At 41.8% G+C, this 72,089-nt stretch overlaps 2 protein-coding genes and 7 long non-coding RNA genes across 9 annotated transcripts in view; 6 read left to right on the top strand and 3 right to left on the bottom strand.

Moving 5' to 3' along the window:
• LOC121628578 overlaps positions 1-53 on the bottom strand; it is a gene marked incomplete at its 3' end in the record, with an annotated part of 2,847 nt that extends 2,794 nt beyond the window's left edge. The window contains exon 1 of the mRNA XM_041967663.1: positions 1-53. This exon is cut by the window's left edge and continues 80 nt beyond it.
• Positions 54-11,144: 11,091 nt separating this feature from the next.
• Positions 11,145-12,135, top strand: LOC121629034. Its single transcript, XR_006008319.1, has 3 exons — positions 11,145-11,238; positions 11,346-11,402; positions 12,080-12,135. It is a non-coding gene; the product is annotated as an uncharacterized LOC121629034 (long non-coding RNA).
• Positions 12,136-12,410: 275 nt separating this feature from the next.
• Positions 12,411-12,859, top strand: LOC121629035. The gene is made up of 3 exons (XR_006008320.1): positions 12,411-12,423; positions 12,547-12,601; positions 12,805-12,859. It is a non-coding gene; the product is annotated as an uncharacterized LOC121629035 (long non-coding RNA).
• Positions 12,860-21,137: 8,278 nt separating this feature from the next.
• LOC121628431 lies at positions 21,138-21,586 on the bottom strand. The gene is made up of 3 exons (XR_006008171.1): positions 21,574-21,586; positions 21,396-21,450; positions 21,138-21,192 (listed from the first exon to the last, which is right to left on the bottom strand). It is a non-coding gene; the product is annotated as an uncharacterized LOC121628431 (long non-coding RNA).
• Positions 21,587-21,856: 270 nt separating this feature from the next.
• On the bottom strand, positions 21,857-22,927 carry LOC121629308. The gene is made up of 3 exons (XR_006008355.1): positions 22,760-22,927; positions 22,596-22,652; positions 21,857-21,918 (listed from the first exon to the last, which is right to left on the bottom strand). It is a non-coding gene; the product is annotated as an uncharacterized LOC121629308 (long non-coding RNA).
• Positions 22,928-29,260: 6,333 nt separating this feature from the next.
• On the top strand, positions 29,261-30,005 carry LOC121629096. The gene is made up of 3 exons (XR_006008335.1): positions 29,261-29,289; positions 29,406-29,526; positions 29,935-30,005. It is a non-coding gene; the product is annotated as an uncharacterized LOC121629096 (long non-coding RNA).
• Positions 30,006-34,890: 4,885 nt separating this feature from the next.
• LOC121628469 lies at positions 34,891-35,558 on the top strand. Its single transcript, XR_006008181.1, has 3 exons — positions 34,891-34,960; positions 35,111-35,154; positions 35,480-35,558. It is a non-coding gene; the product is annotated as an uncharacterized LOC121628469 (long non-coding RNA).
• A 19,324-nt stretch (positions 35,559-54,882) lies between these two features.
• Positions 54,883-57,232, top strand: LOC121628579. The gene is made up of 3 exons (XM_041967664.1): positions 54,883-55,162; positions 56,270-56,387; positions 56,480-57,232. The coding sequence occupies exons 1-3, from the start codon at positions 55,095-55,097 to the stop codon at positions 57,230-57,232; spliced, it is 939 nt and encodes a 312-aa protein (XP_041823598.1). The 5' UTR covers positions 54,883-55,094.
• Positions 57,233-64,020: 6,788 nt separating this feature from the next.
• Positions 64,021-65,799, top strand: LOC121629315. The gene is made up of 3 exons (XR_006008356.1): positions 64,021-64,344; positions 65,651-65,707; positions 65,777-65,799. It is a non-coding gene; the product is annotated as an uncharacterized LOC121629315 (long non-coding RNA).
• The last annotated feature ends 6,290 nt before the right edge of the window (positions 65,800-72,089 follow it).

The raw sequence follows: 72,089 nt of genomic DNA on the forward strand, positions 1-72,089 counted from the left end.
TTTACACTTCAGGAGTTACATCGATTGTGGGAGTTTAGAGTCACGAGTTCAGAGTTAATTACCCCCTTAATTCATCTTTTGTGTTACTCTCTTCTTTGGTAGCTAATACGGTTCGCCTCGCAGGTGTAGCTGACATGACAGCTGATAGACGGCACGTTACTGCGGTCAGATGACGCTGCTGCTGTGGAGCGCAGACAAAATAGTCCATATTCAAAGAATGAACATTAAACTATCCCATTTGAGTCAGGAGAGGCAGAAGAGAAGCCAGCAGTTATCAATGTATTATAATTATCAGTCTACCAAGCAGTTAAATAGCCCAATTCCCAGTCATGAAAACGAATGTTGCTGCTTTACTGTTTCGGCATTAAAATAAACTTTTAATACTGGATATGGCTCCCTGAGGAAGTGAGGTGGAAGGAGGAAGAATAATTGTCCGGGAGATGGGAAGTCTGGGCTTCTCTGCTTGAGCTGCCTCCCTCATAACCCCACCTTGGATAAGTGGTTGAAGCTGGATGAATATTTCAGTTCATCATATAAGTTTGTACATTTTAAATAAATTTGTTAAGCTGGAAGTTTCACGTTAAACAATAACAACAAAAAGTGTTTTTTTTAAGGTCATGTTTTTATTAATAAAAAATATTCTGCTTCTAAAACGTATCTAAATGCTAAACTAACATTCACCCTACATGTTGCTAGACTTTTTTTTACAAATCTAAACAGAATATAATTCAGATGATAGAGAATGTAGAAGTGTGTTTACTGAACACAGACATAAACCAGGTGTATTTCAGTATATCTGTGTTTACTCTGCACTACAGCCTTCAGTACATGTCAGACATACTTAAGCTTGAATCCAAAACAGACCTTTCACACAGTATAAAGCAATAAAACACAATAACATCAGACATGATTAATATCTCACTTAGATTCACTTAGAAGGTCACTTCTTTACTTCAGGACAGCAGGTCTTGTAGGACTAATTCAGATTAGTCACATTTACTGTTCATGTGCAGTTTGTCTCTTATGTGTGTGTTTAGTTGCAGAACGTGAGTCCGTGTCCTTTTGGGAATGGGAGCGACTGTCTGAGCTGCAGGGAGGTCCAGGTAAGTCACCTGACTCACTTTTAAATTCATCAGGTTCATGTCACAATGTGCCCAGTAATGAGAGAATCAGACATTTCTCTACAATAGATTCCTGAGAAAAACAGGAATGTTTTAGTTGACAGTTTACTGTCCAAGTCTGCTGCACAGCTGAGAATTAAAAGGTTTGATGTGTAAAATCTGATCTGTGGCTTCTTTTCTCTGGTGACGTGGCCACATTGCAGCGTTTGTACATGTTGCTCTGCAGGAATGTAAAAGTATGTAGTTAAGTCGGTCGCTTTTCTGTGGAGGTGACCTTGTCCAGGTGACTGAGGTAGTTTTTAAAGAGGTGAATCCTAAAATGCATCAGATGTGTGTGATGTGTTTCTGTCTGCAGTCAGTGTGATGAATCTGCAGTGAGAGTGTGTGTGATGTGTTTCTGTCTGCAGTCAGTGTGATGAATCTGCAGTGAGAGTGTGTGTGATGTGTTTCTGTCTGCAGTCAGTGTGATGAATCTGCAGTGAGAGTGTGTGTGACGTGTTTGTGTCTGCAGTCAGTGTGATGAATCTGCAGTGAGAGTGTGTGTGATGTGTTTGTGTCTGCAGTCAGTGTGATGAATCTGCAGTGAGAGTGTGTGTGATGTGTTTGTGTCTGCAGTCAGTGTGATGAATCTGCAGTGAGAGTGTGTGTGATGTGTTTCTGTCTGCAGTCAGGGTCATGAATCTGCAGTGAGAGTGTGTGTGATGTGTTTCTGTCTGCAGTCAGGGTCATGAATCTGCAGTGAGAGTGTGTGTGATGTGTTTCTGTCTGCAGTCAGTGTGATGAATCTGCAGTGAGAGTGTGTGTGATGTGTTTCTGTCTGCAGTCAGGGTCATGAATCTGCAGTGAGAGTGTGTCTGATGTGTTTCTTTCTGCAGTCAGTGTGATGAATCTGCAGTGAGAGTGTGTGTGATGTGTTTCGGTCTGCAGTCAGTGTGATGAATCTGCAGTGAGAGTGTGTGTGATGTGTTTGTGTCTGCAGTCAGTGTGACGAATCTGCAGTGAGAGTGTGTGTGATGTGTTTGTGTCTGCAGTCAGTGTGACGAATCTGCAGTGAGAGTGTGTGTGATGTGTTTGTGTCTGCAGTCAGTGTCATGAATCTGCAGTGAGAGTGTGTGTGATGTGTTTGTGTCTGCAGTCAGTGTGATGAATCTGCAGTGAGAGTGTGTGTGATGTGTTTCTGTCTGCAGTCAGTGTGATGAATCTGCAGTGAGAGTGTGTGTGATGTGTTTGTGTCTGCAGTCAGTGTGATGAATCTGCAGTGAGAGTGTGTGTGATGTGTTTGTGTCTGCAGTCAGTGTGATGAATCTGCAGTGAGAGTGTGTGTGACGCGTTTGTGTCTGCAGTCAGTGTGATGAATCTGCAGTGAGAGTGTGTGTGATGTGTTTGTGTCTGTAGTCAGTGTGATGAATCTGCAGTGAGAGTGTGTGTGATGTGTTTGTGTCTGTAGTCAGTGTGATGAATCTGCAGTGAGAGTGTGTGTGATGTGTTTCTTTCTGCAGTCAGTGTGATGAATCTGCAGTGAGAGTGTGTGTGATGTGTTTGTGTCTGCAGTCAGTGTGATGAATCTGCAGTGAGAGTGTGTGTGATGTGTTTGTGTCTGCAGTCAGTGTGATGAATCTGCAGTGAGAGTGTGTGTGATGTGTTTGTGTCTGCAGTCAGTGTGATGAATCTGCAGTGACAGTGTGTGTGATGTGTTTGTGTCTGCAGTCAGTGTGATGAATCTGCAGTGACAGTGTGTGTGATGTGTTTGTGTCTGCAGTCAGTGTGACGAATCTGCAGTGAGAGTGTGTGTGATGTGTTTGTGTCTGCAGTCAGTGTGATGAATCTGCAGTGAGAGTGTGTGTGATGTGTTTGTGTCTGCAGTCAGTGTGATGAATCTGCAGTGAGAGTGTGTGTGATGTGTTTGTGTCTGCAGTCAGTGTGATGAATCTGCAGTGAGAGTGTGTGTGATGTGTTTGTGTCTGCAGTCAGTGTGATGAATCTGCAGTGAGAGTGTGTGTGATGTGTTTGTGTCTGCAGTCAGTGTGATGAATCTGCAGTGAGAGTGTGTGTGATGTGTTTGTGTCTGCAGTCAGTGTGATGAATCTACAGTGAGAGTGTGTGTGATGTGTTTGTGTCTGCAGTCAGTGTGATGAATCTGCAGTGAGAGTGTGTGTGATGTGTTTGTGTCTGCAGTCAGTGTGACGAATCTGCAGTGAGAGTGTGTGTGATGTGTTTGTGTCTGCAGTCAGTGTGACGAATCTGCAGTGAGAGTGTGTGTGATGTGTTTGTGTCTGCAGTCAGTGTCATGAATCTGCAGTGAGAGTGTGTGTGATGTGTTTGTGTCTGCAGTCAGTGTGATGAATCTGCAGTGAGAGTGTGTGTGATGTGTTTCTGTCTGCAGTCAGTGTGATGAATCTGCAGTGAGAGTGTGTGTGATGTGTTTGTGTCTGCAGTCAGTGTGATGAATCTGCAGTGAGAGTGTGTGTGATGTGTTTGTGTCTGCAGTCAGTGTGATGAATCTGCAGTGAGAGTGTGTGTGATGTGTTTCTGTCTGCAGTCAGTGTGATGAATCTGCAGTGAGAGTGTGTGTGATGTGTTTGTGTCTGCAGTCAGTGTGATGAATCTGCAGTGACAGTGTGTGTGATGTGTTTGTGTCTGCAGTCAGTGTGATGAATCTGCAGTGAGAGTGTGTGTGATGTGTTTGTGTCTGTAGTCAGTGTGATGAATCTGCAGTGAGAGTGTGTGTGATGTGTTTGTGTCTGTAGTCAGTGTGATGAATCTGCAGTGAGAGTGTGTGTGATGTGTTTCTTTCTGCAGTCAGTGTGATGAATCTGCAGTGAGAGTGTGTGTGATGTGTTTGTGTCTGCAGTCAGTGTGATGAATCTGCAGTGAGAGTGTGTGTGATGTGTTTGTGTCTGCAGTCAGTGTCATGAATCTGCAGTGAGAGTGTGTGTGATGTGTTTGTGTCTGCAGTCAGTGTGATGAATCTGCAGTGAGAGTGTGTGTGATGTGTTTGTGTCTGCAGTCAGTGTGATGAATCTGCAGTGAGAGTGTGTGTGATGTGTTTCTGTCTGCAGTCAGTGTGATGAATCTGCAGAGAGAGTGTGTGTGATGTGTTTGTGTCTGCAGTCAGTGTGATGAATCTGCAGTGAGAGTGTGTGTGATGTGTTTGTGTCTGCAGTCAGTGTGATGAATCTGCAGTGAGAGTGTGTGTGATGTGTTTGTGTCTGTAGTCAGTGTGATGAATCTGCAGTGAGAGTGTGTGTGATGTGTTTCTTTCTGCAGTTAGTGTGATGAATCTGCAGTGAGAGTGTGTGTGATGTGTTTGTGTCTGCAGTCAGTGTGATGAATCTGCAGTGAGAGTATGTGTGATGTGTTTCTTTCTGCAGTCAGTGTGACGAATCTGCATTGAGAGTGTGTGTGATGTGTTTCTTTCTGCAGTCAGTGTGACGAATCTGCAGTGAGAGTGTGTGTGATGTGTTTCTGTCTGCAGTCAGTGTGATGAATCTGCAGTGAGAGTGTGTGTGATGTGTTTGTGTATGCAGTCAGTGTGATGAATCTGCAGTGAGAGTGTGTGTGATGTGTTTGTGTCTGCAGTCAGTGTCATGAATCTGCAGTGAGAGTGTGTGTGATGTGTTTGTGTCTGCAGTCAGTGTGATGAATCTGCAGTGAGAGTGTGTGTGATGTGTTTGTGTCTGCAGTCAGTGTGATGAATCTGCAGTGAGAGTGTGTGTGACGTGTTTGTGTCTGCAGTCAGTGTGATGAATCTGCAGTGAGAGTGTGTGTGACGCGTTTGTGTCTGCAGTCAGTGTGATGAATCTGCAGTGAGAGTGTGTGTGATGTGTTTGTGTCTGCAGTCAGTGTGATGAATCTGCAGTGAGAGTGTGTGTGATGTGTTTGTGTCTGCAGTCAGTGTGATGAATCTGCAGTGAGAGTGTGTGTGATGTGTTTGTGTCTGCAGTCAGTGTGATGAATCTGCAGTGACAGTGTGTGTGATGTGTTTGTGTCTGCAGTCAGTGTGATGAATCTGCAGTGACAGTGTGTGTGATGTGTTTGTGTCTGCAGTCAGTGTGACGAATCTGCAGTGAGAGTGTGTGTGATGTGTTTGTGTCTGCAGTCAGTGTGATGAATCTGCAGTGAGAGTGTGTGTGATGTGTTTGTGTCTGCAGTCAGTGTGATGAATCTGCAGTGAGAGTGTGTGTGATGTGTTTGTGTCTGCAGTCAGTGTGATGAATCTGCAGTGAGAGTGTGTGTGATGTGTTTGTGTCTGCAGTCAGTGTGATGAATCTGCAGTGAGAGTGTGTGTGATGTGTTTGTGTCTGCAGTCAGTGTGATGAATCTGCAGTGAGAGTGTGTGTGATGTGTTTGTGTCTGCAGTCAGTGTGACGAATCTGCAGTGAGAGTGTGTGTGATGTGTTTGTGTCTGCAGTCAGTGTGATGAATCTGCAGTGAGAGTGTGTGTGATGTGTTTGTGTCTGCAGTCAGTGTGATGAATCTGCAGTGAGAGTGTGTGTGATGTGTTTGTGTCTGCAGTCAGTGTGATGAATCTGCAGTGAGAGTGTGTGTGATGTGTTTCCTGCTTTAGTTTCTGCTTAATGATTTCTGTGTTGCAGGAAATCCTCACAGCGTATTTGCGGTCTGTCGGGCTCGAGGTGGTGGACACCAGACCTCCTCCAGCTCTGCTTCATCCTCCCTCTCCTCCTATCCCTTCTCCTCCTCCTCTTTCTCCTCCCCCTCATCTTGCTATTCCTCCTCCTTCTCCTCATCTTTCGTCTCCTATTCATTCTCCTGCTGTTTTTCCTTTATCTTGCCCTTCTCCTCTTTCTAGTGTTTCTTCTTTTATCTGTTCTTTCTCCTTTTCCTGCCCCCCCTTCTTCTCCTCCTCCTTCTCCCCTCCTCTTTCTACTCCTCCTCTTCCTATTCATTCTCCTCCTCTTGCTCCTTTTCCTCCTTTATCTTACCCTACTCCCTCTTCTACCATTTCCTCTTTTATCTCTCCCCCTCCTCCTCCTTTATTTTACCCTCCTCCTTCTACTATTTCCTCTTTTTATCTCTCCTCTTCCTTCTCCTGCTCAACCACCTCCTCCTCCTCCTTTTCTTACTATTCTCCCCCCCTTCTCCTCCTCAGGTAGGTGCTGACAGTGAGGAACAGGTGAGAGTGGAGGGAACGGACAGATGTTCATTCTACTTTATCCATAAAGATGCTGATCAATGATGAAGATTTCACAACAACTGGAGCTAAATTCATTAAAATAAATCAATAAGCACATCGCTTCACCAGCGCTGAGGAGGCGGAAAACTTCATTAACAGACACGGTCAAAACGGGTGAACGACTTACGGGATAATATTCGTCCGCAGGACCGATGACAACTATGGGACGGGTGGACAGTATGAAGAACTGTTTGCGGGTGAGTGCTGAGCTGGCTCGGTCTGTTGCCTGGCAACGAGCAGCCGAGGGAGCACGTCTTTGGCTGGGTCGGGGCGCACCCCGCGGACCATAACCTGTTCTATGTCGTTTTCATTTTACCTGTTTATTTTTGTTGTTCTTTGGGACAAGAAGTGGCCAAAAGGCCCTCTTGAAGTTTCAGGGGGACACTTTAAGTTTAGTTTTTGTTCTTATTTTTGCATATATGTTTGTGCTAAAGGAAACGTAGACATGACAAAGAAATCTGTGATAGAGAGTGGCTTTTACTTTGTTATTTTTGACTGGGGCTATTGCAGTATGGTTATTTTCTTTTTATGGTTACAAAATGTATTAGAATTATAAGTTGGAATATAAAGGGGTGTGGAAGTCCTGCTAAGAGAGGGAAGATAATGGCGTATCTTAAGCATCACAAAGCAGATATTGCATTCATTCAAGAGTCTCATTTCGGAGCAGAAGAAGCTATGAAATTGAAATTTGGATGGTGGGGCATGTTTTTCATAGCTCCTTCTCCAGCAGACGTAATGGGGTCACTATATTGATACACAAGAATCTCAACTTTACTTTAATTAAACAAATGAAAGATAGTGAGGGTAGAATGATTTGTCTTCAGGCCAACATAAATGGTAGCAATATTATACTGTGTAATATTTATGCGCCAACTATTGGCCACCCCAATTTCTTTCATGAGGTAAATAAAATACTGGGGGACATGGAGGGGGATATTATCCTTGCAGGAGACTTTAATCAGGTCTGGGACGCCTTATTGATCGAAGCGTGTTTACCAGCCCATTAGTGCCTAAAGACAGGGCTGCAATCCATATGTTAAGTGAGGATAACGGTCTTGTAGATATCTGGCGGCTAACAAATCCAAGCGAAAGAGAGTATACTTTTTTCTCACACTGTCATAAATCCTACTCGAGAATTGACATGTTCTTGATATCAAACAACATTACTAAACAAGTTGCGTATTGCAAAATTAATGCAATAGCTCTGTCTGACCATGCCGCTATAGAGCTGGGGATTGATATAAATAACAACACAGAGAAGAGAGGGAGATGGAGACTAAACACGTCATTGTTGCATGATGAGACATTTACAGCATCTAGAAAAGAAGATCTTTTGCCCTTTTTAGACATAAATACGGGCAGTGTCGACAAAAGGTCGACTGAATGGGAAGCGTCAAAAGCATACATTAGGGGAAAAATCATATGCATCTAAAAAGAAGAAGGAGGATATAGGCAAAATCAAAGAATTAGAGACTCAAATTAGAGTGCGCGAAAGGGAACTGGCACAACATTTTTCGGATCAGTCATATCAGAACATTTGTGAACTCAAATTTGAACTTCAGGAAAAATATAACAAGAAGGTAGAATACGCTTTATTTAGGTTGGGGACATCCTTTTATGAAGAAGGGGGAAAAACGGGCAAACTGCTGGCCAGACAATTAAAACAACGGAATTCCAGCAACTTCATCGCAGCCATTAGAAAAGGGTGTACAACAATGACGGCAACCAAAGAAATTAATAAAGTTTTACAACAATATTATGAGGCATTGTACACCTCAGACATAAATCCCAAACAGGAAGAAATGACAGTTTTTTTTTTTTTTTACCAATTTGAATCTACCTAAATTGACTCCTGAACAGGTGGACCTATTAGGTGGTCCTATGACAGAGACTGAAATTAGGAAATCCATATCTAGTATGAAAAATGGGAAATCGCCCGGGTTAGACGGGCTTCCCGTTGAGTATTATAAGCAACTCTTGGACATCCTGGTTCCAGTGCTAAAGGAGGTATATAATGAAGTGTATACTTTACAGTCCCTACCCCCTACTTTTGGCGAAGCCCTGGTATCTGTTCTGCCAAAGAAGGATAAGGACCCTTTGCAACCCTCTAATTACAGACCCATTAGCTTACTCAATGTAGACTGCAAGATTTTAACTAAGATCTTAGCAACTCGCTTAGAGAAAGTATTACCGGTTATCACACACCCAGACCAAGTGGGCTTTATGAAAAATAGATCATGGACAGACAACATGAGGAGATTGATACACCTAATTAGCATTAACAGGGAAAAAAATGGTCCAATGGTTGCTCTTTCCCTCGACGCGGAGAAGGCTTTTGACCGTGTTCAGTGGGATTTTCTTTTTGCGGCACTGTCAAATTTTGGGTTTAATAACCACTTTATTACATGGGTTAAAACACTATATAACAGCCCCAGGGCGTCAGTCATAACCAACGGTGTAATATCGCCCTTCTTCAGTCTTAAAAGGGGCACGAGGCAGAGTTGCCCTCTTTCGCCTCTGCTTTTTAACATCTCGCTGGAACCGCTGGCTGTTGCTATAAGGGCGAACGCAGACATAAGGGGCGTAGAGGGGGGTGGCAAACAACATAAATTACTACTGTATGCGGATGACATTTTGGTCCTGTTAAAAGACCCAGATTACTCAACACCACATTTAATGGAAACAATACAATCATACTCAAATGTTTCAGGTTACAAAATTAACTGGACGAAATCTGAGGCCATGCCAATCACAGGCTTTTGTAATGGAAATACAATGACAAAATTCGGCTTTAAATGGATTCCTCGGGGGAATGAAATATTTAGGAATTTCAATAAGCAGGGAAATAGAAGAAATGCCTGTGTTAAATTTTGAACCAATTCTACAAAAAATAAAGACTAACCTGGACAAATGGGAAAAGATCAAACTTACACTGTGGGGGAAGGTGAATGTAATTAAAATGGTTGTGTCTCCACAGTTCAATTATACCTTAATGATGTCATTGTTCCCCCTGCAATATTTAGTCAATATGACACATTGATTAAGGAGTTTCTGTGGGAAAGGAAAAGACCCAGAATTAAGCTGGCTAAATTATGTGCACCTAGAGACAAGGGAGGTTAGGGGTTACCGGATCCAAGATTATATTATATTTCTTTTGAGATGGCAAAACTAGCTAAACTTTGGATGGGACAGTATGAATTGGATTGGACTATTATTGAAAAATATTTATCCTCCCCCTTCATACCTATTGAGTGCCTCTCTGAGTGCGGGTAGTACTACAAACCCTGTCATGTGACACTCACGGGACGTCTGGACAAAAGTGCACAGGTTGATTGGGTTGTCACAGTGTAAACAGTTGTATTCCTCCCCATGGCAAAACCCTTTAATTAGCATTGGGACAACACCAGTTTACTGGAAGGGCTGGCATAACCATGGTATATGTACGCTAGAAATACCTGCAGATCAGGAACTGTGTCAAGTCACTCAAACAGCAAAATGAAGAAAACCTCATTCTGGATTACTTCGCAAGGCCACCTCATCATCATCGCGCTTCCACTTTTTACAGAACAATCAGCTACGCCATCAGCAGTGACTGTAAAAATTTAAAGGTTTTGTGGGAAAAGGACATTGGGTGCGTGTTCGGTGATGAGGAATGGATGAAAATTGTTTCACAGACTGGAAAATACATAAGGGAATGTAAAGGTAAATTTACACAGTACAAAATTATGCAGAGATATTACTGGACACCAGTGAGACTGAACAGAATGGGTCTTAAAAGTGACTTTATGTGCTGGAAATGTCCAAAGGATGCAGGTACACTGATACATTGTCTGTGGGAATGTCCATTTATAAGACCTCTGTGGTTGATTATTGTACGAATCCTGAGTGATTGGTTGGGTGAAACAGTGCCACTCTGTCCAAGACTCTGTTTGCTTGGTGATAGAGGACGGATGTCTCATATATCAAGAGGGAAGTTTTCCGTTATTATAATTGGGATCTCTGTAGCAGCCAGGTTTATCCTTAAGCACTGGAAAACTCCAAAAACCCCACAAGTTAAGGAATGGGTCAACCTGGTGGTTAAAATGGCCTCATATGAGTGTATGCTCTACAAATTAAGTAGCAGGGACAACACTATTGCACCGGTCTGGGGACCATTTTGGTCTTACATTACTATAAGAGCCACCCAACAGGATGACTCCTGAAGGCTCCCTTACTGATGACTGTCTCATGTTTTTGTATCTGGTAGCTACTGTCACACCCCATGTTTGTTTGTTTATTTATTTACTTATTTATTTATGTTCACTTATGTTTTTATATATTTGTCTTATTTTATACGCGATAGCCCCTCATATGTCAAGGTCAATTTATGTCAACCTCTCCAATGTTAAAAGATGTTTAACAGAATGTTTTGTTACTCTGTCATGTAAAAAATGTTAATAAAAAAAAAAAAATCAATAAATCTGTTTTGTAAGAGCTCAGAGGTCAGGTTTAACAAAGTGTTAAATGTAGCAACAGATAAAATTAAATTCAAGTAAATCAACTTGAAACTAAAACAATAATTTAAGAAACAACAAACTTGTAGAGCATCAAGCAATAAATGAATGAAGTCGGAAAAGTGACAAAAATAACACTAAGGTAAAAAAAAACATGGTTTATTTAAAAAGATGAATAATTTGAAACGGTTTTGGTGATAAAGAATCATCTTGTAGCTGGTTAGATGAATCCCATCAAACAGGTGAACATGTCTCCCGTTCCCACTCTTTCCTATAATGGATGAAAGTGTGTATGTGTGTGTGAGCTGGTGGGCGGACGTCACCACAGCAGCTTGTTTCACATCTGTTCTGTGTGTTTGTGTCTACAGGTGAACTCTCTGCCAGTTCTCTGGCTCGTTGATGGGCAGCTAGTGGTCCCTCCTGGATACCTGTAAGTAAAAGACAAATCCTGATCAATGTTTAACATCAGCAGCTGAGCCTCTGTTTGTATGTCCACACCGTCTTCCTGCTGTTAAATGTGTGTGTCTGTCTCTGCAGGATGCCGGTGCACGACCCCCGCCCCGCTGCAACCACCCAGAGCGCCTGCTGCTCACAGTAAGTTTTCAATGGATGCTTTCACTCCAGATCTTCTTTTTTTCTCTCCTGATCTGTGCCAGTGGACCAGGTTTCTGCTTTGTTGCCTCAATATTTGTGTCCCATGGATAGTTAAGGTTTTTGAGATTGGAAGGATGTATACCGGGGCTATTCAATTCGGTCCTACGAGGGCCACAATCCAGCAGGTTTTCCATATATCCCTGTTTCAGCACACCTGACTCAAATTAATTAGTCATTGTGCAGAACTTGATTGGCTGTTAGATCCATTAATTTGATGCAGGTGTGTTGAAACAGGGATCTATGGAAAACCTGCTGGATTGCGGCCCTCGTAGGACCGCATTGAATAGCACTGATGTATACCATTCCAGACTAAAATCATAACAACAGATTGATTTTATACGTTTATTTTCGACCAGTCACCAATGCAATTTATCTGTGAAGCCATGCTGTTCCCCAGTAGCAAATGATGCTGTAACAAAAGGGGTCCTGTTACATCAACAAGGGTCCAGTAAAAGTAGTCCAGTAAAATAGTTGGTCCACAACAAGTCTTTTATCCATAAAAACTCATTGTAAGCGAAACATGAAGGATTTTAAGGTGCACTTTTTACCTTATTGTGAGTCACAATGGAAACACGAGTTCTCCTCTGACTGGTTTTTATTCTGTTTTGTGGCTGCAGGAAGAGGAAGTGAGATGACCACAGCGAGCCGCCATACGTTAAGAAGCCACCCAACGCTTCATGCTCTTTCTGAAGGAGCAGAGGGTGAGTGTGGTGGCTGAACTTGGCCACACCGGGAGCGCGGCAGTGAACACCATCTTGGGGGAGAGAGTAAGTAAACTTGATCTGCTAAGCATCCTGTGTTGATGCTGGTTTCTGATCTGAGAGGCTGACAGTACTTTGTGGTCTGTCCACAGTGGAAGTCCTTGTCCACCGAGCAGCAGGCCAAGTACTACCAGGAGGCCGACGCAGCGAGGCGCCGCCATGAGCAGCAGCACCCCCAGTGGTCCAACAGGGACAACTACGTACATACGTTGTGCTCAGACATGATCACCTCACTGCACTGATGCTGATGAAACGGTGACAGCAAAGAGTTTCTATCAGCTGGTATCAGAGGAAAAATCAAATGTCTCTTTTTCACTTTTTAGGGCCAGAAGAGGAAGAGGAGGCGTCAGGGGAGCACAGCTCCCAGCAGCTCTGGAGGTAACACAAGACTTCACAGCATGTGTCCCATAGGTCCAAAGGTCCCAGATTGTTAAAACGTTATTGTTGAACAACAGAGACACACGTTGAAGAAATCAGCTGATTGAAACTTTAAGATGAAGATCACAGTCAGGGTTAGAATTAAAATCTTTCTTGAAGTTGTTTCAGAAGGCTGATGGTGTTTTCGTGTTTTTGTGTTGCAGCTTCCTCTTCTCAGCCTGAGGGAGGGTCTGCAGCACCTGCCTCTGATGTCTGAGGTAAGCCCCACCTCCTGGTGGATCCTGCTAGGTCCTCCACTACTTCACCACCCCGAGCCCAGACACAGTTCACCCATTCAGCATCATACTGATTTTTGGCCCTTAAATCCTTAAAGATAGCCAGTCAGTTAGTTCCTCTGAATGGCAGGAACCTTGGAGTCATTCTTGACCAGGATTAGTTCTTTAGTTCTCACATCAAACACGTCTCTAGAGCAGCTATCTTTCATTTAGCATGCCATGCCATGCTATTTTTATTTATATAGCACTTTTAAAGAGTGCTACACAACAGGTAAAACACAGGACAGAAATAAAACACACTCTACAATTAAAAACTATATAAATGCTAAAAACATAGAAGATACAAACAAACTGAACGGACGGTAAAAGTAACGTCAACCTCTCATTGAGTTAAAAGCCAAGGAATAAAAGTGTGATTTCAAACTAGATCTAAAAACATCAACTGAGGAAGCTCGTTCCAGAGCTTCGGGGCCACAACAGAAAACCTTCTCAGTTTCCAGCAACATCTGCTCAGCTGACTGCAGGGAACAAGGAAATGTGTAGGTGCAGCAAGTTGGACAAAGATGAGGGCGCAAAACCATAAAAACACATAAAATTTCTTGAACTAGAATGGGTGGCAGGGCTTTTAGTTTTCATCCTGCTTTCTGTCTGTCTGGGGACAAAATGCTGACACACTTTCTGTTTTTAAGACAAAACTAAAAGTTTGGGTCCTTGATGAAGCTAATGTGTAATTTATTAACCTGATTGTTAATCAAATGATTGATCATAACATTTAAAATTCACTGAAAGTGTTTAATCATTGATGTTTCTTCTCTCTTGTGGGCAGACGAGTGGCCGTGGTCTTCCAGTGTGGTCCCAGAACGTAGACCAGAAGTTCTGGGACAAACAGACTGAAATCCTCCTCAGAGCCTCTTCATCCATTTTTTATTTCAATCTCATGATTAACTTTTGTATATAGTTCTGTTTGTAGTTCCATGTAAATAGTTCCATTTAAGGTTTAATGTTTGTTTTTCTCTTGTTTTTGTTGCTCTACAGTGCTGACCATCCAACTGTAGAACATCCACCTTACATCTCCACCTGCAGCCAATAACATCAGCTTGTGTTGACATCCACCTCAAGTCTCCATCTACAGCCAACAACATCGGCTTGTGTTAACATCCACCTCAAGTCTCCACCTGCAGCCAACAACATCGGCTTGTTTTAACATCCACCTCAAGTCTCCATCTACAGCCAACAACATCGGCTTCTGTTAACATCCACCCCATGTCTCCACCTATAGCCAACAACATCGGCTTGTGTTAACATCCACCTCAAGTCTCCACCTATAGCCAACAACATCGGCTTGTGTTAACATCCACCTCATGTCTCCACCTATAGCCAACAACATCGGCTTGTTTTAACATCCACCTCATGTCTCCATCTACAGCCAACAACATCGGCTTGTGTTAACATCCACCTCAAGTCTCCACCTGCAGCCAACAACATCGGCTTGTGTTAACATCCACCTCAAGTCTCCATCTTCAGCCAACAACATCGGCTTGTATTAACATCCACCTCAAGTCTCCATCTACAGCCAACAACATCGGCTTGTGTTAACATCCACCTCATGTCTCCATCTACAGCCAACAACATCGGCTTGTGTTAACATCCACCTCATGTCTCCACCTGCAGCCAACAATATCGGCTTGTGTTAACATCCACCTCAAGTCTCCACCTGCAGCCAACAATATCGGCTTGTGTTAACATCCACCTCAAGTCTCCACCTGCAGCCAACAACATCGGCTTGTGTTAACATCCACCTCAAGTCTCCACCTTCAGCCAACAACATCGGCTTGTTTTAACATCCACCTCAAGTCTCCATCTTCAGCCAACAACATCGGCTTGTGTTAACATCCACCTCAAGTCTCCACCTGCAGCCAACAACATCGGCTTGTGTTAACATCCACCTCAAGTCTCCATCTACAGCCAACAACATCGGCTTGTTTTAACATCCACCTCAAGTCTCCATCTGCAGCCAACAACATCGGCTTGTGTTAACATCCACCTCAAGTCTCCATCTGCAGCCAACAACATCGGCTTGTGTTAACATCCACCTCAAGTCTCCACCTTCAGCCAACAACATCGGCTTGTTTTAACATCCACCTCAAGTCTCCATCTACAGCCAACAACATCGGCTTGTGTTAACATCCACCTCAAGTCTCCATCTACAGCCAACAATATCGGCTTGTGTTAACATCCACCTCAAGTCTCCACCTACAGCCAACAACATCGGCTGGTGTTAACATCCACCTCAAGTCTCCACCTATAGCCAACAACATCGGCTTCTGTTAACATCCACCTCATGTCTCCACCTATAGCCAACAACATCGGCTTGTTTTAACATCCACCTCATGTCTCCATCTACAGCCAACAACATCGGCTTGTGTTAACATCCACCTCAAGTCTCCACCTGCAGCCAACAACATCGGCTTGTGTTAACATCCACCTCAAGTCTCCATCTTCAGCCAACAACATCGGCTTGTGTTAACATCCACCTCAAGTCTCCATCTACAGCCAACAACATCGGCTTGTTTTAACATCCACCTCTGTCTCCACCTGCAGCCAACAACATTGGCTTCTGTTAACATCCACCTCAAGTCTCCACCTACAGGCAACAACATTGGCTTCTGTTAACATCCACCACATGTCTCCACTTATAGCCAACAACATCGGCTTGTGTTAACATCCACCTCAAGTCTCCACCTATAACCAACAACATCGGCTTGTGTTAACATCCACCTCATGTCTCCACCTATAGCCAACAACATCGGCTTGTTTTAACATCCACCTCATGTCTCCATCTACAGCCAACAACATCGGCTTGTGTTAACATCCACCTCAAGTCTCCACCTGCAGCCAACAACATCGGCTTGTGTTAACATCCACCGCAAGTCTCCATCTTCAGCCAACAACATCGGCTTGTGTTAACATCCTCCTCAAGTCTCCATCTACAGCCAACAACATCGGCTTGTGTTAACATCCACCTCATGTCTCCATCTACAGCCAACAACATCGGCTTGTGTTAACATCCACCTCATGTCTCCACCTACAGCCAACAATATCGGCTTGTGTTAACATCCACCTCAAGTCTCCACCTGCAGCCAACAATATCGGCTTGTGTTAACATCCACCTCAAGTCTCCATCTACAGCCAACAACATCGGCTTGTTTTAACATCCACCTCTGTCTCCACCTGCAGCCAACAACATCGGCTTCTGTTAACATCCACCTCAAGTCTCCACCTACAGCCAACAACATCGGCTTGTTTTAACATCCACCTCATGTCTCCACCTATAGCCAACAACATCGGCTTGTGTTAACATCCACCTCTGTCTCCACCTGCAGCCAATAACATCAGCTTTCTGCCTCCACCTGCAGCCAACAACAACGGCGTTCTTCCTCCACCTACACCCAAAAACATCGGCTTTCTGCCTCCACCTGCAGCCAACAACATTGGCTACCTACCTCCACCTGCAGCCAACAACATCGGCTTGCTGCCACCACCTGCACCCAAAAACATCGGCTTTCTGCCTCCACCTGCAGCCAACAACATCAGCTACCTACCTCAACCTGCAGCCAACAACATCGGCTTGCTGCCTCCACCGACAGCCGACAACAACGGCTTTCTGCCTCCACCTGCAGCCAATAACATCGCCTTGCCGTCTTCACCTGCAGCCAACAACATCAGCTTTCTGTCTCCACCTGCAGCCAATAACATGGGCTTTCTGTCTCCACCAAAAATTCTTGTCTGTCTTCTATTTGATGAGGGAGGTGCTGATCAAAGCTTTGTGGTAATTGACATGTTCCTGTTTAAATTGGACTTTTTTTTAAACTGATTTCTCTCCTTTTGAGCAGGTTGAATCAGGGTAAGGCAGGCTGAAGCAGGGTAAAGTAGGTTCAAGTAGGGTGAAGCCGGGTGAAGCAGAGTGAAGCATGATAAGGCAGGGTGATGCAGGATGAAGCAGGGTGAAGCAGGGTGAAGCAGGATCAAGCAGGGTGAAATAGGGTGAAGCAGGATAAGGCAGGGTGAAGCAGGAACAAGCAGGGTGAAGTAGGTTGGTGCAGGTTCAGGTAGTGTGAAGCAGGAAAAAGCAGGATGAAGCAGGACTAAGTAGGGTGAAGCAGAGTGAAGCAGGATAAGGCAGGGTGAAGCAGGATGAAGTAAGGTGAAGCAAGGTGAAGCAGGAAGAAGTAGGGTTAAGCAGGGTGAAGCAGGTTCAAATAGGGTGAAGCAGGACCATGCCGAGTGAAATAGGAAGAAGCAGGTTCAAGTAGGGTGAAGCAGGTTGAAGCAGGATGAAGTAGGGTGAAGCAGGATAAAGCAGGGTGAAGCAGGAACAAGCAGGGTGAAGCAGGATGAAGTAGGGTGAAGCAGGATAAGGCAGGGTGATGCAGGATAAAGTAGGGTGAAGCAGGATGAAGCAGGATAAAGCAGGGTGAAGAAGGACCAAGTAGTATGAAGCAGGGTGAAGTAGGATAAGGCAGAGTGAAGCAGGATGAAGTAGGGTGAAGCAGTGTGAAGGGGGACCAAGTAGGGTGAAGCAGAGAGAAGCAGGATCAGGCAGGGTGAAGCAGGTTTTAGGTAGTGTGATGCTTTGTGAAGCAGGATAAGGCAGGGTGAAGCAGGATGAAGTAGGTTCAAGTAGGGTGAAGCAGAGTGAAGCAGGATAAGGCAGGGTGATGCAGGATGAAGTAGGGTGAAGCAGGGTGAAGCAGGATCAAGCAGGGTGAAGTAGGGTGAAGAAGGATAAGGCAGGGTGAAGCAGGAACAAGCAGGGTGAAGTAGGTTGGTGCAGGTTCAGGTAGTGTGAAGCAGGAAAAAGCAGGATGAAGCAGGACTAAGTAGGGTGAAGCAGAGTGAAGCAGGATAAGGCAGGGTGAAGCAGGATGAAGTAAGGTGAAGCAAGGTGAAGCAGGAAGAAGTAGGGTTAAGCAGGGTGAAGCGGGTTCAAATAGGGTGAAGCAGGACCATGCCGAGTGAAATAGGAAGAAGCAGGTTCAAGTAGGGTGAAGCAGGTTGAAGTAGGATGAAGTAGGGTGAAGCAGGATAAAGCAGGGTGAAGCAGGAACAAGCAGGGTGAAGCAGGATGAAGTAGGGTGAAGCAGGATAAGGCAGGGTGATGCAGGATAAAGTAGGGTGAAGCAGGGTGAAGCAGGATAAGGCAGGGTGAAGAAGGACCAAGTAGTATGAAGCAGGGTGAAGTAGGATAAGGCAGGGTGAAGCAGGATGAAGTAGGGTGAAGCAGTGTGAAGGGGGACCAAGTAGGGTGAAGCAGAGAGAAGCAGGATCAGGCAGGGTGAAGCAGGTTTTAGGTAGTGTGATGCTTGGTGAAGCAGGATAAGGCAGAGTGAAGCAGGATGAAGTAGGTTCAAGTAGGGTGATGCAGAGTGAAGCAGGATAAGGCAGGGTGATGCAGGATGAAGTAGGGTGAAGCAGAGTAAAGCAGGACCAAGCAGAGTGAAATAAAAAACCTGCTTCAGCCTTCTTCATCCTGTTTCACCCTACTTAAACCTGCTTCATCCTATTTCACTCTGCTTGGTCCTGCTTCACCCTGCTTCACCCTACTTCATCCTATTTCACTCGGCTTGGTCCTGCTTCACCCTGCTTCACCCTGCTTTTTCCTGCTTCACCCTACTTCATGCTGCTTCATCGTGCTTCATCCTGTTTCACCCTGCTTGGTCCTGCTGCACCCTACTTGAACCTACTTTATCCTGCTTCACCCTGCTTCACCCTACTTCATCCTGCATCACCCTACTTTATCCTCCTTCACCCTGCATCACCCTACTTTATCCTCCTTCACCCTGCTTCACCCTAATTGAACCTGCTTCATCCTATTTCACTCTGCTTGTTCCTGCTTCACTCTGCTTCACCCTACCTAAACCTGCTTCATCCAATTTCACTCAGCTTGGTCCTGCTTCACTCTGCTTCATCCTACTTGAACCTACTTCATCCTGCTTCACCCTGGTTTACCCTGCTTCACCCTACTTCATCCTGCTTCTACCTGTTTCATTCTGCTTCACCCTAATTCACCCTGCTTCATCCTGTTTCACCCTGCTTCACCCTACTTCATCCTGTTTCACCCTACTTCATCCTCTTTCACCCTGCTTCACCCTACTTAATCCTGCTTCACCCTGCTTGTTCCTGCTGCACCCTACTTGAACCAACTTTATCCTGCTTCACCCTGCTTCACCTTACTTCATCCTGCATCACCCTACTTTATCCTCCTTCGCCCTGCTTCACCCTAATTGAACCTGCTTCATCCTATTTCACTCTGCTTGGTCCTGCTTCACTCTGCTTCACCCAGCTTCACCCTACTTCATGCTGCTTCATCCTGCTTTATCCTGTTTCACCCTGCTTGGTCCTGCTTCACCCTACAATAACCAATTTCATCCTCCTTCACCCTGCTTCACCTTACTTCATCCTGCATCACTCTGCCTTATCCTGCTTCACCCTACTTTAACCAATTTCATCCTCCTTCACCCTGCTTCACCCTAATTGAACCTGCTTCATCCTATTTCACTCTGCTTGGTCCTGCTTCACTCTGCTTCACCCTGCTTCACCCTACCTAAACCTGCTTCATCCAGTTTCACTCAGCTTGGCCCTGCTTCACCTTACTTGAACTTGCTTCACCCTGCTTCACCCTACTTCATCCTGCATCAATCTGCCTTATCCTGCTTCACCCTGCTTCACCCTACTTAAACCTGCTTCACCCTGCTTGTTCCTGCTGCACTCTACTTGAACCTACTTTATCCTCCTTCACCCTGCTTCACCCTACTTCAAAGCCGATGTTGTTGGCTGCAGGTGGAGGCAGAAAGACGATGTTGTTGGCTGCAGGTGGAGACTTGAGGTGGATGTTAACACAAGCCGATGTTGTTGGCTGAAGATGGAGACTTGAGGTGGATGTTAAAACAAGCCAATGTTGTTGGCTGTAGATGGAGACTTGAGGTGGATGTTAACACAAGCCGATGTTGTTGGCTGTAGATGGAGACTTGAGGTGGATGTTAAAACAAGCCGATGTTGTTGGCTGCAGGTGGAGACTTGAGGTGGATGTTAACACAAGCCGATGTTGTTGGCTGTAGATGGAGACTTGAGGTGGATGTCAACACAAGCTGATGTTGTTGGCTGCAGGTGGAGATGTAAGGTGGATGTTCTACAGTTGGATGGTCAGCACTGTAGAGCAACAAAAACAAGAGAAAAACAAACATTAAACCTTAAATGGAACTATTTACATGGAACTATAAACAGAACTATATACAAAAGTTAATCATGAGATTGAAATAAAAAATGGATGAAGAGGCTCTGAGGAGGATTTCAGTATGTTTGTCCCAGAACTTCTGGTCTACGTTCTGGGACCACACTGGAAGACCACGGCCACTCGTCTGCCCACAAGAGAGAAGAAACATCAATGATTAAACACTTTCAGTGAATTTTAAATGTTATGATCAATCATTTGATTAACAATCAGGTTAATAAATTACACATTAGCTTCATCAAGGACGCAAACTTTTAGTTTTGTCTTAAAAACAGAAAGTGTGTCAGCATTTTGTCCCCAGACAGACAGAAAGCGGGATGAAAACTAAAAGCCCTGCCACCCATTCTAGTTCAAGAAATTTTATGTGTTTTTATGGTTTTGCGCCCTCATCTTTGTCCAACTTGCTGCACCTACACCTTTCCTTGTTCCCTGCAGTCAGCTGAGCAGATGTTGCTGGAAACTGAGAAGGTTTTCTGTTGTGGCCCCGAAGCTCTGGAACGAGCTTCCTCAGTTGATGTTTTTAGATCTAGTTTGAAATTACACTTTTATTCCTTGGCTTTTAACTCAATGAGAGGTTGGCGTTACTTTTACCGTCCGTTCAGTTTGTTTGTATCTTCTATGTTTTTAGCATTTATATAGTTTTTAATTGTAGAGTGTGTTTTATTTCTGTCCTGTGTTTTACCTGTTGTGTAGCACTCTTTAAAAGTGCTATATAAATAAAAATAGCATGGCATGGCATGCTAAATGAAAGATAGCTGCTCTAGAGACGTGTTTGATGTGAGAACTAAAGAACTAATCCTGGTCAAGAATGACTCCAAGGTTCCTGCCATTCAGAGGAACTAACTGACTGGCTATCTTTAAGGATTTAAGGGCCAAAAATCAGTATGATGCTGAATGGGTGAACTGTGTCTGGGCTCGGGGTGGTGAAGTAGTGGAGGACCTAGCAGGATCCACCAGGAGGTGGGGCTTACCTCAGACATCAGAGGCAGGTGCTGCAGACCCTCCCTCAGGCTGAGAAGAGGAAGCTGCAACACAAAAACACGAAAACACCATCAGCCTTCTGAGACAACTTCAAGAAAGATTTTAATTCTAACCCTGACTGTGATCTTCATCTTAATGTTTCAATCAGCTGATTTTTTTAACGTGTGTCTCTGTTGTTCAACAATAACGTTTTAACAATCTGGGACCTTTGGACCTATGGGACACATGCTGTGAAGTCTTGTGTTACCTCCAGAGCTGCTGGGAGCTGTGCTCCCCTGACGCCTCCTCTTCCTCTTCTGGCCCTAAAAAGTGAAAAAGAGACATTTGATTTTTCCTCTGATACCAGCTGATAGAAACTCTTTGCTGTCACCGTTTCATCAGCATCAGTGCAGTGAGGTGATCATGTCTGAGCACAGCGTATGTACGTAGTTGTCCCTGTTGGACCACTGGGGGTGCTGCTGCTCATGGCGGCACCTCGCTGCGTCGGCCTCCTGGTAGTACTTGGCCTGCTGCTTGGTGGACAAGGACTTCCACTGTGGACAGACCACAAAGTACTGTCAGCCTCTCAGATCAGAAACCAGCATCAACACAGGATGCTTAGCAGATCAAGTTTACTTACTCTCTCCCCCAAGATGGTGTTCACTGCCGCGCTCCCGGTGTGGCCAAGTTCAGCCACCACACTCACCCTCTGCTCCTTCAGAAAGAGCATGAAGGCGTTGGGTGGCTTCTTAACGTATGGTGGCTCGCTGTGGTCATCTCGCTTCCTCTTCCTGCAGCCACAAAACAGAATAAAAACCAGTCAGAGGAGAACTCGTGTTTCCATTGTGACTCACAATAAGGTAAAAAGTACACCTTAAAATCCTTCAGGTTTCGCTTACAATGAGTTTTTATGGATAAAAGACTTGTTGTGGACCAACTATTTTACTGGACTACTTTTACTGGACCCTTGTTGATGTAACAGGACCCCTTTTGTTACAGCATCATTTGCTACTGGGGAACAGCATGGCTTCACAGATAAATTGCATTGGTGACTGGTCGAAAATAAACGTATAAAATCAATCTGTTGTTATGATTTTAGTCTGGAATGGTATACATCAGTGCTATTCAATTCGGTCCTACGAGGGTCGCAATCCAGCAGGTTTTCCATATATCCCTGTTTCAACGCACCTGCATTAAATTAATGGATCTAACAGCCAATCAAGTTCTGCACAATGACCAATTAATTTGAGTCAGGTGTGCTGAAACAGGGATTTATGGAAAACCTGCTGGATTGCAGCTCTCGTAGGACCGAATTGAATAGCCCCGGTATACATCCTTCCAATCTCAAGAACCTTAACTTTCCATGGGACACAAATATTGAGGCAACAAAGCAGAAACCTGGTCCACTGGCACAGATCAGGAGAGAAAAAAAGAAGATCTGGAGTGAAAGCATCCATTGAAAACTTACTGTGAGCAGCAGGCGCTCTGGGTGGTTGCAGCGGGGCGGGGGTCGTGCACCGGCATCCTGCAGAGACAGACACACACATTTAACAGCAGGAAGACGGTGTGGACATACAAACAGAGGCTCAGCTGCTGATGTTAAACATTGATCAGGATTTGTCTTTTACTTACAGGTATCCAGGAGGGACCACTAGCTGCCCATCAACGAGCCAGAGAACTGGCAGAGAGTTCACCTGTAGACACAAACACACAGAACAGATGTGAAACAAGCTGCTGTGGTGACGTCCGCCCACCAGCTCACACACACATACACACTTTCATCCATTATAGGAAAGAGTGGGAACGGGAGACATGTTCACCTGTTTGATGGGATTCATCTAACCAGCTACAAGATGATTCTTTATCACCAAAACCGTTTCAAATTATTCATCTTTTTAAATAAACCATGTTTTTTTTTACCTTAGTGTTATTTTTGTCACTTTTCCGAATTCATTCATTTATTGCTTGATGCTCTACAAGTTTGTTGTTTCTTAAATTATTGTTTTAGTTTCAAGTTGATTTACTTGAATTTAATTTTATCTGTTGCTACATTTAACACTTTGTTAAACCTGACCTCTGAGCTCTTAGAAAACAGATTTATTGATTTTTTTTATTAATATTTTTTACATGACAGAGTAACAAAACATTCTGTTAAACATCTTTTAACATTGGAGAGGTTGACATAAATTGACCTTGACATATGAGGGGCTATCACGTATAAAATAAGACAAATATATAAAACATAAGTGAACATAAATAAATAAGTAAATAGATAAACAAACAAACATGGGGTGTGACAGTAGCTACCAGATACAAAAACATGAGACAGTCATCAGTAAGGGAGCCTTCAGGAGTCATCCTGTTGGGTGGCTCTTATAGTAATGTAAGACCAAAATGGTCCCCAGACCGGTGCAATAGTGTTGTCCCTGCTACTTAATTTGTAGAGCATACACTCATATGAGGCCATTTTAACCACCAGGTTGACCCATTCCTTAACTTGTGGGGTTTTTGGAGTTTTCCAGTGCTTAAGGATAAACCTGGCTGCTACAGAGATCCCAATTATAATAACGGAAAACTTCCCTCTTGATATATGAGACATCCGTCCTCTATCACCAAGCAAACAGAGTCTTGGACAGAGTGGCACTGTTTCACCCAACCAATCACTCAGGATTCGTACAATAATCAACCACAGAGGTCTTATAAATGGACATTCCCACAGACAATGTATCAGTGTACCTGCATCCTTTGGACATTTCCACAATTAGTAGTTTTTTCGTTTCGATGTACAATCCTTCAACGAAATTGTAGGAATACTACGTTTCGGATTGTTGCTACAGTGGTTGCTACGGACGCTATTAACAACAACATTAACAACAAACCGGAAGAAATGTAAATGGTGCGTCATGGACTGAGTTCCTCTTCAACCTGGTTACTGCTTATTTTATTTTTTATTGTGTATTTTTTAGTAACTCAATTGAAAATATGCTTGTGGCACTTTATGTGTGATATGTGTTCTGTACCTTTGTTTGCACTGATAGAATAATTAAAAATTAAATAAAACTAATAGAAAATACGGGATTTATTTAGGGACTTAAGCAATGTGAAAATACAACATTCTAAAATCCAAAAAGTCGTCAGAACCACTGAACTATGTGTGCTGTATAACATTTATTCAAAATAACTTACAATTCTTACTGTTTGATCCCTGTTGCTTGTTCATGTGCCATTCATGTATGTCTCATAGTGTACAGAGCAACATTTATTGAAGTTGTTTTTTAAGTGATTTGTTCATTTTATTAGGCTATTATTATTATTATTATTATTATTATTATTATTATTATTATTATTATTATATTCCTTTAAATTCTAAAGTATTTATATACCTCAGGCCTCGTGTTTAAAAACCGTGTAATGGAATTGTAAATAACGTTATTTGATAAAAGGTTTCCATGATTTATGTGATTTTACTATAATTATCATATCATTATTCGTAAATGTGTTAAACTGACAAAAACATACATCTTAAGGGTGTTGAATCATAAATCTTACTAATAGAGGAAATGACCGATAAAAATATAGTGGGCGCATGACAGTGACGTACGCTCAAGATGTAATTAAATCGACATTCACTTTCAACCTAACTTCACTCGATAATTACTGATATATTATTAAATGAAAAAAACCTAACTTAAATCTGTGGTAATAAAATATATTATTTAAGGAATTTAAGCAGTAACCCATTTAACAAAGCCCACTATCTGCTGTTAGATGCAAGTGCTGGTGACATGCGCAACTTCACAACGACGCTCACGCCCCCTGCCTACTTACACACCTGGAGCGCGAACCAGAGGGGTATTGCACGAAACCAAGATAAGCGATTAAGCCGGGATATGTTGGTTATCCTGGCTGAATTTAGCCCTAAGTCGGCTGCATGAAAGCAGCTCAAACTAATCCCGGCCAAGTTACTGTGGTGATTTATCCGCTGCAGCTAGCCTGCTCCAGACCAGGCTAACTGCTCAGGCTAAGATTAATCCTAGCGAGTCACCTGCATGTCCAACGTCAATTCTGTGAGGAATTAATGTGTTTTACAGCATGTCCATGGTCTTCCTAAGTATGGCGCGTCATTTTAATCATCCAGTATTAAAATATTACATATACAGTCACTGTACATTTAATCCAAATCTGTTCGTAATCGCAACAGCCTTTTTATATGGATTCGAGTTGTAGTATTATTACTCTATTCTATTCTACAGTCATTTAGCAGACGCTTTTATCCAAAGCGACTTACATTTGAGAGTAAGAACAACACAAGCATGAATTCAAACAAGATGGGACGTCATCATTAAGTGTTAGTCAGACCGCTTTTGAGTCCAGTTAGACCCAGGTGCTGTCGTGTAGTGCTAGTGCAGTGCATATATATATATTTTTTAGTCATTTTATTTAAATACAGGATCACGATTTCATCACACAATATCAACTTGGTCATAAGTGCATGATTTCATCAAGTGTTATATTGCTATGCTAATGAAGACTGCTCGTCAAATTGCTGTCAGAGGTTTTATAAATATGTGTTTTATTGCAGTAATTGAGATTACAAAACACAGCTGATGAGAATTTGATGTATCTTGATCAGGAGATGTGGAAAAATTGGCTTTCAGGCAAAAACATCTCTGGACGCTGACTTGAATAATAAAAAGAAGTTTATTACAAAAGTTCAGACATCAAAACAGATTTCTGCAGCAAAATCTGGAGGTCCCAAAGCCAGAACCAAGACCTAAAGACCTGATGTGTCATTCTGTCTTATATAGGGTTTAAACAAAGAAAATTCCTCAGTCCTGTGTCCTCCAGTCATAGAGTTTGCCTATAGGATGCTCATTTGCATGGAATGCATGTTCTTGTGTCAATCCAGTCTGTGGGACAGAGAACCTTATATGGTAAAAACTTAAGTGTGTACGATACAAATGCTATGCTTAGATACCTCAGTTTCAAAGGTGTTTTCAATTTAATCTGTGACGAGGGCAATGTAGAATATTCAGGTCCAACTCCCCTTCACCTGTTCCCTCTTCATAATGGCTTGCCCTTTTTCGGAGGATGTGCTGGACGAGGAAGCCCGCATCCTCAGAAGAGCATTCAGACGTGAACGAGTCTTCAGGGACAGGTCAGATCCCCTGGCCTTTGGAGATGACTATGTCATTGAAAGATACAGATTTTCGGGTGATGGACTAAGATATTTATGTAGGCTGCTGAGTCCAAAAACACAGCACCAGACAGCGTGAAGCCATGCCCTCACTGTACCACAGATGATCTGTGTCACATTGAGATGGCTTGCGAGTGGGAGCTTCCTTTATTCTGTTGGGGATGCAGAGAACCTCAATAAAGGAACCATTTGCCGGACAATCAGATGCGTTTGTCTGGCGCTGAAATCATTCAGCAATATATTCATCACCTTCCCTGGCCACAGAAGACACCTCTACATCAAGGAGGAGTTTTACAAGATTGCAGGTAACCTCAATTTTAATGTGCACCCATTAGTTTCTAAGTATATCTGTCACAGTTGGATACTCACTATTTTTTGTTACAGCTTTCCCTAACATCATTGGGGCAGTGGATTGCACACACATAAGAATCAGACGCCCCTCAGGTGAACATGAGGGAGATTAACAGGAAATCCTTCCACAGCATCAATGTTCAGGTAAGAGTGATTTGTGGTTATGACCTACATGAATCTGTTCTGTGCATTTAATGACCTTAATAGGCTACAACTAAATATTTCAGATGATCTGTGATGCTGACTGCCTTGTGAGCAATTTAGAGGCAAAGTGGCCTGGCTCAGTGCATGACTCTAGAGTCTTTCCGGCTAGTCCAATTTATGAGAGACTTTCACAAGGTAGCCCACACATTTGTACTGTAAGCACCTTGGACATTGTGTGTGTAACTCTGTTTTCTAAATTATATTTTGTATTATCAGGTGAATTCTCTGGTGTGCTGCTGGGAGATAAAGGATACGCCTGTGAGTCATTCCTCTTGACTTGCAGATCCCCAAACCCCACCACAGCAGGCCTACAACCATGCACACACCAAGACAAGGGCTCGAATCGAGATGACCTTCGGCCTTCTGAAATCTCGGTTTCAGTGCCTGCACCACCTGAGGATTTCCCCGGACAGAGCCTGTGATGTTATTGCTGCATGCGTAGTGCTGCATAACATTGCAGGCCTAAGAAAGGAGAACCCCCCCGAGTGGCTGTTGATGTTGACTGGGAAAATGCTCCCATCTTCCCGGACAACATTAATGGCAGACTTGTCAGGGAGCAATATATTGCAAGTTTCTTCACTTAATTTTTGGATTTAGCCCCTTTATTTAATAAAAGAGCTTTTCCTGTGTGAGCATTTTGTTTAGTACTGGTGGTTCTTTGAAATTCTTTTACATTCATGAAAAGAGGACGGACACCAATGTTCTAGTTTTTTTTATTTTTTTTTTTTATTAAGGAGTCATTTGTCGTGGTTGCTTGGATCCTACGACAGCAAAACTAACAAGGATTAAAACACTGTATTGCAGATATGGTTACTGTGTGCATTGAAACACTCACTTCTCTTTCTAGTTTCTGGATTTCCAGGTCCAGTTTTCTGAGTGTCCGGCGTTTAATCTCTAGATCCAGCTCTATTTCTTGGAGCTTTCTCTTTTTGAGTCAGCTTTTAACATCTGCCAGCTCCATCTCTCTCTCCAGGTGCCCTGAATAAAGCGTTCTGACAGTTTGTGAAGTCTGTAAAGGAAATGTCAGTTAGCACAGCAGGATTTGTGCATAACGTAGATTTACTTTAGCCAATACTCACAATGTTACCAGGCCGCTTAGGAGACCGTGCAGCATCCGGGTCCTGCTACACATTTTCTATTAGCACCACATCACTGACTTCATATCCTTCATGGAATAAATAAGCAGGCCAATCCCATAAAACTGACATGCCTCAAGCCTTCTGGACTCCACCGACACAGTCTCCTCATCTGCAGACGTGCATTCTGCAGCTGCAGATGTGTCTTCCCCCTGCCGTATACATGCAGCGAGAGGACTCGGATTAAGATTTCACAGAACATACCAAGCCTGTGATTTTGAGACACTGTACTAACCGGATCATCTTCTGGTGGCTCCAAAAGTGTAATTGTGTTCCCAGACACTGCAAGGTTATCCAAAGTCAGACACTGTATTATATTTGATTGTGTTCCATGTGCAGTAGAATTGCAGTACTTTGTGTACCTTGTATGAAGAGGACAGTTTCTGTGGCTGGGACAGAGTCAGTTATTGTCCCTCCCTGGATCCCCTCCATCACTGGCCTCCCTTTATTTAAATGGAGGCCAGTTCCTCTGCTGGAGTCACATCCTGGCTTGGTGGGCCGCCCCCTGTGCCAGTTTATAGGCCTTTTTTTAACTGCTACAATCATACAGTCATTGAACATGTCAGCAGACACCTCATCTATTCACCTCATTTGTTCACGGTTATCTACTTTGGAGTCACTTACCAGCCTGCAAAATGTTCTTATATTTAATTTTTTCTTGCTGCCAGGTCCTTTTATGGCCAGACAGGTTTGTTCTTTATGAAGGACAGAAAGATAAAATAGATAAAAACGTTACATGAGGAAAATAGATTAAATGACACATTGTGGATAATTGTTTGCACCTAATCATACTCTACATTTCCTGAGTAACATGCACCTGCTTGTCACTCTTAAAGTATACAACAGTTAGTGGATTTGAAAAGTAATCCTTTAATTGTAGCCTAATTATGACAGTTCCAGTGGAGCACTGTTTATTAATTGTACAGTTTTTGACCACTTACGCATTGAGCCGGTCGGATATTGTCTGCCAGGCTCTCTCGCGTTCTTTACTTATGGCATTGGTTTTGCCTTTGTTCCTTATAATATCCTTAACTTCGTCAGAGAACTCCGTCAGGAGCTGTTGTTCAGCGGCCGTGACGTAGGACGCGCGACTTTTATCCATTTCCCCATCGGTGATTCTGTGAGCGATCGCGAGGTCTGCTTCAGTATGCCGTGCACACGCACTTATCCCAACTATCTTCACCTGGCTTAACCTAGCCGCACCTTCTCATCCTGGCTCAGCAAACGTGCAACCATATGTATTTCTTGCTAATGTGTTCTTGGATGAATGCAAGGTAGGCAATGCTTTCAGGATCACGATATCTCCGTATAAATTGATGAAGTGATGATGTTCATTATGTAACACTCGCATGTCTCATGATGGGTTTTGTTTTCTTTTTAACGTAAATAGACTGCAGAAGTCTCGGAAACAGGCCCGGAGAAATTTGTTTGGCTCGAAGAGGACGAGGAAGGTAATCCTCTCCCAAAAAGGAGTAGAACGGGGGAGGAGCGCAAACGTGGTTCATCCACAGGTGAGTTTTCTTCCCCAATGCTTTTTCTGGTCACTTTGTCGAAATAATGACGCCTTTTTGGGGGGGGGGGGGCTCGTCATTTTATTTATGCATGACATAATAATGGAACAAAAGTCAATCAACTAAATCAGTACTTGGTTGATTCTTATGTTTGTGTGTGTAGGTATGTATGTACGTACATAAAAGCTCAGGTGTTCCTATTGTTGTATATGTTAGGATCTTAACCCCCCCCCCCCTAAAAGTCAAACTAGGGACAAGAGCTGGAGATTATGAATAGCTTTGTTTAGACTTCCTGTATCCACTGCTCTTTAGACTTTGTTTACAGGTTATCAATCCATGCTTTTTACAGAAAGTTGTATCATATTGTCCTTTTCAAACAAATTTCGACACTCCAACAGTCACCTACAGAAGCACGGACCCATCATGTGCTCCATCTTCTAGTGGACAACAGAGAATGACTGGGACCATTCAAGACATAGGTAGATTAGTAGCCAGTGTTCATTATTTTTATTATCAGCTACTTTGTACCTATCCCCAAACCCTGCCCTTGTTTTCAAGGCTCTCTCATCCAAGAAGTACAAGCTCTTTTGGGACCTTCTGAAGACCCAGCCCCCTCACATTGGAAGGATAGGAAAGCTTCCACATTGGAAAAGTGGACTGTATTGAGACCTTTTATGGTTAATCAGATGTTGTTATCTGAGAAGCCTAAAGATACGACTTGCCACCACTGTAGAGCCAAGGTTGCAGTTGTGATGTGTCACGATTGTTTGCCAAGACCACTGCATTGTACAGCCTGTGACCTTGCTATACACGACTCCCTAGTGCTCCATAACAGATCATCCATGGTAGAGGGATTTTACAGGCCACTGCCACCAACCACTCACATCAGGGAAGAAGAGGGAGGAAAATTCTCCTACCATGAAAGAGGTCATTTCTGTGTTCAACATCACATGGGCCTAGTAAAATCTGTACAATGTCTAAGTCCAACAGGGGATGTTGGGTTAGGTAGCTGTATTTGAAGTTTTTCCTCATTGAGGGGAAAAAAACACCTTCAATGGTAAAGTTTAAATATAATTTTCATAAGTGGAATTTAAAATATTTGTTTACTTCTTTCCAAGAGTGCTTTTTGCCAGTAATTCTTCCATGCTGTGGCTGCTCCACTGGGCAGACAACTGTTTCTTCAGGAAAGGAAGTTATTCTGATTGGAATAAATGGTACAATTTTGTCCTTTTTTATTTTTATTTATTTATTTAAAAAAAAATTTCTTTGCAAATAAACAATCCAACCTTTCATCTTTTTTTCAGGGCGATACAATCTGTCTCTTCCAACTGTCTCCTGCTCCTGTGGACAGACTTGGAATGTAAGTATTAGTGATCTGGTTGAAAGTGGCCATTGGCCAGCCACAGTCCATTTTGAGACTTTGTACACAGTGGATCTGTTTACTACATATGAAGATCTCAAGATTACTGCACCAGGAATGTCACGGCAAGCTTTTGTTAGCATGCTTGAACAGCGCACCAAACTCTTTGGTCGGGTGAGATAATCATCATTCAACATCATTGAAGCAATTGTCTACTACCTTGACTTTTAATATGTATTTATATGGTTTCATGGCCTGGTTTTGTTTTTTGTTTTTTTTTACTCTTTTCTATCAGAGTGGTAAGATATGTGGAGACATCATGCAGAAATCATTCTTGGAATGGTCTTATGCAAAATTTGAGGTTGAGAGGCTGTCTCAGGTGAATCACTTTCAGTGTCCTGCATGCACACCCTCCATGTCGGCTGTTGCAGTGGATGGTAACCGCAAGCTTTACCGCTTTAAGAGCCAACCAGGGTGGGTCAAATTCTTGTCCACTTAAATTGTAGATTGCCATAGATGTAACCTTCTGTACGTTTAACCCCTATTTTGCTTCTTTTAGACCTAATGGATTTTTTGAAGGTGTGTTTCTGGCCAAGGATGCTGAGGTGACCTCCTTTGTTGACTACATCCATGGGGCAACACGACATGTAAAGTTTATTTCCAATTTTTGTTTTTTATAAATTATACACTGTCTGCATATCTGTATTGTATTTACCCCATACAACATGATATTACCAATGGTTAAATTTTAATGTACACCACTTTGCTCTGTGTACATCTGTTTGTCTTCATCTGTATAAGAATCCCAGTAAAGGGAGGTGTGGTGCAGGCGAGTGGGTGGCAGCACGAGAGTCCTCTAACAAGTCTGCAGGCAAAGTAGATGAGGAAGGTGTCGAGGTTGCTGTCTGCCGCCATGGGATTTTACTGAAGGGACTGAATATGTTCCGTGGAGAGATATTTGCATATCCCTTATATCTCCAGAAACAGCTTGCTTCACAGAATGTGCAGTTCTTCCGCTCTGATGTGGTATGCAGATATTGGCCATATTTGCAGAGGGTCGTGGGCTACTGTCCTGAGTTAGAAGACCTGTTAAACATGCGTCCCTTTCTCTCAATCATGCATGCTAAAGCACATTCCTGGATGTGTGAGGTAATTGCCAATGACTTATTTCTCATTAGCACCTTTGGACCTCTTCCAACCCCCTGTCTTCCAAAAGGTAACATACAAATTTGTTGTAGTTGTAATGGGGAGGACGAAATCAAGAGGGAGCAGGAACAACAATAGGAGAGGAGGTTGAACAGGTGAACATCTTCCTCTCTCGAGCAGCCATATGTTCCAAGTACATGTCAAAAGCTGGTAAATATTTTTTTTTATGCATCTAACTTATTTAGTTTTGATTTCCTGGCCTAATAGGTGTTGTGTATTAAGTCCGCACAGACATCCTTACCATTCAGGCCAGTGGCTGGAACAAGCGGAAGGCAGAAAACCTTGACCGGACATTGGCCAAACGATACATTAAGGTAAAGACTAGACCAGTGTTTTTTATGATGCAAAGACTTTTGCCTAATTTGGCTAAGCAATTTGTTACTCCAATATTGATTTTGACAGACTGTACAAAAGATTTCTGAGGCATCTGAGGATCTTGATAAGCTGACTAAAGAGCTGTCGATACAGGAAGACACAGTCCAGCAATGGGTGTCTGATGTTCAGGAGTGGACTGCAGGTACTGTGGAAAACTGTCATTTATGAACAATTCAAAGAGTCATTTTTCTCTGTTCTTGTGAAAGTGCTGTTAAAAGAGTGATTGTGAACTTGGTGTGAAATTATTTTGTTTGTTTTCTTATCCATCTCCACAAGGAACAACCAGTCAAAATGACCTGGAGAAAACCACTGAAGGGCTGTACCTGAGCATCAAGCAGAGAAAATACCAGCTGTATCGTCAGGCTGGTGGGGGGGGGGGGCACACCACAAATATTTTTGTTTTAATGACATGGGGGGCATTTAGTGCATTAATTTTTTTTTTTTTTTTCCTTAAATTGGTGTTCACTAATCTGTAAGTGGGTAAGCTTATACAAATGTTATAGGATGTGTGTGTGTGTGTTTTAACATTCTAGATGGCAACAAGCGGAGACATCAACTAAGGAAAAAGATTGCTGAAGAAAAGAGAGCTTTAGGAGATGCCATCACAAAGCGTAATGCTGCTATGTGGGAAACTGACAAACTACCTCTTCCGAATGAGCTCTTGGCTGAGGAAAACTATTCCTGGCCATGGGAATGTAAGTACATAAGACATGTATACAACTGCCTTCATATCCAGTTTGCTTACTTAAATTCCAAGAAAAGGATTTGTATAAAGCAGTCCACCACCTTTGTCTGCTGGGGTTGTAACGATTTGGGATATTGCTCTTATTGAATCACACAAGCCAGGGAGGAGATGGATATATGTAGATTAGTGAATGAGCTTATGTTAGATGTAGTTGACGATGCATGTCTAACATTTTAATTACTTTCTAGTAATTTAGAATAACTGATAAAACTTTATGTGAATTGCAGGTCATGGCGACGTGGTAAATAAAAAAAAAAAGGCTTTATGACAAGGTAATGCTGCTGACCAGACTGAAAGAAGAGGAGGTTATTGTGGTTTGGGAAGTTAAGCAGCACTGGGAGTACTTGAGGAGTGTGGTTGAAGAGCTTTCCTCCCAGCTTTCTGAAGGGATCACCAGCAAAGTAAGACAAGCCTTTTCTTTTTTCTTTTTTTTTTTTTTTGCATTGATGTCCGTAGTTTGTAACATTTATGTTTTCCTTTTTTAATGTTATTGTCAGGCAGCACTGAAGCATTGATGGAGAGAGGACGTGAAGGGCTACTCTGTCTGCTGAGGAGGAGATTGTCTGCAGTACAAGCTCAGCAGGGTGCCGCTCGTTCAATTTACCAATGCGTTTTGGGATTGCAAGCATTGTCTCTGGATGATGACTCCACTGATGAAGAAAACTTGGGCTGTTGCTCCTCTGATGAAGAACTTTGACCACCCCCAAAAACAGTCACCGTAGCACCCGAATATGACCAATATACTGATGCCTGCATGGGGAAAAAACTATTAATTGTGCAATCTGACAAATAAATTTCTTGTATTTGACATTTGTGGATGTATTTTGTGCACTACACTATTGTAATTTGTAAATTTGAATAGATTTTGACAGTTAAATGCTGTTGCTTGTTGGTCTTTTCAGGAAACCTCACCAAAAACATTAATGGTGCTTGCACCTGTGTTGAATTCACCTTACTTTTTTCCAGACTTTCTATATCTATATCTATATATATATCTATATCTATATCTATATATATATATATATCTATATATATATCTATATATATATATATATATATATATATATATATATATGAGAGAGAGAGAAACCCAAATAGTTAAAAATAAATTATATAACAGTATGACTTGAAATAAAAATAATTCCAAGCATCACAAATGTAAAGCAAAGGCCACCCAAGACAGTGATGAAAAAAGCAGTTAAATAAAATATTGAGTTATTACACATTATAAAAAGTTGATTTAAAAAAAAAACCCTACATACAAAATATTGACGGATTAATTTGTTTATTTTTGGTTTAAAAGTATAGATATTCTCAGATCCCATGCACACATGTCCACTGTTTGAGAGCATAATGGCTAAATGAAGTACAACGTAAACTAAATGCATCTCTGAGAGACAGCCCAATGCAAGGCTGTGCCTTAAAAATTAATACAATAATTGTAAAATCAATTAGGTAATCACAGGCAGCCAATGTAAAGAATTTTAATTTATGTAACATGTGCTTTTCTAGTCTTCTACTCTATGTTGGCACCAGCATTTCTGCATTTTTAATCAACTGCAGTTTATTGTATTTTGTTGGAAGACCAAAAGTATAATTTTCTTTCTGTGCACCCCTGGCAGTTCTATAACAAATGTTTTAGAAAATGTAAGTGTACACTTTTTGCTCTTTCAGATTACAGCCATATCGTCGGGGGAAAGGACGAGTATTACCCGGTGAAGCAAGTTTTAAAGACAAAAATCCAGAAGGTTCTCCTTTGTTATTATTTAAAGTAAAAATGTAATGTGAATATATACCTTTAGTCTGAATGTATTTAGTGGATTTTAATGCACCACAGCTGTAAAGTCCTCTGACAGTGTGATTGCTTATAGCAGTAAACATTTTAAAATATTTTTCAGGGGAAACAAATAGAGCTGGTGGAGTGGGAACCATGTTCCATGTGGTAGGTATGATTTCCCTTCTTTTAATTTTATAAAAAAAAAATAGTCTTTAAATTGAAACTTTTATTATTCATGTAATGGAAGTTGTAAGGTATTTATTGTTAAATGCTTCTGTGCTATATATTTGTATAAACTTATTTTAAATTGCATTTATAGCTTGAGTGTATATAAAAACCTCAGTGAAATCATCACCATAAGACTGTGAGCAAACTAGTCATATAACTGTGAGCATGTTAACAAAGTGAATGAGCTACAAACTGAAGCCCACTGCGGCTCAGTGTCTTTTACTGTCATGTTGTCATTGAATCTTCTTTACATTTATTGCAGTGGGAAGACGTGGCCTCCACAGTGGGTGGCAAAGGAGAATACAAAGAACTAAAACAGCTACCTTCAGTATTCTGTGGGCTGCTGTCCTGTTCCTTTTTTATAATATTTTGTTAATTTATTACCCATTATTATTACTGTTGGTGTTGATGGTGGATCTTGTTATGTCCATATTGCATAATCTTTTGTAATAAAATAAAAACATTTGAAAAGGTGTGATCCAGATGTTGTTGTACTGCAATACATGCATTCATACTAACAAATAGGAAGACTGAATGATTGATCTACCCCAGAAGGAAAAGAAAATTGTAGCAGTATTAATACAAACATATGAATAAAAATATAAACAGCTAAAATTCAGGAAAATGAATTACATAGACCTACCAGTATAATATATAAAGACAAATTAGGCATAAATGAATGTGTTGTATGGGAACGTAGTTTATTGGTCTAATGAAACCTGTCTTAAAAGATTTGGCTCATTAAATCAAATGACAAACTATGTATTAATAGTGTGTAAATATAATACAAAGATTCTAAAATTCTATAGTTTGTATTGTGGCTAAATACTTTGATTTGTTTAATTTTTTTTTTTTTTAATAGCTATCTTTTTCAAATCAAACAAGTAATTATTTAATGGATAGTAGCTTAAGCAGATTTGTGGTTAAATGTAACCAGGTTGAAGAGGAACTCAGTCTTTGACGCACCATTTACATTTCTTCCGGTTTGTTAATAGCGTCCGTAGCAACCACTGTAGCAACAATCCGAAACGTAGTATTCCTACAATTGTACATCGAAACGAGAAAAAAAAAAAAAAAAAAAAAAAAAAACACTACTAATTGTGTAACTAAACCGAATGGATACTATGAAAAAAAAAAGTGTTCATTTGTTGCTAGAAAAGCTATCAAAACGAGGCTAAAACCACAATCGATCTTAAAATATAGCATTTTCCAACAAAAATAGAAGGGATGTCCGCCATGTTTTTAGTTCACGCCGGGTAGAAACTCGGCAGTCACGTGACCCAAAGTACGCCCATAGAAATGATTAAGAAAATGAAACGTAACCATGCTACAATTTCAGAGCCCTTTTTGTGAAATGGCTACGTTTTTTTTTTTTTTTTATATATAGCTTTTATTGACAATTGTTCAACACAATTCAGTATACAGAAACAATTAAACAGGTTAAACAGGCTGGGGGTTGGAGAATACAGACAATACAGTCATTATTTAAAACAAGTTGAAACGCAGACATAAATCCGTGATTTTGACAGCTTTCTTATTTTTAGAATATTCTATTGAGGCACAGTATTGTTGGAATTCCTTTACAAATATAAAAAATGAAGGACATTGGTTTGAAAATTTACATTTATGAATATGGTATTTAGCAAGTAGCAAAATTAGGTTGATCACAAAATATTGGTCTGATTGGGTAATGTCATATGAAAACAAGCCAAACAATACATCCTCAAATGCAAGAGTAAGATGGGAGACAATTTTTTGGGAAATAAATGTACATATATTCTGCCAGAAAAAATGGGAGAAATCACAGGACCAGAAAAGGTGATTCAGACTTTCTTCAGAGTTGTTACAGAATGAGCAGGTGACATCAATATCCTTTTTATATCTTTGCAAGAAAAGCTTACAGGGATAAATGCGATAAATAGCTTTCAAAGAGACTTCCTTGATCTTGTTGATAACAAGAAATTTTGAGGGAAGACACCAAATTTTCTTCCAGTTCAGATTTGGAATCAAATTATTCCAGTAAAACACCACACTTGGAACAGAGATCTTTTCCTTCTGGAACAGCGCACGTATGACACTATTTTTGTTTTTCTTTTTAGTTGAGAAGCAGATTTGACCAGTAGTGGTGTCTGCAGGGTCTAGGTTTATAAAAGTTGTTTCAGAAACATCAGTGTTTCTGAAGAGCATTGTAACACCAGTTACTATTGCATCAAAGACAATAGCAAATTCCCTCGGTGGTATTGGGATGCCATAAGAGTTTAAAAATTCTGCATATGACATTAAAACACCACCGGAGTTGAACAGCTGTTTAACCAAAAGGATTCCATGCTTTAACCAGTTTTCCATAAATAAAGATTTATGCTTGTATAGAATGTCTTTATTGTTCCAAATGAGATATTGATGGGGAGAGAAGTTGTGTTTATAAATTAAAGACCAAGAAAGAAGCATTTGTTTATGAAAATTTGAAAGCTTTAGGGGAATTTTTATAATACTGTAATTACAAAGCAACAAGAATTTAAGGCCACCAACTTTGGAGAAAATGTAATTGGGGATAAAGTTCCAAATTGAAGATGGGTTTCTGAGAAATTGTTTGATCCAATTTATTTTAAAAGTATTGTTTAAAGTGGAAAAGTCTAAGAAGTTCAGCCCGCCATGTTCATAAGAGTTCATCAACACAGATTTTTTAATGTAGTGTATCTTATTCTTCCAGACAAACTTATAAAGCATCCTATCAATAGAGTTAGTCGTTTGCTTGTTTACATAGAGAGACAGGGCTGCATAGGTCAGACGGGAGATGCCTTCTGCTTTAGTCAGTAACACTCTACCCCTGATTGAAAGATCCCTTTGGAGCCATGAGTTAAACTTTTTCTGTACTTTTCCTATGATTGGGTCAAAATTCAATGAGCATCTTGTATCTTGATTTTTGGAAATAGTTAGGCCAAGATAAGTGACAGAGTCCTTTACTGGAATGTTACAGAAGGATGACGAGCTGCAGTTCTTAATAGCTAAAAGCTCACATTTGCTGACGTTTAAATAGAGCCCTGAGGCAATGGAAAATGACTTAATAGTAGTAATGGCTATAGGAATTTGTGAGGCATCCTGTAAAAATAAGGTTGTATCGTCAGCCAGCTGACTAATAACTATTTCTTTTTCAGCAATAGTGATGCCTTTTAAGTGCTTAGTCTTAATGAGATCTGCAAGAAGTTGAGTGCATAGTAAAAACAGGTAGGGGGAGACTGGGCAGCCCTGTCTGACACCACGCTTTACATTAAACCTGGGAGAAGTACCTGTAGGGAGTTTTATTGAGCAGTTAGTATTTTTATAGATTGTCTTAATTGCTGAACAAAAGTATGGGCCAAAACCAAATCTTTCTAAGGCTTGAAACATAAAGTTATGTTCAATGGTATCAAAGGCTTTCCGAAAGTCTAGGAATAAAATAAAACTATTATCGTTGCAAAGATCAGCGTAATCAATAAGGTCAAGAACAAGTCTGATATCATTAGCTATGTGTCTGTTAGTCATAAAACCATTTTGAGATTCATCTATAATGTGATCTAAAACTGTTTTTATTCTGTTGGCAAAAATTTTAGCTAAAATTTTGTAGTCATTATTTAGGAGGCAAATTGGACGCCAATTATCAAGCATAAGTGGGTCTTTTTTGGGTTTAGGTATTAGCGTTAAAAGTCCTTGGCAAAGAGTAGGAGGAAGAGCTTGGTTATCGATGCTTTCAATAAATATACGATGAAGAAAGGGGGCTAGTTGTTCTGCAAAGGAAATATAAAATTCAGCGGTTAGGCCGTCAACTCCTGGAGATTTATTCAGTTTTAAGTTTTTAATGGCAGAGAGGACTTCAGAGGGAGTCAGCGGACTATCACAAGCATTCTTTTCATCCTGCTTGAGTGTCTGGGTATCAGTTAGAGTAGAGAAAAAATGGTCAGCAGCAACCTCATTATAATCAGATTCATACAGTTTTCTATAAAATTTAGAGGAATAATCAGCTATCTCTTTAGGATCATCAGTAATTATATTATTAATACACAGTCTAGACAGAGAGTTGAGTTTAGCACGTGTTTTCTCCAATTGAAAAAAGTACGCTGTATTTTGTTCCCCTTCCTCTAACCATCTCCTCCTAGATCTAATGAATGCCCCTTCTGCTTTCCTTTTGTAAAAGTCATTCAATTTAATTTGAAGTAATGCCAATTCTCTTGTGTCATTTTCAGACAAATTTTCAGGCAAACTTTGGGTAAGAGTAGTGATTCTAGAGATCACATTTGTTTCCTCAAGTTTTCTTGTTTTAGATAGAGAGGCCCCAATCTCTCTAAAATGTTTTGTTAGATCGTATTTTAACAGTTCCCAGTTTTTGGAGAAACAGTTGTCGATTAGTGATTTCTTCCAGTAATGATTTATGACAGTTTTGACTTTTCGAATCACAGCATCCTTTCCTAATATATTGTTGTTAAGTTTCCAATATGAATTCCTGACAGTACCAGAGGAGGTAGCCTTGAAAGAAATGTTTAGAGACACAGCCTTATGATCAGTAAGTGGAGTTGCAATTATAAGAGAGTCAATATTTAGCTCATCTAAGCACTCAGAAACTAACCAATAATCTATGCGGGACATTGAGGTGTACGTTTTATTACTCCATGTATATGCTTTAGCTGCGGGATTTTTTTTTCTCCAGATATCTATTAAATTAAATTTTTGGGTGAATGTGGAGAGATTAGTGGCAGTGGAGTTGTTGGTTTTCGGAGGCCATCTGTCCAGGAGTCCATTTGGAGCAATGTTAATATCTCCCCCTACCAAAATAATGGCGTTAGGATATTTTGTGAGCCAGTGTAAAAAGCTAAATTCTAAAGTTTCAAATAGAAGATCATTTTCTGGCTTTGTGTTATATCCATAAAGGTTGGTAAGAAGAATGATATTGCTGTCAAGATTAAGGATCAGAATCAAGTAATGGCCATTAGGGTCACTCTCTGAATGAAGAACTTCACCATCATAGTTGTTTTTTAAGACAGTGACCCCTGCTGACCTTTCTGATCCATGAGAGAACCATAGATCATTTCCCCATTGAGTTTTCCAAAAGGAAGTGTCATTAACCAGTGAATGTGACTCTTGAAAAAAACAGAAACTGGATTTCTGCTGTTTCGCAAATAAGAATAAAGCTTTACGTTTCACATTTTCTCTCAACCCCCTAGCATTTAAAGAAAAAACTGATAAAGACGTTATAGAGATACTGAGAACACAGTATACAGAATTCACAACTCAGCTTGCATTTTAGAAATTAACTCTAACCAGGAACAAATAACAATTAAGTGTAACTACTTCTTTTAGCGGTCTATGTGAATCGTGGGGAAAGCACCAAAACGCAGCGATATGCATGGGCAAACTTATATACACAGGCACAATAGCTACAAAACAGATTCTGCCTCTTTGAGAATGTGAAAAAACCTGAAAATCCTTGAATACTCATTGGGTTTCAGACAAACTTGGATGAGTAGGGCTGTACCTGAGGATACACTTACAGTAGGTCCAAACAGAGAGCAGGTAATCGTCGTAAGGGCTCTGGTGAAATCTGCTACCAGTGTAGCGACATGTACTGATGTTCTGGAGGTGCTGTGTCATCCATCCGTTCAGGTTGGGGTGGGGGCGACCGAATCTCCTTCCCCTCTATGATCGCATGAACACCTGCAAAGTGAGCCTTTTTCCCGTTCTTTCTTGCAGACTCAATAAGCGGCCAAAGTTTCTGGCGTAGTTCTTTGTCGGCACTGGTGAGATCCTCTGTGAATCTTAACTTGTTTTCCTTGAGAAAGTTGTTGTCTTTAGCCATTCGCCAAACCAGGTCACGCGACGATCTGTTGGTGAAACGAATGATGGTCGTCCTCGATCTATTCTGCGTTCCGGAGAAGCGACCCAGACGATGAGCAATGTCAATGTCTTCTTTGATTTTAGCGTTGCTGGCTCCGACCACGGCAGAACACACGTTAGCAACCTTGGTTTTGATATTTTCCTGATGGTTTTCGGGGACCCCATGAAGCCTCAGGTTCCATCTGCGATGGTAACGCTCAGTCTCATTGAGCCTCGCCTCTAACTCCGACAGCTTCAGGACAGTATTTTCACAAGTGAGGTTAACCGCCTTAACGTCCACTTTCAGAATTTCCACCTCTGAGAATATGAAATCAATTGATTTTTTCAGGGCGTCGATGCTCACCGTATTCTGATTTATCATCCCTTCTAAGTTATCCGCGCGCTCATTAATTAGGCTGGCAATGTTATTTTGTAGTTGGGTGAGTGTCAGTTCACCTTTCAGTCTCTTCTCGTCAGGTTTAGACGGGGTGCTCGGGCTGGAGTCGGGCAGCGGGCATAACTCTGGATTCTGGGTGTCCTCGATAGCAGGAGCGTTGTAATCATGCTCATTAATATAGCTTGCAACAACAGTGGCGTTTGTAGTCGAAACAATTTTAGCAGTTGACATTGAAGCTTTGGAGGGAGCTGCCGGAGTATTCTTGTGGGAAGGAGTCTTGTCTTTTTCTTTCCTTTTAGTACCTTGATCAAACCGCTGCATGATGAGAATAGTTCGTGTGAAGCTAGCAGGAGGCTAGCTGGTAGCAACACGTTGTTTGTAGCTTCCAATAGGTTAAGAGTAAACAGTGAATTTGGTAGTCCCCTCTTTCGGTCAATGAAGTAGAATTTATTTTTATACCATTATGGCTTGTTCCTGGCTAAGAGAAGTCCATAATTCGAGATTAAGAGAAGCGAAAACTGGAAACCGTTCTCAGCCGCGAGAACTTACGACCGCACCAGCCGCCATCTTGGAAGCTCCGGGAAATGGCTACGTTTTGCCCTGTGGACAAACGTAGGTATTACACGATTTAGAGTGAGACTGGGTTGCACCATTTATGTTGGCCTGAAGACAAATCATTCTACCCTCACTATCTTTCATTTGTTTAATTAAAGTAAAGTTGAGATTCTTGTGTATCAATATAGTGACCCCATTACGTCTGCTGGAGAAGGAGCTATGAAAAACATGCCCCACCATCCAAATTTCAATTTCATAGCTTCTTCTGCTCCGAAATGAGACTCTTGAATGAATGCAATATCTGCTTTGTGATGCTTAAGATACGCCATTATCTTCCCTCTCTTAGCAGGACTTCCACACCCCTTTATATTCCAACTTATAATTCTAATACATTTTGTAACCATAAAAAGAAAATAACCATACTGCAATAGCCCCAGTCGAAAATAACAAAGTAAAAGCCACTCTCTATCACAGATTTCTTTGTCATGTCTACGTTTCCTTTAGCACAAACATATATGCAAAAATAAGAACAAAAACTAAACTTAAAGTGTCCCCCTGAAACTTCAAGAGGGCCTTTTGGCCACTTCTTGTCCCAAAGAACAACAAAAATAAACAGGTAAAATGAAAACGACATAGAACAGGTTATGGTCCGCGGGGTGCGCCCCGACCCAGCCAAAGACGTGCTCCCTCGGCTGCTCGTTGCCAGGCAACAGACCGAGCCAGCTCAGCACTCACCCGCAAACAGTTCTTCATACTGTCCACCCGTCCCATAGTTGTCATCGGTCCTGCGGACGAATATTATCCCGTAAGTCGTTCACCCGTTTTGACCGTGTCTGTTAATGAAGTTTTCCGCCTCCTCAGCGCTGGTGAAGCGATGTGCTTATTGATTTATTTTAATGAATTTAGCTCCAGTTGTTGTGAAATCTTCATCATTGATCAGCATCTTTATGGATAAAGTAGAATGAACATCTGTCCGTTCCCTCCACTCTCACCTGTTCCTCACTGTCAGCACCTACCTGAGGAGGAGAAGGGGGGGGGGGGGAGAAGGAGGAGGAGGAAGTGGAGAAACAGTAAGAAAAGGAGGAGGAGGAGGAGGAAGAGAAGGTGGTGGAGCGAGAGAAGGAAGAGGAGTGATAAAAGAAGAAATAGTAGAAGGAGGAGGGTAAAATAAAGGAGGAGGAGGGGGAGAGATAAAAGAGGAAATGGTAGAAGAGGGAGTAGGGTAAGATAAAGGAGGAAAAGGAGCAAGAGGAGGAGAATGAATAGGAAGAGGAGGAGTAGAAAGAGGAGGGGAGAAGGAGGAGGAGAAGAAGGGGGGGCAGGAAAAGGAGAAAGAACAGATAAAAGAAGAAACACTAGAAAGAGGAGAAGGGCAAGATAAAGGAAAAACAGCAGGAGAATGAATAGGAGACGAAAGATGAGGAGAAGGAGGAGGAATAGGAAGATGAGGGGGAGGAGAAAGAGGAGGAGAGGGAGGATGAAGCAGAGCTGGAGGAGGTCTGGTGTCCACCACCTCGAGCCCGACAGACCGCAAATACGCTGTGAGGATTTCCTGCAACACAGAAATCATTAAGCAGAAACTAAAGCAGGAAACACATCACACACACTCTCACTGCAGATTCATCACACTGACTGCAGACACAAACACATGATATGGGAATATCTAATTTGTGTCCTAAAATGACCATCTGTATACTATTGGTGTTGTATAACTGCTTGTTTTGTCCCAAGTGACCACCTGTATACTGTTTTTGTTATATTTTGGTGCCTGTGTGACTGCCTATCTTTGGAAGGGTGAGAAAAGGGTGTCTTGTAAATATGTTTACAAGACAGGATCTCAGGACTCATCCTCGCCTGTGGGAAAGGACCGGCCATCCTCTCTCTCATGCGATGTTGTGTTTTTTCTAAATAAGTATAAAGACGGGGAAATCCCACATCTCGGTAGAGTCTGCTGCGGGTTACGTACGAACGCCCAGCCGGGGTTTTCTAAGCCACTCTACCGGGATTGTTGGCTCTCCAGTCCGTGTCAAAGGTAGGGCAAGCTATGCTATGCTTATAAGGCTGAACCCATTGAGATGTAATGATGAGTGTCATGAGCTGCGGGGAATAAACCTGACACACTTATTCTAGCACTCTGACTTTGTGTGTTTCATCTGCCGACCACCACGAACCTCTAAAAATCACACATTACATTATTGGCGTCACGAACAATTAATAAATTGTAATTGATATTATTTGGTGGCTGCAGAAATGTTTATGAAACAGAATAAGAAGTCTCCCGCCGTGGAGCAATCTGATGTGCCAGGTTGGACTGGCGAATGGAGTGAAGTTGCGCTCTGTCTGCGGGACGGCGGTGGTCGTCCCGAGCCGTGGGGAGATGCTGTAAAGGACGGCTCTCTAGCGGCTGCATTGCCTGCGCTAAAAGAAGTTGTTGTTCCTCCGAAATCCCCGTTGGGGGGGGGTTCAGAGGCGTGCGTGGTTTTGTGCATCAGCATGGCGTGTATCGCAGGAGAAAAAAGAACAGTTGGAAACACAGCTGTCTTTAGCCAGGCAAGAAGTAATGAAAATGCAGGCAGAGAAATACGCACTGAATCACTGTTTGAACAAAGCTTTGGTGGGTTTGGCTCAGACTCGGCGGCAAATGCGGAGGAGACCGCCACGCCGTACTGACCCTGCCGAAGTCCGTACCGTGGCTGCACGGGTACGGGAGGATGCTAGTTGGGATCCCATGAAATGGGATGAGGATGTCTGGGACGAGGCTGAAGGGTTAGACTGGTATCGGGCAAAACCAGTGACCCGTCGTCGCCAGACTGAGGATATGGGTCCTGCAGCCCCTGTTCAGGCTGTAGACGGGCTGGGTGACCTCGTGTTCGATGAAGATGGGCAGCCCATTATGGTGCATCCACGACCCCCTGCAGCACTGTTTCAGAGAATTACAGAGGATTATACTGCAGAGGAGGTGTCACATCTGGGGAGAAAATTCAGGCAGGGGGTGGAGGAGCCCCTGGATTCATGGCTGGTAAGATTGTTGGATGAAGGGGCCCATCAAACGGATGTGGATCAGGGGGATGCACATAAATTTGTCAGTTTATCCAGAAACCCTGATGTTAATGCCGCATACAGGGATGCAATGACGGATTTGCGTGGAGCCACGGCATCTGTGTTTTCTTTGTACGCCCTTGCAACCGGAACTGTGTTCCGCATGCCCGGTGATTGGGCACCAATTACCCGGCCCTGGTATACTATCAGAGATGCTGTGCAACGGGTGGCTCAGTTAATGATGAGGGAAGGAGTGTTTCTGGGAACGGCTGATGCATGGGCTGATATGCATGTGCCCAAATCAGTACGGGATCATCTGATAAAAACCAGTCCTCCACATTACAGACCCCTGGTGTTAACGTTAATGTTAAATTCTGTAGACAGACCTGCTTCTGCTGTACAAGGGATGATAAGAGAATTAGAAAATCTGGCACAGTGGGATGACATGAATGTTCGTCCTCAACCGTCTCAACAGAGGGGAGACAGACCAAAATTCACCCCGAGACCTAAGCGGGCATTTCAGCCACAAGCTGGTGGCCCCACACGCCGAGATTACTGGAATGCTCTAGTGAACGCTGGGGTTCCTGTGTCACAGATACATGGTAAACCCACGAGTGAATTAAGAGAAATTGTGTCTAAAAAGGGACTTAAAGTGTCATGTGTGTCTGGTCTGGATGGATGGAGAGAAATGAAAGAAATGCTGTCGGACTTGGTGCGTGAAAGGCGTGCAGAGCCGGAGCCTGAGGAGAGCTCCGAGGAGGAGGAGGAGGAGGAAGGAGAACTCTGTCAAATAGCACGAGTGAAGAAAACCAAAGCTCAGAAGAAAAAGGAGAAAAAGGACAAAAAAGATAAGAGGCGCTCTCGCCTATATCCTGATCTACCTGAAAATTATTACTAGGAAACTGGCCGAGCCCCTCCAATTCGGCTAGTTAATTGGGCTGCTAATGATATACGCCCACATGTGATGTTGGGTATACATTGGCGAAATTCTACACAAACAGTGGAAGCTCTGGTAGATACGGGGGCGGAGGCCACCCTTATATATGGTAATCCACATAAATTTAAAGGTTTAGTTGCTACATTGAGTGGTTTAGGTGGTGGAGTTGTTCAAGGAAAAATAGTTAAGCTCTCTCTCACTATCGGCACGTTACCTCCACATATTTATCAAGTTATAATCACTCCCATTAAAGAATACATTATTGGCATGGATATTTTGACAGGTATGACTCTCCATCTGAGAGGGGGCAGATTCTCATTTGGAGTTAAAGAACTCCGCTCACTAAGTGTGTGTGCTGTACGGGTTGGAAAAGTGCATATGGCACCGTTCCCAATCCCTCTGGCTGAAAAAGTGATATCACAAAAGCAGTACAGAATACCAGGAGGACATGAGGAGATAACTGTGACAATATCTGATTATTTAGAAGCTGGAGTGTTGAAAACAATCTCCACTGCTTGGAATAATCCTTTGTGGCCGGTCAGAAAATCAGATGGCAGCTGGAGGATGACTGTGGATTATCGGGGGTTAAATAAACACACTCCCCCGTTAACTGCTGCAGTACCTGACTCACTTACCATAATAGAACGGGTTCAACATCATCCCGGTGTATGGTATGCAGTGCTTGATCTGGCTAATGCTTTCTTCACTATTCCTATCCCAGAGGATAGGATGGAACAGTTTGCATTTACCTGGGAGGGGCGACAGTACACGTTTACTCGCCTTCCACAGGGCTACGTGCATAGTCCTACTATTTGTCATCGCAAAGTGGCTGAACATCTTGCTGAAATGCAATTACCATCAGGAATAATGATTTCCCATTACATCGATGACATAATGATCCAGGGGATCAATAAGGACGAAGTGGCTGCAGTATTGCAACAAGTGATGACTCACATGCAGTCACATGGATGGGAAATAAACCCTGCTAAAGTGCAGGGCCCAGCACAACAAGTGAAGTTCTTAGGAATAAACTGGAACAGAGGAGAAAGAGAGATAACTGAGAAGGCCAAAGAAAAAATATTGACATTTGCCGTCCCACACACACAGGCTGACCTGCAGAGGTTTATTGGTTTGTTTGGATTCTGGAGACATCATATTCCACACTTGGGACAGATCCTGAAACCTCTCTATGCAATAACAAGGAAAAAGGCTGTGTTTGAATGGACAGATGTACATCAGACTGCATTTGAGTTAGCTAAAGACGCTATACAGCAGGCTGTGTCATTGGGAAAGCTGATATCTGGTCCAGTAGAACTGCAGGTGTCTGCTTTAGCAGATTATGCCAATTGGAGCTTGTGGCAGAAGCAAGGGCGGGTCAGAAAGCCCATGGGGTTCTGGTCCCGGAAACTGCCGCCTGCAGGTGAAAGATACACACCATTTGAAAAACATTTGCTGGCTTGTTATTGGAGTTTAATAGAAACAGAAGCTCAGACAGTGGGGCATGAGGTCATTATGCGCCCACAAATACCTATAATGTCATGGATTTTGAGTAATCCAACTACTCATAGAATAGGAACAGCACAAGAAAGCAGTGTTATTAAATGGAAATGGTATTTATCTGAACGGGTAAAACCCAGAGAAAAAGGTGTGTCTACTCTGCATGAACAGGTTGCAGATGCTCCTGCAGCAGATGAAGCCAGGTTCCTGGTGACTGAAATGGATGCGTCTCCAGTCCGGCCAGGACAGGCTTATGGAAGTTTGACATCTGAACAGCAGGCTCAGTCATGGTTTACAGATGGTTCTGCTAAGTGGACAGCAGGCAAGCGGAAGTGGAAAGCTGTAGCTTATAATCCAGCCATGGGACAGACCCTGGAACAAACAGGGGATGGAAAGAGTAGCCAGTGGGCAGAATTAAAAGCAGTACATATGGTATTGCAACAGGTAGGAATACAACAAGCAAGAATTTATTCTGATTCCTGGTCAGTAGTAAATGGTATGTTAACATGGATGCCTACGTGGAAGAAGAATAACTGGATGATACAATCAAAGGAAGTATGGGGGCAGGAATTGTGGAAAGATATTTGGGAAAAAGCTCAAGCCATAACTATATATGTTGTTCATGTGGATGCACATACCACTAATAATAGTGCAGAAGCACTACATAATAAACATGCTGATGAAGTTGCTAGAACCATGGTGGTTGCTAGAGAGTCCACAGAAGGGTTGGCAAGATGGGCTCATCAGAAAAGCGGTCACTGGGGTATTAAAGGAACCCTGCAATGGGCTCAGGACAGAGGAATCGATCTAAAACAGGATGATGTAAAAACTGCCATAGAACAATGTGAACAGTGTCAACATCAGAGGCGTGGCAAGCCTCAACATCTACAGGGTCATATTCAGAGAGGAAAAAGTCCTGCTCAAGTCTGGCAGATGGATTTTGTTGGACCGTTGCCAGTCTCACAGAACTGTAAATATGCATGTACTGCTGTAGATACATATTCTGGAGTATTGATAGTTCATCCCTGTAAATTTAGTAATCAAAAGGCAACGTTAAAATGTTTGGACATGATTGAACAATATTATGGCATGCCTGTACAAATTCAAACTGATAATGGATCACATTTCACAGGTCACATGGTACGGAAATGGGCGGATGAAAACCATGTAGAATGGATTTATCACATTCCGTATCACCCACAAGCAGCAGGGTTAATTGAAAGATTAAATGGATTATTGAAATCCTCACTGAGGAAAGCCTCTGGTGATAATAGTTTAAATAATTGGAAGCGCAATTTACCAGAGGTGGTTAAACAAATTAATAACAGACCTCTTGCAGAAGGAGTGACACCACTCACTCGAATGGTCATGGTGCATGCTACCCCAGCAGATGAAAGTGTTAAAATGTGGAAAATACACAATGATGCTAAAATTCCACTGCGTGCCACACCTGGCTCAGCGGGTTTAGACCTGACGAGTCTACAAACAGTAACGCTCCCTAGTCATACCCCAACGGTTGTGAAAACCGGTTTAGGGTTACAATGCCCGCCGGGCATGTACGGACATATCCTGCCTAGATCAGGACTGTCTCTGAAAGGAATCACTGTTATGGCAGGCGTAATTGATGCTGATTACCAAGGAGAACTGGGTGTAGTGCTATTAAATATAGCTGCTGAACCGTTTGTGGTCACTAAAGGTGACAAAATAGCTCAACTGGTAATAAAGCCATGTAATATGACAATGGTGCAAGAAATAACAACACCACAGGTGGTTACAACTAGAGGTCAAGGAGGATTTGGATCTACAGATAAAGTGGGTGCTAAGGTTTGGGTCAGGCAAGAACATGGCCCGCCTAGACCTGCTGAAATTATCGCTCAGGGGGCGGACTCAACCTGTACTATAATATACTCTGGGGAACAAGATTGGAAAAATGTTCCCGTGTTAAAGTGTTATTTAAGAGAAGACTAATGCTGTTTGCTATATTCTTCTGAAGTTATGTGTCTCTTTCAGCCTGGTGTGCCTGGTGGATGTCTGAGTGGGGGTGGAGGAGGTTGATCGGCAGATCCAATAAGGAGGGGGCGCAGAAGGATCCTCGCTATGGCCCGCCTACGACCTGGTGGTGCCGCCTGCTGGGGCATGCTGCAAGCTGCCCTCACTGCCATCCTCACCAACAGCTTTGTGACTGCGATGACGCCCCACCGGTCGATGACGGAGGTGGGCATGTTTCGGACGGGCTGGAGGTACGCAACAAGGATGAGGAGACAGGATAACTTCACCTGTCCAGCCAACCGAATCTGTTATATTGCTAATCTAACCAGTGAATGCCCCATATATGTGTGTCGAGGCTGCATACAAACGATGCACCTACGGAGACCGATGACATCAGTACATGTACAAGCTGGATGCAACGTCACTGTCACGTCGGACGTGATGATGCTCCTGGTTCTGACCGATGGAACTATATTGGGAAATGGTACTAATTCACAGGTGCAGGTTTATGAGTCATTCCAATTAAGAAATGCTACAACCATTCACAATCGGATTGATCCTTTGATTCACCCGGTGGATGTGCTGCCAAAGGAACAGGTAAACATTAATCATGTGGCCCCATTGGTGACAACCTGTCAAGAAAAAGCACATGCTGTGGTTCGAACTGTTGTAACTTGGACTGTGAACTTGCCAAAAATGCCCACCTGTCATCATGCCAGACGTCGAAGGGCCTGGTATGATACATTGCTGGGTGGAACTGGAACTGTATTAGGTGTGTCCAACACCATAGATGGAGAAATCACTCGGACAATGTTGTCCAACACTGGAAATAAAGCTAGCCAGGCTATTCATCGCCTGGGGAACTGGATGCCGGTCCCTATAGGACCACAGAAAGAGACTGCCATCATTTTACAACAACAGTTAAAGTGGCAAACTAGATTGTTTAATGACACTGCCGATGTTTTCATAAATGTAACCAAAGCTATTGATGCAACTGTGTGTGGTTTACAGGTGATATATTCCCGCCTACAGGAGGAGAGGTTTGTACGAGTGATAACTGCACCTAACCCAAATGAATGGAGACGATTGTTTAATATTTCTGATGCTTCATGGTTACAAGTGAAGCCTGAACTGACGCGATGTAATATGACCATGTGTACTGTAAGTTGGATACAGTGGTATGTTACTCAAGCGATCACCATCTGTAAGTTTCAGGTATTACCATTGGTCGTACATAATAAGTATATGTTTTTGAGAACTTACGGTGAATGGTTTAGTCCCCAAACTAATCACACGTATGACCTGAAGGACTGTGAAACTACTGATCGAGGCCAAGCCTGCCTCTTATCTAAAGGGTATAGAGATCCATGCTTTACAGGAGACACGGCACTGTGTGAATGGTATATAGAACCAGCTAGCGACATGCTATGGCAAGTGGGCCCCAACACCCTTTGCGTAGCTACTACTCACAACCATACTCAGTTGCCTACTGTACCGTTCTCAGGTTGTTTAAAAGGTTTACACCTATGGCATTGGCACAATGTAACTTACAGGTTGACTAACTTTACCACAGAATCTCATCTGACGGCTGTCCAGTGGAAAGTGTTACACCTACCATGGCGAATTTCTCTGGAGCGTTTCCAAAGTGCACTGTCTCGCTCCCGTGATCTTAAAGATATTATGTCTAGCCATTCTCAGAATGTTACCCGTGCCTTAGTAACAACTCTAGTTAACCGGGAACAGGTTTTGCATGCAGCAAAGATGGTGGAGATGGACAGTGCTCATCACTGGTGGGACATTTTTTCAGGAATGTCTGTCACCGCTAGAACATATGTAGCTCCACCATTATTGATTCTTGTGGCTATTTTATGTGTGTTGACGCTATGCAATGTGTTAACATGCCTTTATATACGCCGGATTAAACAACGATTGTCTAGGACCATATATCACACTGCCTTAAGATGATGCACATACATATGTTAGCAGAAGATGGACCTTATGGAACGATGTGTTATCATGTAACTGTGGATACAGATACTGATGTAGATCAGTTCACTTATATGCACTGGAGTAATCAAGATCGATGGATGCACAATGATGTATATGCCACGCGAATGGAGTTGTTAGATTTCGTGTGTCATTGGGTCAATACTATCTGCCAGGAGTATCAACATGCTCCTGGCCATACTGAAGATGATGATGTTATCTGGGAAGGTGAAGGTTTTATGAATTAAGGCCATTTTAGGCCAGAGGTGGAATGATATGGGAATATCTAATTTGTGTCCTAAAATGACCATCTGTATATTATTGGTGTTATATAACTGCTTGTTTTGTCCCAAGTGACCACCTGTATACTGTTTTTGTTATATTATTCTGCTTGTTTTGGGAACTGTGTAACTGCCTATCTTTGGAAGGGTGAGAAAAGGGTGTCTTGTAAATATGTTTACAAGACAGGATCTCAGGACTCATCCTCGCCTGTGGGAAAGGACCGGCCATCCTCTCTCTCATGCGATGTTGTGTTTTTCTAAATAAGTATAAAGACGGGGAAATCCCACATCTCGGTAGAGTCTGCTGCGGGTTACGTACGAACGCCCAGCCGGGGTTTTCTAAGCCACTCTACCGGGATTGTTGGCTCTCCAGTCCGTGTCAAAGGTAGGGCAAGCTATGCTATGCTTATAAGGCTGAACCCATTGAGATGTAATGATGAGTGTCATGAGCTGCGGGGAATAAACCTGACACATTTATTCTAGCACTCTGACTTTGTGTGTTTCATCTGCCGACCACCACGAACCTCTAAAATCACACATTACAACACATCACACACACTCTCACTGCAGATTCATCACACTGACTGCAGACACAAACACATCACACACACTCTCACTGCAGATTCATCACACTGACTGCAGACACAAACACGTCACACACACTCTCACTGCAGATTCATCACACTGACTGCAGACACAAACACGTCACACACACTCTCACTGCAGATTCATCACACTGACTGCAGACACAAACACGTCACACACACTCTCACTGCAGATTCATCACACTGACTGCAGACACAAACACGTCACACACACTCTCACTGCAGATTCATCACACTGACTGCAGACACAAACACGTCACACACACTCTCACTGCAGATTCATCACACTGACTGCAGACACAAACACGTCACACACACTCTCACTGCAGATTCATCACACTGACTGCAGACACAAACACGTCACACACACTCTCACTGCAGATTCATCACACTGACTGCAGACACAAACACGTCACACACACTCTCACTGCAGATTCATCACACTGACTGCAGACACAAACACGTCACACACACTCTCACTGCAGATTCATCACACTGACTGCAGACACAAACACGTCACACACACTCTCACTGCAGATTCATCACACTGACTGCAGACACAAACACGTCACACACACTCTCACTGCAGATTCATCACACTGACTGCAGACACAAACACATCACACACACTCTCACTGCAGATTCATCACACTGACTGCAGACACAAACACATCACACACACTCTCACTGCAGATTCGTCACACTGACTGCAGACACAAACACATCACACACACTCTCACTGCAGATTCGTCACACTGACTGCAGACACAAACACATCACACACACTCTCACTGCAGATTCATCACACTGACTGCAGACACAAACACATCACACACACTCTCACTGCAGATTCATCACACTGACTGCAGACACAAACACATCACACACACTCTCACTGCAGATTCATCACACTGACTGCAGATACAAACACATCACACACACTCTCACTGCAGATTCATCACACTGACTACAGACACAAACACATCACACACACTCTCACTGCAGATTCATCACACTGACTACAGACACAAACACATCACACACACTCTCACTGCAGATTCATCACACTGACTGCAGACACAAACACATTACACACACTCTCACTGCAGATTCATCACACTGACTGCAGACACAAACACATCACACACACTCTCACTGCAGATTCATCACACTGACTGCAGACACAAACACATCACACACACTCTCACTGCAGATTCATCACACTGACTGCAGATACAAACACATCACACACACTCTCACTGCAGATTCATCACACTGACTGCAGACACAAACACATCACACACACTCTCACTGCAGATTCATCACACTGACTACAGACACAAACACATCACACACACTCTCACTGCAGATTCATCACACTGACTGCAGACACAAACACATCACACACACTCTCACTGCAGATTCATCACACTGACTGGGGGAAAAGGCTGCTGAGCAGAGGAGAGGTTAGAAGGCGGTTTACAAACCACAGGTCGGACTGCTGACAAGGCAGACAGAGGGGAATCCAGAGAACCTCCGGTGGGGCAAGGAAAGTAGAGTCCTTGATTCGATATCTCAGTCCTGTAATAACTTCCAGAGGTCAGTGAGCCAGAAGATCCAAACAAGCACAAGCACCAGACAGGGGGCAGGCAGAGGCGAAATCCAAATCCAGGCAAGAGGGTCAACGACAGACAGAAATACAAAGGCTGGATACGTACAGAGATGAACCAAGACGACCTGGCAGGGAAGAGTTGTCACCAGCAGGTATATAAAGCGCTCAGCGCAGGTGGAGCGCATCAGCAATCATGAATGAATGAGGGGAAGAGGCCTTCAGGGCAGCTGGGAAAGCTGGGCCCCGTACCACGGAGCATGACAGGAGCCATTCAAGTGTCCAGCTTGTATTCCAGATACGCTGCTATATCTGTGGGTGGCAATAGAAAACATTATCTTCTCAGAAAGTCCAAAGGGTCAGTCCAATAGTTTTTTATTTTTTAATAATTGATATATTAGCTATACTGAACCTTACCATGAACAGTTGTAATGGGCTTCATGCACGGTGCTGTTCTTTTAACTTCCGGTTCACGACACGCCAGTAAAAACGCTTCCGGTTAAAGCTATGGTAACGTTGTGGCTGTAGATTTGAACACTGAGGGAAACAAAGGAATAAGATATTGTTCATATTCGAGACAACAGGTAGTATAGTTGTTTATAGAAGAGTGTATTACTATAATGGTATAATATATAACGTGAGATGAAGCAGGAACACAAGTTTCAGCGGCGTGAAAGGTGGACAGCTGAACACTGCTGTGTTCCATTGTTACCTCGTCAGCTAAATACAATTCAACCATCAGTTTCCACACGTTTCCCTCGGAGGATCAACAACGGAAGAGATGGATGGTGAACATCAGAAGGGATAATCTCATCATCACGCCACACACCCGTGTATGCAGTCGACACTTTACAGCGCAAGATGTCAAAGAGCCGAGTAAGGAAGGCAAGAGGAGGCGCTGAGACCCGGCGCCGTTCCACTTTTATTTCCGTGGAACAACTTTTCTCTTGGTGAGAGAAGACTTTCTGTGTGGGAACGCACAGCTAGAGAACCAGAGAATGTGGAAACTGGGGAACCAGATTGTGCACACGATCACGACTACTGCGTGGGTCCGGATCCTGCCGTTGTGGACAGTGTGCTGGAGGAAAAGCAGAGGCTACGAGAGGAAGTCGCTCCACTAAGGCAGCAGCTGGAGCAGATGTTCCTGTCACGTTTCGGGATACAGCGATTTGATGGGTCCGATGTGGACATTCGTTTTTTCACCCGGTAAGTACATTTGTTAGTTATCTTCTACTTTTAGACCAGTTACATGGAGCCCCTCTTTAGAAATAAAGTGATAATAATAACGATAACAGCAATGACAATAATAATAATAATAATAATAATAATACATAGCCACGCTACATTATGCATAGTCTATTCTTCTTAATAATAATAATAATGTTGTTGATGATGATGATGATAATACAGTGTCACAAGAGGAGCTCCATTATTTTATTTTTTATATTGGTGAAAATAAAGAGCTGAGTTATAGCACAGGAGATGGTATATTGCTTTCTGCTTATTGCTTACTGTAAACATCTAGCTTACATGTTGTCGACTGTGAGCAGGTCTGATTGTAAGGTCTGACAGCAGCAGGGTGAAAGGGGCTGCCCTGTACTGTGAAAATGTTAAGCATTTATTTCATAAGGTAACCCCTCAGTATAACTGAAGTTTGCAGGAGCTTCACCTGTAGAATCTGCAGGTAGGAAGCAGCCAGGTGGATGATCAGATGCAGATATCTGCTGAGAGTGAAACATCAAGGGGAAATGAGGGGTCGTCTTCTTATATTTGGATAGACTGGTTTACTTGTTAGACTCCATGAACATGGAAATTAAAAACATATTCTGAAATACAAATTAATAAGACCCCGGTCTAACAGGTGGTTGCTTGTAGCAGGAAGGTTTACTTCAGATCGCAGATGAAGGTCAAGAACACCAAAAGCATCATCAATGGAGAGATACAGCAGGTCCTTCCTCCCCTCTGCTGTCAGACTCCACAATTAGGCCTGTTCACAGCAGTGTTGATGTATTTATATTGTAGTTGTGTGTGTGTATATATATTTGTATACACAACTTGTTTATCTATTCATATTTGTTTTACTTGTTTACTGTGAAATTGTACAGCTGTCTACAGCACTATGAATTACCCCACTGAGGCATAAATAAATGTCTATCTAAAAAAAATTTACACAGCGTGTGGGGGAAAAAATGACTGAATATCTGACTAATGTAGTTTGGTTAACATTTATCCTGCTTATGGTAATTTTCAAAATAATAAATAAAACAAAATGGAATGTCCCTCAGGTGAAGTTAGGTCTCCATCTGTTTCCAGGTTTGCATCTTATGACCACCTGATGCGGTTTTGGCAGGTCATTCAACCATCACTGAAATACATGGTCCGAGCGACCAGCTTAACTGCTGATGATGCTGGACGACTGAGTGCTCCCACGGTAGGCCTTATTTGTAATTATGTGATTTTCCAACTACAGCACAATAAAGTAGTACAGCCAACCATTTATTTCTTATCTTGTGTGTTTCACAGGGACAGGCTCTACACCCAATAGATGAGATGTTCCTGTTCCTGAACTACCCGGCCCTTGTACTGAAGCAGAGGGACCTGGCTGACCGCTATCAAATCCACCAATCTACTGTGAGCAGAATAATTCTCACATGGAGCAATTTTTTGCTTTCTGTCCTGGGTGCACAGAGAATCTGGATGACACAAGAGAGGATCCGGGAGTACCTACCTGTAGAGTTCAGAGACTATGCTGACACCACTGTGGTTCTGGACTGCACTGAGCTGAGGTGCCAAACCCCTTCTTCTCCCTTGCTACAGAGTGAGGTCTACTCAAACTACAAGTCCCACTGCACCCTGAAAGGAATGATTGGTATAGCACCACATGGTCCAGTGACCTTTGTTTCTCCCCTCTATGCTGGTTCGATCAGCAACAAGCAGCTGTTTGTGGAATCAGGTCTTTGCAAGCTTCTCCGTCCAGACTCAGCGATCATGGTGGACAGAGGCTTCCTGATGGACAACTGTGTGCCCTGTAAGATGTACAGACCTGCATTTCTTTCAGGAAGACATCAAATGCCTGAGAGTGAGGTCAGGGAAACGCAGGCAATCGCACACCTAAGAGTGCATGTGGAGCGTGTGATTGGAAGATTGAAAGAACACAAGTTATTGGATTCAGTCATTCCTTTGAATATGTTTGGTAACATTAATCAGCTGTACGTTGTTGCATGTCTCCTGCTGAACTACGAAAATGGCCCCTTGGTTAAGGCTTGGGCAAAGTAGAACAATCAAATCTGACATTGCAAGTGATTATTGTAGAATAGTTAGTCATTGAATGTGATATTGTTATTGCTGTTTTAAACATGTTGATGCAATAAAAAAGGCGATCTCACAGCCTTCCTTTGGGACACAAACGGTGGAATTTTAATTGTTTTGTGTTTGTTTGTTATTTACAAGCAGAGGTGGGTAGAGAAGCCAAAAATTCTGAAATAATAGTACTGTTACATGAGAAAAATATGACTCAAGTAAAAGTCAAAGCTAGTCATCCAAATAATTACTCTAGTTAGACTAAAAAGTACTTATTGAAAAAAACTACTAAAATACTGACAACAACATCAGATATATTCTTTTTAACTAAAAATCAATAACTGAAACAGTGATGAAAAAAAATGAACATGAATAAAACATCCATCACATTAAAACAGTCTCCATAAAACTGACGTAGCCACCAGCACAGTATGTTTGTTTTCTGAGATGGTCATGTGGAAGTCGTGTAACAAAACTGATTCATATTAATAAATGGCCAAAAAATAGAAGCAACGAGTGGAATGCATGCAATTGTAATGGAGTAAAAGTAGTGTTAATTTATAAGTATAATTCAGTGAAAGTAAAAAGCACACCGTTTTAAAACTACTATAAAAAGTACATTTTTTGTAAAAACTTACCCAAGTTAATGTAATGGAGTAAATGTACCACGTTACTACCCACCTCTGTTTACAAGCAGTGCAAGCATCATAATCAGTTTTCTCTTTTATAGCTTGTAGAACTTCATCATCCCTGTAAATCCTCTGAATGAACAGGTCATCCTCAGTGTAGACTACAAAGTCGCACCATTCAAATCCACTTAATAAAAGGTGCCCCTGCACCTGCCAGTAGTAGGCACGTGATTTTTTTAACTGAAGTATGTCATCAGAGACCCTGAGGTAAGTGCAGTCCACATAGCTTCTGACATGAGGACACTTCACCTCTACCAGTCCAAATGCAGGTTCAGCTTTTGGGTCGTAGATCAGACCATCTGGTGAAGCCCCAAGCCACGGCGCATCGGGATGAATGATGAAGCCACATGGGTAGTGGTTGACGTCCCTCGCCAGACAATACTCCTCTATTGCCTTAGGCTCCAGCTCGAGGCCTCTCTTCATGTCGGCAGTTTTGTAGCCTGACCGGGAGATTCGAGGCCAAGCTTTCTGCCGATTACTGTCCTCTCACATGGCAAACTTCTCTGAAGCACATCACATGGATAAACAGTATATAATTAAACAGTACAATTATATATATATATATATATATATATATATATATATATATATATATATATATATATATATATAAACACTATACTATTATTAAAACCAAAATGCATAAGGTCTGCTAGGCTGCGGTTTCTGAAAAAGATGTTTATATGAAGGCAAAGTTTTAAAAACAAAATCATATTTAACACAGTTTCTTATTCCGACAGGATCATCATGTTTGTTTACAACTATATATCCTGTTGGGTGAAAAGTGCACATACCTAAATCTAGAGGATGTCGCACGCAGCCTCCTTAAGAGGTGCCATTCCTGCAGAGAGCTTTGCTGCCTTGTGCTCTCCTCAGTTCGGTGGGCCATGTCATGTGATGTTTCCAGAGACATCATGTGGAGTTGCTGATGATGGCTCAGTACAAAGCAGCACTTGGTGGGGCCCAAGAAGTAATTGGAGGGAGGTACAGATGGTCGTGGTGTTGCAGTGGAATGCAAACACGTTTTAGGTGGGCTCCATGCTGGGAGGAGATAGGAGAGGACACTTCCTTCTTGAACTTTGCCAAAGGCACTGTCCGCCAGTGGTATAGCCCCTGAAATTTTCTCCACCTCCCACGTTGCCTGATTTTTGGCAGTTGCTATTAAAATTTTGGTCTGTGGGTTTGTTTAATAGAGTATCTAAACCAACGTAGAGGTGAATAACGCCACACAGTGTATTGGAATGTGTTCACTAGCTCTGCACTGATCCATTATCTGGAATGTATTTGTTTTGACGCTCTGCCACTGCCAAAATCATGAATTTATTTTATCTGTCAACCTTGCCCATCAAACTCAGTGGGCGGGTCCTGACGCCTGATTGGTTGCTCTTTCCACAAGTCAAGACAAATACATTCCAGATAATGGATCAATGCAGAGCTAGTGAACACATTTCAATACACTGTGTGGCGTTATTCACCTCTACGTTGGTTCAGATACTCTGTTAAACAAACCCATAGAACAAACTTTTATTAACGCAGAATGTTGGACAGTATGTGACGTGAAGGAGCTGCTGAGAGAAGCAGCGGGTTTGATCGTGGAATCTCTAAACAGAACTTCTACTTGGTTCTCCAGAACTGCCGTCGGGTCAAACTCCAAACGTCCCGGTCCCTGTGTGTTCTGCTTGTTGTATCATGGTACCAGAGAAGCTGTGGAGTACTTCTAAACTTTCAGTCACTCTGTCGTCAATATTTTGGTCGGAAAGTGACTAAATGAGTCCAACAACTTCAACATATTCTCTGCTTTCCTCGCTACATGCGCTGGTTAGCCCCGCCCACTGAGTTTGATGGGCTAGGCTGACAGATAAAATAAATTAATGATTATGGCAGTGGACCATGAAATAATTAATTACATAGATGAATAATTAATTAAATAGTGAAATAATGAAATAGATAAATAATTAATTTAATAATGAAATAATTAATTAAATAGATAAATAAATAATTAAATAGTGAAATAATGAAATAGATAAATAATTAATTAAATAGTGAAATAATGAAATAGATAAATAATTAATTAAATAGTGAAATAATTATATATGTTTTTACATATATTAATTTGTATTTTAATTAATTAATGATACATTTAATTACACATTTATGTATTTAATTATCATTTTAATCATTTAATTACACATTTATGTATTTAATTATCATTTTAATAATTTAATTACACATTTATGTATTTAATTATCATTTTAATAATTTAATTACACATTTATGTATTTAATTATCATTTTAATTATTTAATTACACATTTATGTATTTAATTATCATTTTAATCATTTAATTACACATTTATGTATTTAATTATCATTTTAATAATTTAATTACACATTTATGTATTTAATTATCATTTTAATAATTTAATTACACATTTATGTATTTAATTATCATTTTAATTATTTAATTACACATTTATGTATTTAATTATCATTTTAATTATTTAATGACACATTTAAGTAATTATTGAATGATATATTTAATTAATTCATTGTGTCACTTTACGTCCTCCATAGAAAAGCTCGCAGGTGAAGAATTTGATTAAACTTTATTGACACTGCCAAGACCCACAACAAAATGGCTGTGAATGAAAGTAAACGTTAGCGCATGATGCAGTTTCACATTATGGATTACTATGCTGTGAATTTTGGTTGAAGAACAGTGTGGATAGTCTGAAAATGACCACGAAAAGGTAAGGAAATAAAAAATATCGCTGTTTGTGAGAATAGCTTTGGGATTTGGTGTATTTGGTGATAAACATGCTATCTGATAAGGCTAGCTGTGATATGCAAAGGTTAGCTTTGTGTTTGTTTTGAGACTGACGTGAGGTGCTTGGCGAATATCTTTTTATGCTTGGTATCATATGAAATTGCAGCTTTTCTAGTTTCATTTGATACCCAATATGTTGGGGTGCATTTTGTTTAGGGTGTTACTCTAATGGTGGCGCTGTTGTTTGTTGTATATGTATTTTGAAGTTGTTTTTAAAGAAATACTTTGTTGACCAAATGCACTTGAAGAGTTGATTTAGTGGTGTTAGGGATTCTTCTTTGAGACAAATTATAAATAAAATGTCCTTACATCACTAAAGTAATTTTTTTTACACACGTGAACTTGTGTTTACACCTCTTCGACCGACTGGTGGATCCGTCGGGCTTAAGGGTTTTGAATACTTTGAACAAGTACATATTTAACTAGTATGTAATATATATTTGAATAGGAAAGATGGGTGGAGACATGATTCCAGCAGCGTTCCCCAAAAGCAGTCTCGTAGAATGTGGTATTTGTTTTTGTTAGCAGAAGAATTCTGTACAAGCTGACGAAGATAATGGAAGATCCTTCACACCCTCTACACAACGCCGTGACGAAACAACAGAGTGTGTTCAGTGGGAGGCTTGTTCAAGTCCGATGCAAGACAGAGAGATACAGAAGATCCTTCCTTCCAGCAGCTATCAGGCTGAAGAACAAAGCCCTTAATTAATTAATGTAATTGTTTTACTTTACTAAAAAAAAAAAAAAAAAAAAAAAAAAAAAAAAAAAAAAAAAAAAAAAAAAAAAAAAAAAATTACTACTACTACAATATTGAATTTCCCTTTGGGATTAATAAAGTATTTTTCATTCATTCATTCATTTCATTTCATTCATGGCAGCGCTGTGGCTGTCTGTAGCGAATGGATGACGTCACCATGCTACGGTATAGTAGTTTTCTGCATAAAGAACGAAGTGGTATTAAAATAAGTCTTGTTAGAATTGATTTTGCAAAATATGAAGAAGCAGAGTATTAGTTATTTATACAGGTTAATTTTAAAGCGGTGTTGAAGGATATTTATTTGTAGAACTGTCTATGTTTACTAAAATGTATGAAAATGCGCTCAAGGTAGTCCAACATTTCCCGTCAGGCACCGCGGGGCTAGCGTGGTGACGTCACGTTAGCATGTCCAATAGCCGCGGGGTATGTTTTTTCCTAGTGGACAGGGATTGGTTGAAAAAAATTTGAACAGATTTGGCAGAGTGTTGTAACGGTTGCTGCTTTAGTTTGTTGCGGGAGAGACAAACGTTTTTCTCAAAAGAGAATTTATTTTTCTTTTGGTGGATTATTTCTTTTGTTGCGTACTTTAAGTGAGAAGAGGTAAGTTTTATTCAAAAGTAGTTTGCTGATGTAAATGTGATGTTTTCATGTCTGCTAAACTATGGGGGGGTTTCTTAAAACAACACAACAGCAAATGTACATGTTTGTACTGAGTGCTGTAAACTCGGGCTGGCTTAATAAATCAGTACATATGTATTTTACGTATTGTGGTGTAGTTTAGTTGGCTGTGCTGCGGTTAGTTGGTCACTTAGTAACTTAATTTTATCGCAGTTAAGTCAGAATTGTAGCGTGGCTATATTAGAGGAGTTACTGTAGTTAGAATATATTTATTTTTAATACATAATTTGTGACGTAGGGGGACGGTTAGTTTAGTTATATGTCGCCAGCTTAGTTACATGCCTGTTCGATGTTTTCGTGATTAATAAATCTATGTATTGTGTCTAGTCTGGAGTTTTCTTCCGCGTTGCGATTACGGTTGGTAGCATAAATGTAATGCAGTGATTTCAAGTTGTTTACTGATATAATTGGCTACAACTGTGAATGGAAATGTTTTAAGAATTTATTTAATTGCGTTGGTCTCTTGTTTGGTGGTTGTGCTCACGGCGAAGCTTTGAATATCGTCTGTGACGACCATTTTGTCACAGGCTCGCCTAATGCTCTTCCTGTTTGCTCCCGTGTTAACAGTTGTAGTTAAAGAAGTACTTTGTTGTTATGTTATGTAAAGCTTTGTAGCTATGAATGTTATTTATTTTTGCTATTACACAGTATATGTTTTTACAGGTTTTATTATTGATAGGCTGTGTGTGTGTGTGTGAATGTTTTATGTTATGTCCAAGGTTCTACAATTCCCTGATTTGATTTTATTTATTTTGCTTTTTGTTATGAAGAACGTTGTCCTTTTCCCCCAAAGTTGGTGTCAGTGAACCTTGTTTTCATGTTTATGATCTGTGTATATTTTCCTGTGGCTTTGTGGGTAGTTTAATGTGGAAATGTTATGTTGGTATGTAATGATTTTGTTGTCCAATTCTTGTCTTTTAAAGGTTGAGGCAGCATCTAGCCAGGTGTCTGCCAGCTGTGTTGAGGCCACACCATGCCCAGTGTGTGCCTGTGACGTGCTAGGGCCACCAGTGATGCACACACATCCATCTCAGACACAACATGGCTGGTCTTCTTGTAGGACAGTTCTTTGTGACTGATGGTAGTTTCTTTTTTTTATTCTAAGTGGTCCTTCAGATGGAATTTATTTTAAGGTAACAGTTGTTTATTTGATGAATTGTGATGTGTTAAAACTAGACTTTAATTAGGCTGGGTACTTTCCTAGCTGGGGTTATAATTGTAACTGGTTTAATCTTCATTTTCTACCAGTTGCAGATGGTGTAATCTGTCCAGTGGAGCCCTCTGCCATAATACACCTCCATGCAGTTGTACGTACTCTTCATACTCCACAGATTTTTAATGATGGGGTAGAGTAGAACATGCAGTCATTTGATTTGCGTTACAGGAGGATGAAGACACCTTATCAGCCGCCACCGAGAGGGAGGGTTCAGAGAGACCCGTAGACAAGGCAAATTTATTTGTACAGCACATTTCATGTACAAGATAATTCAAAGTGCTTTGCATAAAACATTCCAGCAGGGTGCAGAAAACAAAACAAGTGCATTAAAAAAACAAAGATTAAAAGAAATTAAATGAATTCAATAAAGACAGAAAGAAAAAGCTAAACTAAAATAGATTAAATGCAATAACTAAAGTTCCAGTGTAGGGAAAGAGTATTAAAACATGATCAAGTTTAAAGATTCCAGCTTGAAAGATTATAGACTGTAGAGGTTTTACAACTTGAAATAACATCTATCAGTTAATCAGACTTCATAATACAAACAGCATAATGTATTTATGTCTTTATTTCTTTATGTCTTGATGCATCACTCAGAAAGATGGTGGCATGTCGTGTCTCTGACTGCTCTTCCATCTTGTGCTTCAGCAGGGGGTCAGGATCTTCATCATCAGCTGCATTCAGTGGCTGAGTCGGACGTTGCTCCTCTCATTGTGGCGATGTTGTGGAGAACAACACATGCCACAATAATGTCACATGCCCTATCTGGGGCCGCTCTGAGCCTACGAAGGCACTGGAGGCGGGCCTTAAGCATCCCAATAGTCATCTCTGCCCCGGCTGGAGTCCTGCAGTGAGCCAAGCCGGGCTCAGGATCAGGGGTCAGCAAATACGGCTGGCAGGGGTACCCTCTGTCACCCAGCAGGTAACCATCAAACTCTCCTATAATACAGGACACAATATTACATTTTTAGTTGTGATAGGTCAAACTAAATATTGATTTTAATGTAAATAACTCACCACGGGCAGATCTAGCGCTCTGTGTACACTCAGGAAAGACTGGAGGGTCGTCACAGACCCAGACCACTTTGCTTCCACGTTACTGACGATGTGGCTGCATCTCATCTTCAAAGGACAGAACAGTAATTAGCTGAAGTAGCTGTAATGTGAAGTATCTGGGATTCTAAAGGCTACGATTTACCTGCACATTATAGCTGTGGAAAGACTTCCTATTCACATAATCTCCTTCATCTACTGAAGGAGCTGTGATAGGAACCTGAGTCCATCTATGCAGCCAATCACACCTGGAAACCCTAAAATATATCAGATTAACTGATGTGTTCTTTGTATCTTGTTGGTCTGTGATTTGGAAACACCACTAAAGTGTAGAGCAAAGGTTTCAGTGTAAGAGTGACAGTTCTCGCTGTCCGACAGACTGCTGCCTTTGAAATATGCTCAGCATCACCGACGTTATAAAGAAAACTCCCTTTGGGAAAAAAACGAAGTAACGCTCAGCACAGTGAGGGAATGATAAAACATCCAGGCAGGGTCTGATCACCCTTTCCACCACATCGATATCTGCAGTGTCTTGTCCTTCGATGTCAACTGGCTCTTCAAGAAAAGGGCACGCCATGTCAAACACTTCCTTCAGTCTGCAGCTAAAGAGGAGAAACTCCGGTTAGTAGAAGAAAACCTGCCAGCGAGCATGTTAGCGTTACCAAGTCTGTTGCTGTGGTAACTGACTCAGAGTTACACTGAACTCGCTTTGTGAAACCGAAAACCCAGAGTTTCCCTTAACTCGGAATGCATCACAGTAGCACACATTACGTTAATACGCATGCAGGTTAGGGGCAGTTTGCACTATGTATGCTGATCTGACAGAACACGGGCGTTGCACTTGATGTGTATTTCAACGTGAGAAATGGGAGGTGTGGCATCAGAAAAGCCACTGAAACGTGTGAGAGTTGGCAGGGGTGATAAAGTAATGATGTTTCTGGATTTTCCAGAATGGCACTATGAAGTTAAATAATGTAGTTGAAAACGACATCATTGTTTACGTGTTTATGACGTTTGTCAATATCAGGACATTCAGTTTTGTTTTTTAAATAATTATAAATGAACAGAGTTCATGATTATCTGACTGCTCTGTACTGTGACGTCACAGCGCGTGAAAAATCTGAGGTTTTCACTAATCAAAGCACGTGACCTGATTGGCCTCTGTGTGTCTGAAGGGGGACGCCGGAGATGATGAGCTGCTGAAGCACCAACTGGCCGATCCGGAGATGAAGGTACAGACAGACATGGTGAGGCGCAGCTTTGTGTTTCAGGCATGGTTCAGGGTCTGTCTCCTCCCACAGGAAGCCCAGATGATCAGCTGGCTACAGGAGTTCAGACGTTGCGAGACTCAGCTAACGAAGGACCACGAACAGCTGATTTATACTATCTTGGTGAGAACAGGGCTTAAAGTATTCCAGCTTTTCACTATGATTAAAAAAAAAAACAAACAACAAAAAAATGTTAACTGTATAAAGTGGTTGAGACTCTGAATTGACTCTGCACGAAATGTATGTAAACTTGACACACTTTCAGCTGTTTTTCATGCAGTACATTTAACTTATGTCCATATTTGGACTACATATTACAACATTTATACATCAACATTCAGCTGCATGCTTCCACAGTCGTCTTGTTGGTGCATGGACAGTAAAAGAAACTATCTTCTGTTTCCCGTCAGGTCGTCTGAATTGTTTGAATTCATTGAAGCATTTTCAAGAAAAATATCTTGAGAGGAAACACTGATCTAAAAGAGACTGCTTAAAGCTTGTTCCTATGACTTTAAAATATTAGAAACTAATGTTAATTAATTTTCCTTAAAAATGATAAAGGACTTAATGTTTTCTCTTCAGTGTATCACAATTTACATATTCCCTCAAAGTATACATCTTCATTCTATATGTAGCTAATAAAATGTTTTATGACCATATTAAAATTATCTGACGACTTCAGTCCTGTCAAGGGTTAAAGCAAAAATGATCAAATTGGATTTTTCATTTGAAGCAGTACGTTGTCCCGGAGGTTGTCTCTGCTCTGCATACACTGTGTTGACTACACATCCAAAACTGTGTCTAAGTAACTCGGTCAGTATACTAATATTCTGGAGATATCGGTTATCAGATGGAAGTACTTGTTCTTGTTAGAAACCGTCTCTGTCACAGATCACTGTATTACATGACATCCTGATGGGTCTGTGTCTCTCTGCAAAAAGGCCTCATGACTACAGAGTAGTAGCTTCCTAACAGGCATGAACTGCTAGTACAGCGGTCACTTAGACCAGCGCAAAACTGCAAACTCATTGGAAACAGCATGAGTGTGAATGACAGTACAGGGATTCAAATCCCACATACAGATGCAAACGTAGGACTCGTTCATGGTTAGTGCTACGGTGGCATATCCATGCATCACAGAATATTACTGCAGTCCTTTACATACACGTATATTGAATCACTTAAGTGTAGATAACGTAAATTGTGGGGAGAGTAAATGTATAATCTGTATAACATGGTGTTGGCCAGTAGCTGATGCTCTCTGCCAGCTGGTGGCAGTCTCACCACATCAGGGCCGAGCACCACCCGAGCAGAGGAGAAATGACATGCCATCTACATTATAAATGTCACTATTTATGATTGACTTATGAAGTGTTCTATACCTGTGTCATTTTTTATGTTTTATGTAAGATGGGGAGTGTTTGGCTGTCTTAGGTCCAAGATAATGTCATAAAAAGTATTTATTACCCTTAAGAAGTAGATTTAAAGCGGTTTCAATCCAAATTTGGTCTCATTCATTTCAGATGGTCCGTCCTGCCTCAGACTTGCTTGCAGATGTTGAGTGAAATCACATGGCCACGATGAAAGGTGACACTCATCAGGTATCATCTTTTGAAAATAGCATTACTGTAATGAATGGTTATTTACAAGCCTTTCCATTTTAGTGTGTAGTTGATTTTTCTTTTCTTTGTATCTCACTTGCTTTCCACAGGCTGGTGTGCAGCTGAAAGCACAGTGTCGTTACCTGGCCATGTGGAGGACTGCAGTCATCAGATGCTGTGCAGGAAGTGGTGGCTTCAAAATGCAAACCAGGGGCCATAGAAATCACTTGTATGCATTTCAAGTGGGACTCTGCCCTCCATAGATTTTGTAATAAGGTATTCAGTGATTTTTAAGGTACTTAAGTAATGACATATTTAAAAAGTTATCAAGTATTATTACTGTTTAAGTAATAAGATGTTTGATGAGTTATGCTTACATCAGAAGACTTTAAAAGGATTTGGAAAAGACTCTAGAAAACTACCAGCTCACACCTGCTCACATCTAATGACAAGTGCCAAGTCTCAGACTGAGATTAGACAAAGACCGTGAATCACTATTTACTAGACTCCAACTAGATTCTTTTAGCATTTTTTGTGATATATTCAGGACTTAAAGTATTCCGGCGCCGTGCCGGATCTCCGGCTTTTCACTATGATTCAGGGGAAAAAAAACAAACAAAAAAAATGTTAACTGTGCATAAAGTGGTTGAGACTCTGAATTGACTCTGAATTGTAGAAAATGAATTAAACAATGAACAATGTTAAAGTCAGAAATTCCACGTAGCGTGAACGTTATCTCCGAGTGGTCTTGAACGCAGCATCCAAGCCGATGGTTGTTTCACCGAACATATTTTTTAAAAAATGGAGAGTAAATTCATGAAGCCAGAGAATGACGTCCTAATTGACAACGACCTTAGAACCACATGGCGCTGGGCATGGATAGAAGGGGTGGAGACGGCAAGCTTTTTGGGAGCTGGTGCCAGAAACTAAGAGCCAGGTAGGCCTACTTGTTTCTGTGTTGTGCTCGAAGAAGCTGGTGTATGCAACTGGTGGCAAAAACGTTCTATTATGTCACGAAGGAGACCCGGCCGCAGCTCGCGCTCTCCAACATACAAGTCGTTTGCCAGGTGTTGTGTCCTAAAATGAATGTGTGCCAAAACTTGATTATACGGCCGCGGGAGTGCGCTATCTGTTAGCGTCATTTCGCTCAGCTTCTCTCTGTGTCTGCGGCTCCTCCTCTCGCTGTAAAACCGACATAGTACGCGAATGCAAGAGACAGTATGTCCAAATGAACAAAGAAAGCATGATTTTGCAAGTGCTTTAACGGATTTATTAACACTGCAGATAAAGACGTGCTGTAATCAGAAACGATATCCAGGCATGTTGCTGCTCCACTGTTTAGGTTTCATGTTTGTCTCATGCTTGTTTATTGAAAGTATGTAAAGTCCAGTAAAGACATGATTTGTGTGTTGATTTACAAAGTTTAATTTCCACTGATGTTCATGACTTATTTTATTTATTGGAGTACATTTCTTGTTAATAAAATGCAGAATCTACATTAAAGTGGTCTGTTATCAATCAAGAGTTAAACTGTGCACATTACTGGCCAAGTAGTACCTTACACACACACACCTCTTATTCTTTTAAAGTGGAATTTGGTCTCAGAATAATCGTTTTAACTTATCAGTAGCTGATCATGGGCCCTGTAATTGTCTATAAAACAAAAAATGTTGCTTGAAATGGCTGCAGTTTGTTCAGGTGAGACATGTTTTACAGATGAATGGCCATCTACTTCCTTGCATCCACTCCACCCCCTTTTGCACTTTAATTCACAGTTTGGTACTTAAGAAAGAAGCACAGTCGCACACAGAATGTTTAGTTGTTTATTAAAGAATGGAATGTTAATATATCTGATTTTGTCTGCGTGAAAGAGACATTAGTCTTTGAGGGTGATAGACAGGAGTATTGTGTGTAAATGTGAAGTGTAAAGGTAAATTAATAGTATAATGGTGTTGACTCACCTGACTCCACAGCGTTCGGGCAAATGGGTTTCAGGTGGCCTTGGCATTCTTTTATGGTTTGGGAGAAACCATGAGACCGAGGAGTTAGAAGGAATTTATTTGTATATTGGTTTTGGGTTTACTTTATTTTTTGGGGTGTTAGGTAAATAGTTTAGGTGTGTAAATCATTTTTAGGATTTTGTATGGGATAATTTTAGCAGGAAAAGTTTGTTATAATTGGAGAAACACCTGTTGGGAGAGTGGTTTAGTCCAATCAGCAGCAGGAGAGATAAATGGGGCTTGTTTGCTCATTTTGTGTGGCTGTTGGTGGAGGCTTGACTGCTCTGAAACCGGAGGGAGTGAGTTGCTGTCCAAATCTATGTCTGGTAAATAAAAAAAACATTGTATTGGATACTGGTGTCACTGTTTCCAGCCACTCACACAGTCCAGGCTGTCACAATGTTTCATCACCGGTTCTTGTTCATAGTTTTTTTTTCTTTTTTTTTTCTTCTTCCCCCGTCCGCTTGTCGTTGTTCTGTCAGGATTCCTGTTTCTGTATTTGTCAGAGCTCATCTGTTGGTTGTTGATTGTGTTACGTCACTGCGACTTAAAATAATATCAAACTCGTTTTATATTGCCGCAGACGCAAGACTAGGAAAAGATTGACACGAAACAGCGCAGATTACCGCCTTAAACCTAACCTAACGATGGAGATGACATGCTGTGACTCTAGTAAGACTCCTAAGATTTCCTAAAGACTTCTGTTTTTAGTCTGCGACCGTGAAAATGGTTTGGTGTGAGCCCAGCATTACTTGTTCATGCCATCAAAGCCGGGGCTTATCAGCTCTGCTGCTCGCGGGCTGCTGTGCTGCAGGATTGAAATTTCCCTGCTGCGACACACCTGGCTCAGATTAATGAGTCATTAACAGGCTTTTGCAGAACTTAAAAATCTGTTTGGGAGGACCATTTAATTTGATCAGGTGTGTTGGAGCAGGGAAACGTCAAAAACCTGCTGGACAAGTGGCTGGTGAGTCTTAATCTAAGCACTTTATTATGACATTATTATTGCAATCATACAAACAAATACAATACAATTTATTCACTTGATAGTTTTATCCATCCATCCATATTCTTACTGCTAATCCAGGGTCAGGTCGAGATGTCCAAGAAGAGAAGCCCAGACTTCCCTCTCCCCTCCCACATTTTCCACCTCATCCAGAGGGATCCTGGTGCGTTGCAAGGCCAGCAGAGATGTAATCCCTCCAGCATGTCCTGGGTCTACCCAAGGGGTCTCCTCCCAGGGGGATGTGCCTGGAACACCTCACCAGGAAGGCGTCCAGGAGGCCCCCTGACCAGATGTCCGATCCCCCTCATCTAGTTCCTGTCGTTGTGGAGGACTCGATACTGAGGCCTCCACACTGGATCCTCTCAACACCTCGGCTGCAACTAGAAATTCTTTCCTTAAAAGTTATGAACAGAATCGGTGACAGGCCAGCCTTGGCAGAGTGTGACCCTCACTGGAAACAAATCTGACTTACTGCCGGCAATGCGGACCAAGCTCTGGCACCAGTCGTACAGGGAGCAGACGGGTCGTACAAGGGGGTCCAGCAGTCCATACTCCTGGAGCATCCCCAGCAGGACTCTTCGGTGACACGGTAGAACTCCTTGTCCAGGTCCATAAAGCACATGTAGACTGGTTGGGTAAGAGTACACATGTAGACCTGGCCGCCGCCCACCTCACAATGCACCCGAGTCCTACAGTCCCTCCTGCAGGTAGTGAGTCCACATGTTACCCTTTCTGGCTGAGCCCAAATGGGCTCCAGGGGTAAAGGCCTGGCCACCAGGCACCCCCTTCCATACCCCACCTCCAGGCCTGGCTCCGAGTCCGGGCAAAGGGAAACCCTGAACCACTGTTGTACCTCATCATAGGGGTTGTAACAGCTATAATTATTTTTTTTTTTAATTAAAAATATACTTGTCTTTTCTAACATGCCATGTATTTATACCACAGAGGATGTTGGTAATCTGCATCTTTGATTGTTTGGATGCTGCTTAGAAGTACTTCTCTATCCTGAAGCTGTTTAAAGCTTGAATGTGTCTGCTGCTGTATGTGTAAAATGATCTGCTATGATTTTGCTTCTTTCCAAGTAACAAGACAGTTTGTCTTTTTAATTTCTTCAACAACCAAAACAAAATATTCCAGGACTCAACAGAATAAGTCCTGGAATATTGAATTAAGTGCACTGAACTGGTAATTTTAACTGAAAACAGCACTACAGTGCTACACAAAGTATAGTTGAATCTGACAATGAAATGGACAGTAATAAAGTATTTCTGATACACTAAAAGGAAATAACTAGTTTATATTGGGATTGCTTCCTCCTGATCACCTCAAATTACACAGCGGTGGAGTTTTAATGACATCAACTTATATTTCTAAAATATTTAAGTGTTAAAATTGACTCAGTGTAAATTACTAAAAAGTCCTCATAAAAACAGTTCTGAACATTAAATATTACATATGAAAATAAAACTATTTAAAATCTGGTCAGAAGAAAATTATTTAGTGTTTTCAGATTACAGCAGAACAGCAAACATGATTAAAATGAACATATTTACATGTTACTATCTATATGAATAAGTTAGTATTGTACAATATTTACAGTAGGCTTGTTAAAATACTAAATTTCAAACTCGTTGCGATACTAAGGATGGTGTTAAGTACTATTTTTGGTATGACAGAGGGGGGGAAACATTTAAGTATGCATACCTGTGCTAGTTAATATCTAACTAGATACTAAATGT

This window comes from Melanotaenia boesemani, chromosome 18 (genome assembly GCF_017639745.1).
Source record: "Melanotaenia boesemani isolate fMelBoe1 chromosome 18, fMelBoe1.pri, whole genome shotgun sequence".
Lineage (NCBI taxonomy): Eukaryota > Metazoa > Chordata > Actinopteri > Atheriniformes > Melanotaeniidae > Melanotaenia > Melanotaenia boesemani.

What these genes read in the sequence shown, in the direction of transcription:
- LOC121628579 (XM_041967664.1), top strand. Translation starts at nt 55,095, where the DNA reads ATGTTCCTGTCACGTTTCGGGATACAGCGATTTGATGGGTCCGATGTG. An exon ending in GACATTCGTTTTTTCACCCG is followed by an intron (nt 55,163 to 56,269) that starts GTAAGTACATTT and finishes ATCTGTTTCCAG; the next exon opens with GTTTGCATCTTATGACCACC. An exon ending in GACGACTGAGTGCTCCCACG is followed by an intron (nt 56,388 to 56,479) that starts GTAGGCCTTATT and finishes TGTGTTTCACAG; the next exon opens with GGACAGGCTCTACACCCAAT.